General features: G+C 43.8%; 1 protein-coding gene and 1 long non-coding RNA gene across 3 annotated transcripts; one reads left to right on the forward strand and one right to left on the reverse strand.

Annotated features, from left to right (window-relative positions):
• The first annotated feature begins 568 nt into the window (after positions 1-568).
• Positions 569-28,735, forward strand: LOC110071093 (L-threonine 3-dehydrogenase, mitochondrial). 2 transcript variants are annotated; one of them, XM_020778820.3, is made up of 9 exons: positions 569-692; positions 12,963-13,160; positions 16,099-16,141; positions 16,412-16,482; positions 17,558-17,707; positions 17,815-17,987; positions 20,059-20,149; positions 20,953-21,222; positions 24,249-28,735. In XM_020778820.3, exons 2-9 carry the CDS (start codon positions 12,977-12,979, stop codon positions 24,395-24,397), a joined length of 1,131 nt encoding a protein of 376 aa, XP_020634479.3. In that variant the 5' UTR covers positions 569-692; positions 12,963-12,976; the 3' UTR covers positions 24,398-28,735. The 2 variants fall into 2 exon arrangements, with proteins under 2 accessions (XP_020634479.3, XP_020634481.3); XM_020778822.3 differs by lacking the exon at positions 569-692 and adding an exon at positions 11,136-11,196.
• An 8,300-nt stretch (positions 28,736-37,035) lies between these two features.
• LOC140703255 (uncharacterized) lies at positions 37,036-43,646 on the reverse strand. Its single transcript, XR_012082682.2, has 3 exons — positions 43,489-43,646; positions 40,284-40,410; positions 37,036-37,211 (listed from the first exon to the last, which is right to left on the reverse strand). It is a non-coding gene; the product is annotated as an uncharacterized LOC140703255 (long non-coding RNA).
• Between the last annotated feature and the right edge of the window lie 12,868 nt (positions 43,647-56,514).

Consider the following 56,514-nt stretch of genomic DNA (forward strand, 5'->3'; position numbering starts at 1 on the left):
AAACAATTTCCATTCTGATGAGATCCGGGCTGTGAAAGCCTTCGAGAATACATTGAACTTCCATCCTGTTTTTCCTCTTAAAAGGCGGGGGACTAACAGAACTGTGGATAGAAACTATAGAATAATATAAATTTTAAATGTGGATGTCATTTTTACCCACCCCCCTTCATTTCTCCTTTCCCTTTGAATAAATAAAAAAGCTCTAAAATAATAAATAAATAAGCTCCAAAAAGCCCTCCTTTCTTTTTTTAAAAGAAAGTATATAGATATATGACGTCAGAAAAATGAGGCGCTGACGTCACGCTCCCCCACCCCGCGCCTGGGGATGACGTCACTGCGCCAAAGCCCACGCTGCGTCGGCCTTTCTTTTATAGCAACAAAGCTCCGCCTTTCCCTCTCACTCCCCGCCCGAGCGGTTTCCATAGGAACCCCGTGAGAAGCCGCAGTCGGCAGGCCGGCCGCTCGAGGCTCTTGAGGGCCTGGACGCGTCCATTGCCTTCCCTCCCTTGGGGGGGCGCGGCGGGGGAGAGAGATGGTTGTGGCTCGCTCTTAGCCTATCAGGAGGCCGCGGCTGAGGCCCCCGGTGGGCGGGGCTGGCCGAGGGGAGCCGGCGCCGCGGTATAAAAGGAAGGGTGCGCGGCCGGAGCCGCCAGGCGGCGGGGACGGGCCGTGGCTGAAGAAAGAGGTGGAAGGTGAGCGAGCAAGGGAAAAACCCCTTTTTTAAAAAAATAACGATTTTTCTCTTTTCCTTCCCTTCCCCTTATGCCCCCCCTCATCGTGGCTCTTAAATTTCTTACTCCCCTCATGTTGAGGCTTTGTTTTAACCTTAGTTTCCTAATTCTAATGGTTTTCCCTCATGTTGAGGCTTTATTTTTAAAGTAATACAGGATATCTCTCTCTATATATATATATTCAGTGTTTCAACAACGAATTCAATCAATAAAAAAATTCAATAAATAATTCAATAAAAAAATAAAGGTATTATTTTTAATTTATTTGTTCCCTCCAATGCTTGTACAGACTCCCAAGGCTGGCTACTTCTTCTACAGCCTGCTTTTTTAAAGTTTTGGTTGATAGGAGAAAGGTTTTTGCAAAATTTCTCTTGGTCTGATAAAGTTATCCTACGTCTTCTTTTTTTAAAATCCTAAAATACAGGTTTTTGGGAGGGGTTGTTGTTGTTGTTTTTCCTGGCTAATAGTGCAATCTCTGTTCTTGGATAATTTTAATTTGATGCCATCATTTTCACCTCTTTGCACTTTGTAATTTTAATGTCATAGTTTTCACCTCTTTGCCCTTTGGAAGACAGAAGTGTTTTCAGAAGAGGGAACATACGCATATACTGTATAATGAAAATGGTAAACACAGAAATTAGGAATAAACAGCCGTTTGGTGGCTCTAGCGAAGGACCAAAAAACTCCCTTAAGTTTCAGCTCCTTTGAGGACTATTCACCTCTCATTTCTTTTACTACAACCTCACTCTCCCTGGTGAGTGACCCCTACCTTATCTCAAGTTTAAAAGAAGAAGAAAGTTCCGTTTTATTACATTTTATTTCCTCTTTCAAAACTTAACTGGTTTTAAGTGCTGCTGTGTTCATACAGACTGAATATATTGGAGATTTACTTCTTGAGTTATTTATTGAAATATGTACTTAGAAGTAAATAGATTTTATGTAGAGATATAATATAAGACATATATTTCTCTTATTTTTAGGATGCCTGTCTCATAATAAGGGCACTCAAGACAGTGTTAAGGTAGACTTTTAAACACAGTACATTACACGTTTAAAGCAATTAAGCTACAGTAGCAATTAAATTACTTTGAATGGTTAAAAACATTTTAAAATTTTAGAAATGCCAACTAAAACAGCATCCAGGGATTCAGTTAGGATTGTTTAAAGAAAACCCTGTCCATTTTGTTGTAAATCAGATCTATATTCTATTTATAAGATGTTCAGCCTGTATGATACAGCTTACAATGGAAAGACTTGTCTCGAGAGCCTCTTTTTCATTCAGTTGTACGAATATGTCCGATGTTGTATGTGTCTGATGATTTGTGCTTCACAAAGTAGCAAAGGATGTGGGGTCTCCACTCCAAAGTGTTTGCCATCTAAAATGTCACACAAGAAAAAAAGCTGCAGCGGAGCAGGAGGATGATGAATTAGGGTGATTGGGGGGGAGAGAGAAAAATAAAGAGAACTGGGCTTGTGGACATGCTTAGAGGTTTGGCATTCAGTTCCTCCTGGACGGGGGCCCGATTTGATGATCCATAGAGTCCCTTCCAGTTCTGCAGTTCGAAGATGATGGTGATGATACAGTAAATGGCTTGGCCTTCAGCAGTGGATCGGCAGTAAAGGTTTTAATAAGGCTTCTATTGCTATAAATATGGTTGCTTGCAAACTGAGACTGGGGTGGTTCTACTTGGGATGGCTGCAGCTTGACCACCTGGTTTATGGATTATTCCTGGTTTGATTCTGTCATGTGAGAGCCGGAAAGACAATCAGAGCCTGTGATCTATGGCAGGTCTGTGAATTAATGACTTCCAAAGGGTCCCGTTGTTAGTAGCTCCGCTTAACGCTTATAGACTTAAAAGGTATAGCTCTAAATCAGTGGCCCGACTCCCTTTGGTTACTTCTGCCAGCGTTGAGTTCAGTGATGCAAATTGTATTGTCAAATTTTCATTAGTTAGCAAGTCACTGCTTCTATCCTTCATCAGCAGTCAGTCGCGTGAGCTGGCACTTTTGTACTGTATAACGAACCAGTAGGATTCTGTCCATTACTTTAAAATCCCCTAACGTACTTGTGTGATTTGTTACCTGATGAGGAACCTATCGCTACATGTTTTTTTCCTGGTTCAGCAAATGCATTTTAGGGTGACAACCCTCAAAGGTGTTCCTATAATGTCTTGTCTTCCCTCCCCTACTCCCTCCTGTTGTGACACCAGGTAGAATTGTAATAAATTAATTTGTAATAAATTGTATTGGTGCCTAGAAAAAGAGCACTGATTCATCCCACCAGTGCATCTCTAAAGGGCTTCTTTTTGTCCTTGGCTCTGCTGCAGACCCTTGCACCCTTCAGTACCCCTCTCCAATCATCATCTTAGAACTGCAGGGCTTGAACTATAGATCAAGTCCAGCCCCTGTCAAGGAGGCACAGTGGGGAATTGAACTCCCAACCTCTGGTTTCCCAGACAGAGACCTAAACCCACTGAGCTGTCCAGTGATTCTATAGACCAGTGTTTGTCACCTGCAACTGTTTATGTCTCTTTGGCTGTTGCGTTGAAGTTCTGGTCAGCGTTTGAAAAACCTCCTGTACCTGCCGCAGCGTGCCATTCAGAAATGCCTTCAAAGCCACCTTTTTGTCTCATTCCTTAGAAGTACAGTATGTAGTACTCATTAGAGAGTACAGTACAGTATTCCTTTTTCAAAAGCTGGGTATCTTTCATCAGCGACAGCCACAGATTTTGCCACCTGGTGGACAATCTGACACATGCTTTATCCATTATAGAACTTGTTACGCCACTCTTCAAATAAATTTCCAGGAAAGTTCACCATACTAAATCAAAGGCCCAGTTAAAACACTATAATATTTTTAAAGATGTGCAGATAGTGCTGGACTTCACAGATATTGATTCACAAAAGCTCCCACTGAAACTGTTAAGTCTTTAAAGTACCACAACATTTTGTCCTTTGCTTTATTTTTTTGTCACCATCCTGAGACAGAGGAACATCACCACTTTTTTGGACTTTTCCAAACATGATTGGCTTTGCCAGAGAGTCTTACTTTCTCATGTATAATGATATCCCCAGCTTAGTCATTCTGCCTTCTAATGGGAATTTGGGCTTGATTTGATTTAGAACACAGTTAGAAAATGACTGATAACCAGAGCAATGCTTCCCGTGTGTTTCTGTTCATTGTGTTTCGTGTTTCCCTAATGGCGGTGAGACCCCCCGTTGGGTGCATAGCAGCTGCAACCCGACCAGCTGATTTCTTTCTCCAGAAATAGTTAAAGTGGCAGCTGGTTTGGCTGCCATTCATAAAGATATGATGAATATATCATCTGTATGTAGAATTCCTGTGGTTTTTAAAAGGGACCAGGCAAAAGAAGAGGAAACTTTATTCTATCTTCAGTTTCTTATCTCCTTGGAGTCATTTATAAGGATAGTCACTGTGGTTTATTTTGCTTGATCTGAAGTGCAAAATACATACAAGCAAAGGGCTGATTTGGAGAGGGAAGGAGTTCCAAGGCCAGTTAAGGTCTCCCTCGCAGTCCCATAGATTAAAAAGGGGATTTTGTTTCACCCCTAAAATGAAATTACACTGTGCAAAGTGGAGGGTGGGATTATCTTTAGAAACCTTTTCCTTCCCAGGGCTCTGGAATTGTTCTCAATGTGTGTGGTGCGGGTCTCAAGGCTATCAGGCAGGTTACTATGAATGTTGCTTACCAGCAGTTGCATGCACTTATTTATGCACTGAATAAATAGTGAATCCTTTATTCCATTTCATTTTGTTAAACTGAGTGTTATACTCTCACATACTGTTGAATAAAATTAAAGAACTGAATTAATATATCGAGGAAACAGTATGGGGAGAATAGGAATGGACCTGTTAAGTAAATATTTAGATGGCACGGGGGCTTTTTCCTCTTCTTGTCAAAGCACACAGCACCACAAGTGTTCCCTTCCCTGCTCAATGACTGATGTGTGTTCCTCTCCTCCTCTTTGGCTGTTCAGCCAGTCCCTGGCAGGAGGATGGGTTCATCTGTCTAGCTTCTTGTCTGAATGGGTGATCAGTCAAGGAGGTGGGGAAGCCCATGCTCCTGCCAGGGACTGTTGGAACAGCTGAAGAGCAGGAGGAGAGCCGCGCGTGCTGGCTGGTGAGTGGGGGATCCGGCCTAGCAGGTGGGAGGAGGCAACACATGGCGCCTGTGGTGCCGTGCATGTGAACCCGCATGAACCTCCGAACTGAGGTTCATACCCATCTCTACCATCAAATCTTCCATGGCACATGTTGAAAGACAGAGTAAGCTAACACAGGTGTGAAGTAGCTTGTTAAAGTATTCTTCATATTTAAAAAGGACTGCTAATGCAGAACACACACACACACACCCATTTTCTTCAGTTTTGCCAACTCTATAATCTATTAAGTGACTTCCACATTATACAGTTCTCTGTATGGCTGGGGGCTAGATTTCCTGAGCTCTCCCTGGGCAGTTCTTTCTTTCCACATTATAGTTCTGATACTCTCAGCTGTTCCTTCAAGTTTCATGGATGATCTGAAAAACCTTCCTTTGATTTTAATCTGGGAGGGGCAGGGTGGTAGCCAAAACATTGATGTTCGTTTGATGCTTTGAGCCTTTCCCCATTAGCTGCCACCTCTCTCCGTACGTCACTGGGTGCAGTGGCTGCTGAGTAATTTGTTTTATCAATGGGGTTTGGTGTCAGACCTCCAGTAACGATTCTTGAGCTTTCATCTACCTGTTTTACATGGGCTGAACTATACCACACCAGGCTGGTTGTTTTCACCTGCAAAGCAGGATAGAGCTAAGGTTGCAGCTCTTCATGTTGGTGTGCCCTAGGTGAAGAATGTTGTGCAAACTTTTTCCATTGTATTTTGGCAGTGTTTCTTTTTTTTTTTAATATTTTATTTTTAACAAAGGGTGACAAAAAGGAAAAGGGGATTGAGGTTAAGGGGGAAAAGGAGAAACAGTCGCATACTAACTTCCATTCTATACATATTGCCATGTCAAAATTCCAAATTGCTCTTTTTACTATTTTCTGCCTTCCAAGTTTAAGTTCTCATTTCAATGTACTGTATGCTCTTTATGCGATGTCTGTTGACTCAATCCATTTATAGAATAAGTCCCATCTTTCAGTTGCCTTTTGTAAAGGGCAGTCCTTCATCACTTCTGATAAAATGTTGATTTCAGCTGTTTCCCGTATCTTCTCTATAAGATCCTCTTGTTTTGGTACCATCGGACTTTTCCAATTTTTGGCATACAGAATTCTGGCTGCAGTGACTATGTGTATAACTATATACTCCTTTGTCTTACCTATGTTATCAAGTATATTTTGGCAGTGTTTCTTATAAGTTGGCGTATGATCCAAAGTAACACGTAGATATTTGGGGACAAGACCATGATTTTGTTGGCTCTGAAGATCGGATTGGGAGTGGGCAGGTGTTCAGGCACCGTTGGGCCACAATCCCCATCAGCTGACAACAGTGAGCCCTCCTGAGAGTCCAACAATCTCTTGGGGAAGGGAACCCTTTGTGGACTACTGCTATAACATCTCAAAAAATAGGCTCTCCTCCAAGGTGGTAACATCAGGAGCTGGGGCGATACATTAGCATGGACAGAAATGCAGATCAGATTTTGAGAAAATAAAAGGTGCTTGAGGTATAGAAAATCTCATTATGAAAGAGCAGTTGAGGTGGCCAAGGTAATAGCTGTGTTTGCTCATGAAACTTAATTATTTAGGATATAGGAACAAAAACTAATTGTCAGGAACGGTGAGAGAATTCGTCCAAACTGGGCATACAGTATAGCTATTAAAATGGCAGTGCTCAATGGAACTAGGGATAAAGTGATAGGCAGAGAAAAAAAGATCCCATTTCTGTCTATACACTGTAGGATCTGAACTGGTAGCAACTGACCAGGAAAGATTTGGGGTTTCTTGTGGACAGCCTGGTGAAAATGTGAACCAACTTAGTGTATGGCTGCTATTTAAATAAATAGGATATTTGGCAATTGGCCTAATTGAAAAATGAATACAAAAACAAGAGACTGCTGGAGACCTATGTTGTCATTATCATAGAATCACAGAGTTGGAAGCCTAGAGCAGGGGTGTCCAACCTTTCACCTTCCCTGGGCCACATTAGAAGATGAAAATTTGGTTTGAGCCGCACATACATTTGGTTTGGGCCACATGGGGGGGGGGCAGCCTTAGCCGTCCTCTGCAGCCCTGCTCCAAGTGCACTTACCAGCAGCTGCGATCTCAGACAGCAGAGGCTGCCAGCTTCGACGCCGGCAGCTTTATGGGGCCGGGAGGGGGTCCACCTATTGATGGGGATGGCGCAATGCAGTCACGCAGCCCCCCTGTCCCTTCCCCTCCCACTCCTTCCCTCTCTCCCCTTCTACTGTTGTGACATGCCCCGTCCGCAAGCGCCGGCAGTGTAACTTGAAACTTTGGAATTTCTTTAAAAATAAAAAGTTGCACTGGGCCGCATTACGAGCTGACCTGGGCCGCATGCGGCCCTTGGGCCGCAGGTTGGACAAGCCTGGCCTAGAGTAATCCCATAAAATTATTCCTGTGGACAGTTTTGCACTTTGAAAAAAAATGTTGTTTTTTTTATTACAAGAATGGGAAAAAAATTAGACGGAAGTGTCCCTCCTTTCCAGAGTCTACCTGAGATGGTCTTTTTGAAAAAGAAACTTCTTTTAAAAATGTGGAATTCCTATATTGGTCTTCCAGTTGCTTTTGAGTTTTGGAATTTCTGTCGTCGTAGCACTTCGCAGGCTGCTACGTGCCCTCTCTAGCATCCTCGGATTCCTGCAGCAGCTGAGAAGGCGGTGGGAGACGAATAAAATTGCCTGAATAGCTTGCCTCATAATTGCTGCATCAGCGGTATTGCTCACTGCGGTGTGTGCGAGCTAGAGGTTAACTTGGTGCTTATCTTTCATGAGTAAGAGTTGTAGGGCGTCATTTGAGAGCGTCTTGAAATTTAAAATGGAAGTTGCAGCATCAAAGCGAGTCTGGGAGAGGGATTTGCCACCGCAGATCCAAAGCCAAGAAACGTGAGCACCTGTATGAACCTGCTGTGCTGTTGCCAAAAGATTAATAATAAAATCCAGTGTACTAAATCCTATTGTTTGCAGTAGTGGATGTCTAGCTACTTATTTATATGTTGTTAAAAAAGACATCTGATGGGCTGTAATTTTTTTCTACCTCATCTCGGGCAAGACCTCTTGAACCGGATGACACTTACATTTGAAGATTGAGCAATCGTCATTTGTAGGCCGCCTCTCTCCTGGTGAGGGGATTCCAACAGTACAGTTCGAGACATGAATTACTGTGCCTAAAATTGTACTGTCAGAACAGCTTAGCCTAGGGGTTCATTCCCCTGAATTGTTTTGGACAGTTTGTTTTGAATTTGTTTTGGACTGGGGTCATGCACCAGTTTTCTACTGAGATTACACACACCCCCATGTCATTCGTTATCCCCCAAGCTGTTGATGATCTCCAACCTATTTTTCTTTCAACTCGAATGTGACACCTTTAAGAGGGTGTCCCCTTCGATTTGTGTCGAAAACGCATGTGGAGAAAATAAGTGTGGCTCTAAGCTTCCCTATATAAGGCTAGTTATGGGGAGCTATATAGTATTAACATCATTCCATACTAGTTTCTGATTTTTTTAAAATGTTCTCTTTTAACAAAGTGCCAGAATCTTGAAGAACTTGCTGTTCTACAATCCAAAGCCATAAAGTTCCTTATCACCTCAATTTTGTGCCATTGATGCAGAAGCCGGAGGGCTCTCCCTTTATATATACTTCTTAGAATTTTGTATACTTCGCAGGTGTGAAAGTCGCTCTGTCAGTTTGGTGGTCTCTCACGATACAGCCGGAGAGGATTCCTCATTTAGCTACCGGCCAGCCATGTCCCTTTAGATATATCTGTCTTTAATGGTTCTCCACGCCGCTGGTATTTCTTCCTCCTTAAAAGTGCAGCATTAATGAATAACACACAAAACCATATGGCCTTCCTTATTGCTGCTGCTGTTGGCCATTTGCCTTAAAGACACTGACAGCAGGTTTTATTTGTTTGTGGGCTGGGAAGGCTTGAAATTAAAGTAACACGAGATTGCATCAGTTTTCGTGTACTTAAGAGTATACGTTTTGCCTAAGGAGAAAAGTTGTGTTCCAAGATCCTCTGTGGTTGTAAATAGTAGTGTTAGATTTGGTGCTGCCTGGAAAAAAAAACTTCTATTTTTTTAGTTTTCCTGGTGCCCTGGATACAAGACTTAATCAGGACTGGTTTAGACATCTTTAACATAGAGAGAATCTCATAGGTGACGTTCGCCACTCACGACCCCTCAGTCCACTCGACCAACCTGTGTTTGTTGTGAAAGATAAACTAAGCAGTGACTGTTTTCTGTGCGACTGGAATAGTTGGAATAATTGGAAATATTTATTTTTCTAGTCCTATGTAGAGCAGTGTTTGTGAGGGCAATGAGATGCCACATTTCGCTTTGGCAGTAAAGTGGGACACTGTGTATGCTACAATAGTGGGGAATGCAACTGGATTTTAGAGCAGCACAGTCGCGTTCTCCGGACAGGCCTGGACTGCAGCCACATCTGCATAGAAATAAATGTGAAATATACCTAAGGATGTTTACAGTTGTGAGTGTTTACGTCCTGGTTGATCATCGCATTTGTCAGAAGGGAGAGCTTTTCTTTAGGCCAAGATGGTTTGGGGTCGGCTTTAAGTAATTCTTGTATTTCATGAATATGTTTTGCCTGCAAATTGGTGTGCCTTGTGTACCTGAGTTGTAACTGATTGTAGATTGATCTATTAATCGTGAATCATCTTTATTGTCTGTTTATTTGTGTTTAAGCCTGGCCAACATGGGAGTGAGAGGCCGGAGAGGACTTGATGGCCTTGTAGGCCCCTTCTAACTTAACTTATCTATGATTCTAAGTGTACAGTATTGAGATTACCAGCTGTGTGATTTGGCATATAGGAGCCCTGTCGTAGCACAGTGGTTAAATTGAAGTACTGCAGTGAAGAGACTGCTCACAAGCAGAGTTCAATCCAGGACTCAGGTAGCTGGCTTGAAGTTTACTCAGCCTTCTAGCCCTCCAAGGTCGGTAAATTTGGTAGTACCCTGGTGGTGGTGGTGGGCAACAATTATGTACCCTGCTGTTGGCCATTTGCCTTAAAGACACTGACACCAGGTTTTATTTGTTCACAGGCTGGCAAGGCTTGAAATTAAAGTAATGTTAAACTGCATAATTAAATTATAAACTGCCCAGAGAATGTCCTGAGCGCACTCCTGTCCTGCAGTGAGTCCTGGACCCTTTGTGCACGGCAGGAAAGGAAGCTGAACACCTTCCATATGCGTTGTCTCCGATGCATTTTTGGTATCACCTGGCAGGACAAAGTTCCAAATAGAGTAGCTCTTGAAAGAGCTGGAATTTTTAGCATGTATACATTACTGAAACAGCAATGTCTACATTGGCTTGGGCATGTCGTGAGAATGGCTGATGGTCGGATTCCAAAAGATCTCCCTGTATGGAGAATGAGTGCAGGGAAATCGCCCCAGAGAGGGAGACCACCGCTGCGATACAAGGATATCTGCAAGTGGGATCTGAAGCCTTAGGAATGGACCTCAACAGATGGGAAACCCTGACATCTGAGCGTTCAGCCTGGAGGCACGGCCGCTGCCAATTTGAAGAGACCCTTGTCCAGCAGGCCAAGGCCAAGAGGCCGTCCTGAATCCAGCCAAACCAGGGAGCCAGACGGGACAGATTGGGTTTTTCTTCAGTGTGGAAGGGATGATCACTCTCGAATTGGTCTTCTCAGCCACACTAGATGCTGTTCCAATTCCTCTATACAGAGCATATGACCATAGTCTCTTGAGACTGAAGGATGCCTAACTAACTATAATTAAATTGTAAACTGCCCAGAAAGTGTTCTAAGCATTTGGCGGTGGGGGGTTGTAATAAAAGCAGCACACTTTATATGTTGGGTTTCTCTCCGTCTTTTTAGAATCCACCCTGCAGTTCTTTGTTTTGCAACTCTTAAATGTACATATCAAACCACACTGCTTCTGAGATCTCTATTGGAAAGGGAGCCGAACGGTATGTGTTAGCTTAGCCTCCTGCTGTTGGAGGAGAGATACAATAAATTATAAGCCCAGTCATCCATGCAATTGTGCCCTGTACTGGAAAAACACCCTTTCAATTGTTGTCTTCAAAATTCTCTGCCTCTTCGTGGGTGAGACTGTTATATTTCCAGCTCTGCAGATTACTAAATCAAACAAACTGATGTGTCCATCTGCCATGAGCACACATGCACACCCTTTTCTGCGTAATGGGCAACACCCACTGCCTTTCGAATGCCAATTGGCTCAGCAAGGGAGGCTGTGCCCTATAAATGCCCCTCTTCCTTTTGCTTTTCAAAGCAACTGCCGGAAAGGAAGGTAAGCTGAGACCGAAAGTATGTTGTGTTACCTTGGCGTCTGGGGGAGGGAGGCAGGCCGAGACTTGCCTTCTAGAAAAAAAGAAGTATTTTTATGGTGGGAAAAATAAATAAAATTTCTCTAAATGGGGCAAGAGCAGAATTATAGGCGCAGGTTGCAGATACAGCTTGCTGATTACACAGACGCTGATCTTGGTGAAGGTTAGATTTAAATGGGTTATCTCTATGAAAATTCAACTTACTGGAAATCGCTTCTGTGGATATACTAATGCAAAATTATGATGGGCAGAGCTCTAGGTTGGAGTATCTGTGGAGAAATTATTGCCATATGGTAGCATAGGTAATTCTTATTTGTTCACTGCACACTTGTGAGAAAATAATCCTATAATTTTAGCAGTCATCTGAATCTTCAGTTGGATTCCTGAACACCTGCAGAAGATTGACAATGGGCAGGTTTAGCAAGAAGTGTGCTAATTTTGGCTGTTGTGTGCTTCAAAAGGCGCTTCCCCTAGAACTGCAGAAATGTATGATAGCCATGTTACTTAATCACATGGACACTGCAGTAATTGAATATTGTGCTATAAGTAAATAATTGTTGACACGGCGTCAGTCTTGTCCTGGACAAATAAATGTGCGGAGTTCTCCCTCGGTCGAGCTAAACTTAACTGCATTTACGTAGGGTGTGCAAAGCGTGACTGTAAGCTGAAAAGTGAAACGTAGATTTAATGTGACTCCTGCAAGGCGATGCTTCTCCATAGCACATACGCATTTCAGTAAGCATTGAAATCAGGGCATTTCTGGATTGAGTGGTGTTATAATGTCTGTATGTTTGGGTGTGCAGGGGGTCTCTTCCCCATAAATATCCCATATACCTGTTGTTACCTTTAGCTTGTTCTGTTCCTTCTTCCTGCACTTGCAGACATTGAGGGAACAAGCCAAGGAGTGCAGAATGGCTCGGGTCTGTGGGAAGGACATGTAGTATTTGCTCCCCCTGAATGGTGCACTTTAATACTAGTTCTGTATAACAGGCTATAACCCTGGAGCAAATGTAATTTACTGGGTTAGAAAATGTTGCTAGGAGCCTCCTGTGCTAGCTGTGTGATGATCCAGCCATCTCTCAACCAGGCAATGACAGGTTGAAAGTCTGAGCATGTAGAAAATAGCCAGTTGGTCAATCTGCCCTTGTATTGTCGGCATGGACTGGCAGCATCCTACTAGGGCAGGTGTTTTCTGCTTTGGGGTGTTTTTTTATAGCCCCCCCCCCAAATAAACACCTACACTGATGCCACCAGGAAGAATTCCGTGTTGTCCAAAACAAAGAAGATGACCGCGGGAGAAGATTCCCAAAGAATCCATTCTTTGGAGCTTTTCTTTGTGCAAATAAAAATAAAAATAAATTTAAATTTTTTAAAAAAACTGTCAAAGCATGCCCCACCCCCTTCTAAACTAGAGGTAAATGTCTGGTCACATCCAGATTTGGAGGGAGATCCTGCATGTACACACACATGCACGCAAACATATTCCTGCTTTATTGTCCACGATAGGTGGGCTTGCCAGTCATAGAACATGCTAATGTTTGGGAAGGACTCTGTGATCTTTCAAGTACAAAGGAGATGCCTTACTGCAAAGAACTCACACATTGTCTTTCTTGTGGTCAGCGAAGTCAGTGGGTGGTTTGCTGCCACTTTAGATGCCAGCTCTGCTTTAATATTCTTTCTGGGTGGAGCAACTTTAGTAACCTTTTCTCCTCTTATCTTTTTCTTTCAGCTCTCTTTAAAAAAATGCCAGCCATCAGGAACTTGAGCCGAGCTGTCAAGCAGGTGTTGCAGAAACCTGGCTGCGGCTGTCAGATTGCCATCCTGCCCGTCAGGTGTCTTGGTTTCTCTCCACGGCAGGTAACCTCAGACGCCAGCTTTCACTCCGTATCCTTCTCCGAAACTGATCATCCACGGGTGTTAATTACAGGTCAGTCATACCACTTTGTGTCTTACGGGAACCCTGAAAGTTAGATCAACGAATTCTACGTGAAAAATAACCTGAATTCTCCCTAGAAGCCGAAACAACTAAACTGAGGGTGTTGTATTTCAGACATAAGAGGGGAAAAGTCTCCCTGGAAAAGAAAGTACAGTGGTGCCTCGCACAACGATTGCTTCATACAACGATGAATTCACACAGCGATGGGTTTTTTTGAGGAATTTCCCCCATCGTTTAACGATGTTCTCTATGGGGGAATTTCACTTAACGATGTCCCTTTTTGCTCATTTAAAAGTGTCTTAAAATGTTTGAAGCCTGTTTTAAATGCTTGGATTCCATAGTGCACCTTGTGAAACATGTGCAAACTTAATTTGGTTTTGTTCTGAGTCTTCATTAATTTTTGGTGATTTTTTTATTTTCCCCATTTAAATCAATTGAATGGACAGTTCAATGCATTTAAATAGGGAAAACAAAAAATCACCAAAAATTAAGGACGACTCAGAACAACACCAAATTAAGTTTGCATAGGGTTCAGGAGGTGGGCTAACGATTGCAAGCATTTAAAATCTGTTCCAAACATTGTAAGGCACTTTTAAATGAGCAAAAACGGACTTTGCAAAGCCATTGAAATGTATTGAGTCGGCTTCAATACATTCCAATGGAGGAAACATTGTTTCACTCAACGATGTTTCCTATGGGTTTTTTCACTTAAAGACGGCAATCTGTTCCAATTGGAACGGATTAACCGGTTTTCAATGCATTCCTATGGGAAATGGTGTTTCACAGAACGATGTTTCACACAACGTTGATTTTTTTGGAACCAATTAACATCGTTGTGTGAGGCACCACTGTAATGATAGGAAAAGTGGGAGGTAGTACAAAAATGAGGAAGACACAGCATGAGAAGAATCGGCTCAGTAGAGGAATCAAAGCCTTGACGGGTGCCGTTAAATACAGGACTTTTGGGAGGCTAGTAATTAAGAGGGTTACTATAGTAACTCATGATGAGCACAGATCCTGAGACCAGCCTGCCAAAGTTAGGTGTCAAATAGTTGCTCAGTCTGGGCGTCATATTCTAAGAATTAAGAAACAGGATGTCCCTCTGAATAGACACGGTCAGCCAAGGAGCTGGTTTGAGAAGCATCAGAACCCATAGTCCCAAGTCCTTTCAACACAGGAAAAACTCCTCCTTGGTTTCCCCTGGGCATTCTTTTTTCCAAAAGCTACTGTAGTTGTAATGATTGAGAGCCAGAAGCTTCTGTTGCAGATCAAAGATTGATCAGTGAGAACCAAGCTGCCCCCTGCTCGTATCTGATCCTGATAACGGTGGGACCTCGTTAAACTTTCTGTTTCCTTCTCTTTTTGTACATGACGGATCATCTGCCACTGTTCCTTGAGGCAGTCCTAGAAGCAAGGATCCCCCCCCCCCGTCTAGTAATGACTCAACAGCAAGATAAGAAGGCTAGTACTCTGTTGACCAATTTATAGCCCCTCCCTGCTCAGGATCCAGCTGAATACCGGGGATTTCCATTTAAGGCAGAACCTCTCATTATATCCTCACTCACAACCTTTGCTTTTCCATTAACGCGTTGACTTTGTGCTGTGTTAGAGAAGATTTGCAAATCTTGCTAATGACAGGTGGGAAGGGCGAGCCCCCTTTGCAGTAAATCCCAGTGCTCCCAAAGCTATGCATTTGCTCTGAAGCAGATGAATTGCTGTTCTTGTTGTTTAGTCGTGTCCGACCCTTTGTGACCCCATGGACCGGAGCACACCAGGCCCTCCTGTCTTCCACTGCCTCCTGGAGTTGGATCAAATTCATGTTGGTCACTTCGATGACAAAAGAATTGTACTTGACCCCTTTTCATGAGTGTTTGACTGAAGCTTTCTAGTTGATGTTCGAGTTATCTTTTCTCGGTTGATTGGCCCTGATAGAAAACAGGCAGGGTGAGAGACAGATCTCAGATGAAAGAGGTCCCCCATCCATACTTGAGCATCTCACGGATGGCTTTCTTTCTGTGGCAACGGCCCCGGCTGGGAAGCCTCTGGAAAAACAGTCTGTTCAGCTCCACAGAGTGTGACATTGACAGACCCCGAAGGGTAATGCTGACTGTTCCCCAGAAGTATAAATGCTGCAGCAGAGAAACAACCAGCCTATATAGCGCCTTGATTAGAGGGGTGTATCGGCAGTCTCCGTGGGCTCGATCCACCAGTATCGGACTCCACAGAAGGACCTTTCAGAACAAGGCATGGGGGTTGAGGAAGTGATGGAAGGAGTATGGTTTAGATTCTAAAAGAAGAAGAGTGCAGAATCGTGTAAAGCTGCCTGTACAAAATATAGTTTCAGAGAAGTGAAATTCTAAAACCTGAAGCAGCGAGACCCGCCTTGTTTTAAACTTTAGAACAAGGCGGGTCTCGCTGCTTCAGGTTTTAGAATTTCACTTCTCTGAGACTATATTTTGTACAGGCAGCTTTACACGATTCTGCACTCTTCTTTTATGCCGTTGTTTAATTTATGATGCTGAGAATTCAGAGTTTCCACATGGGTTGCTGTAGTTACATCTATAATGCAAAAGAGCTGTACCACCTCAGCAGTCCTTCCATGTCTCAGTCTAATTAGTCTTTGGGTATGCCTCTTTAAGGTTTGACCCTAAAAACCCACCAATCAATGCGTTAATTTAAATAAAGAGCTTTAATTTATCCCTGTCCTAAGATTTTTACAGTATATCTGATTTTTCTTTGTAATATAGCCAGCCTTCTAAATCGGTGAAAGTCTTTAATAAAAGGCATTGCCCTCCCCAGCTACTAGGGTGGCGGCTTCTGAATGAATTGCGCATCTGGTTCTCCACTGCTATGTCTAGAACAGATGTTCAGGTTGTTCCTCTTCTATAGTATTTTTTTGGCGCTATTAGCATTTAATCCTCTTTTTCAGGAGGACTGGGCCAACTTGGAGTCGGGCTTGCTAAGCTCTTGAGGTAAGCTTATAAGCATTGTTAACTTCCCTCCAGGAATGACAACCTTGTTTAGTTTTGAAGAGTTTTGCATCCCGATCTTTTTCCCACGGTTTGCCATGTTCGTTTACAGCTACAAAGTAAAATGAGTCATGATTTTTCACTGGGGCTAAATTAAGCAATGTAGCATTTAAAGCAATAGTGACTCTTTTCAAGAAGTCCTGAACAAAACAGTTTCTAGCTGAAATAAAGGGGACAGAAATGGCCCAAGGCTAACCATCCTATTTCCTTTAGGAAACATTTTGGAAAGAACAATGTGATCCTCTCGGATATTAGAAAGCCCCCTGACAGTGTCTTCTACAGTGGTAAGTATATCACAGAGAGAGAGAGTCTACAGTCGTAACTCAAACTTCATTTTCTTCTCCTCTCGGCATTAGGGGTGGTGGTGAGCTCTGGACAACAAGATCTCTCTCTGTTTGGAGTATTTTAAACTGCTTCATTCACTTGCTTTTCTTTTCTGAGAGAAAAACCCAAAGGGAGAAGGGCATTATTTCTAAATCCAGTCCTGGGAGGGGGGGGGAATGTTCTTATATCTTCTTTTGATTCTTCTCATCTTAGATACTAGGAAATTAATTATGGGCTGGTACTATATCTTTGTATCTTTTTTTCTTTATCATTGCTGAGTTAAAAGTTTTTCTTTAACTTTGCTGAACTAAAAGTCCCCCCACCCCACCCCGCTGGGGCAGGGAAAATGATACAACGCAATTCCTTCAGAATATTCCTTCAATCAGCTCTGGCCCCTTTCAGAAGGGGTGTGAAGCCTTATATTTTCAAAGTGGCCTTTTATATTTTGGGGGTGTGTATTATAATTAATGATTTTTGGCTATGATCATTATTTTAATAGTCATGATTTTAGGGGTTTTATTTCTAAATTTTCAGACATGTTTAGTCGTGCATGTTAGCCACCTCCTTTTGCAATTCATAAAATAAACTTTTAAGGCCTGTATCTCACTTCATTGGATGTGTGTAATGAAATGAAATGGACTACACTACCTGATGCCATGTGAAGATAGTTAAGGTACCACAGGCTCTTCATTGTTTTTACTGCGAAATAGACTAATACAGCTACTCCCCCGGGGAAGGTGTAAAATAATATGATTGGAAAAGACCTTCACCTTTTTATTTTTTTATTTTTTTATTTTTGCAAAATTGAACATTTACTTTTTCCAAATAAAGAGCAAAACCCAAATGATCACACTGTAGTCAGCATGGATTTGTCTTGAGGCCAGTGCAGTGAACTGGCACATTATTTCTGCATCATCCTAAATGGGAAAGACTGCAGATAGTTGTTCCAAAGAAAGACGCCTCTCTCCCCATTGGTGCACTCCTGACTTGCCAAGCTTCATCATCCTAATCCTGATCGATGGAGTCTTTTCTCAGGTCCATTCATCTACTCGGACATCTTGGACTACAAGAACCTTCGTGAGATCGTGGTGAACAACCGGATTACGTGGCTGTTCCATTACAGCGCTTTGCTCAGCGCCGTCGGGGAAGCCAATGTCCCTTTGGCAAGATCTGTGAACATCACAGGTAAACTGTCAGCCTGCCTAACCCTTGTTTGATTAGCTGCCCCTTCTCGGCTGCGTGCGCTTGGTGTTTTGGTTGGCAGCCCTGATAACTCTGTTTGCTGTTCCCAGGATTGCACAACATTCTTGATATCGCTGCGGAGCACGGCTTGCGACTTTTTGTCCCCAGCACGATTGGGGCTTTTGGACCGACCTCCCCGAGGAACCCGACGCCTGACCTCTGCGTTCAGCGGCCAAGGACAATCTATGGGGTCTCTAAGGTTCACGCTGAACTCATGGGAGAAGTAAGAATCCCCTTTCATCACACCATTGCCTTACTTGGCCTCTTGGGTCCCGTCAGATTTTTTTGCTCAGTCTGTGCCAGACATAGGGGACCTCAGAGGCTGGAGCCTCTTGGTGTCCTAATCCAGCCTTCTGGGGTTTCACAGGTGACCTTCTTCGCTTTGCCATGGCACCACTAAAAATCTGGTTTTATATGGTCCCTCCCCCCATTCTGAAAGCCTACACTCCTTTCCAAAGGCTGGCAGGGAAACCTTTCAGCTGAAATCATCTTTCTGGTTCCACTCCTTTGCATTTGGTCCTTTCCATCTTTGGAATGTTTCTGGATCTGGCCCTGATGTTGAAATTCCCCATCTTTTGATTCCTGCCTATGTGGACAGATAACTCTAAAGTACGTTGTTGAATTTGTGTTTTTGAGGGACATTGATTGATTGATTGATTCATTCATTCATTCATTCATTCATTCATTCATTCATTCATTCAATTTATACCCCGCCTATCTGGTTATTGCGACCACTCTAGGTGGCATACAACATAAAATGTAAAACAAATATATAGAATTGCCTAAACAAACTTTAGATACAGTGGTGCCTCGCACAACGAAGTTAATTGGTTCCAAAAAAATCAACGTTGTGTGAAACATCGTTCTGTGAAACACCATTTCCCATAGGAATGCATTGAAAACCGGTTAATCCGTTCCAATTGGAACGGATTGCCGTCCTTGAGCGAAAATCCCCATAGGAAACATCGTTGAGTGAAACCCGGTTTCCCAATTGGAAATGCATTGAAGCTGACTCAATGCATTTCAGTGGCTTTGCGAAGTCCTTTTTTGCTCCTGTAAAAGTGTCTTACAATGTTTGGAACCTGTTTTAAATGCTTGCAATGGTTAGCCCACCTCCTGAACCCTATGCAAACTTATTTTGGTGTTGTTCTGACACTTCGTTAATTTGTGGTGATTTTTTGTTTGTCCCCTCATTGAAATGCATCACCACAAATTAACGAAGTGTCAGAACAACACCAAAATAAGTTTGCGTAGGGTTCAGGAGGTGGGCTAACCATTGCAAGCATTTAAAACAGGCTTCAAACAGTTTAAGGCACTTTTAAATGAGTGAAAAGAGACATCGGAAAGAGCTTTAAAAGGGAAACGGAGATCAAAGAGCTCTTTCCGATGCCCCTTTTCGCTCCTGTAAAAGTGTCTTAAACTGTTTGAAGCCTGTTTTAAACGCTTGCAATGGTTAGCCCACCTCCTGAAACCTATGCAATCTTATTTTGGTGTTGTTCTGACACTTCGTTAATTTGTGGTGATTTTTTGTTTTTCCCCTCATTGAACTCCATGCATTTCAATGAGGGGACAAACAAAAAATCACCACAAATTAACGAAGTGTCAGAACAACACCAAAATAAGTTTGCATAGGGTTCAGGAGGTGGGCTAACCATTGCAAGCTTTTAAAACAGGTTCCAAACATTGTAAGACACTTTTACAGGAGCGAAAAAGAGGCATCGTTGTGTGAAAATTCCCCATAGGAAGCATCGTTGTGTGAGGCGGCAAATTTTACAGAAAAAGGCATCGTTGTGTGAATTCATCGTTGTGTGAGGCACCCGTTGTGCGAGGCACCACTGTACTTTGTTTCTGAGTTTGCTGTTTGAATGGTGCTTAAGCCTTAAAAGAATAAATTTAATACTGCAACTCTGTGAGTGGTACTTGCAGATAACTTTTGATTCAAAGCAACAGTCCTACAGAGAAGTCTTGTGGTTCCTTAAAAGACTAGCAGGGTATAAGATTTCATCAGCCATTTGCAAAGAGCAGTCCCCCGTTTTTTCATTAGAGTTTGCAAACAGGCGGGACTAATAGTATCTGACAACCAGCCAGAGCATGTTAAAATTGCACAGTTGAATGCATTACTAGGAATACGACCGAGACATACCCCTGCAACTTTAATTAGCCACAATTAATTAGCCCTTCCCTTAGAGAAAGGTGGCATATAAATATTATTATTTAATATGTATTTAAGTATGTATTAAATAGAGTTATAACTATTATGCTATTAATGACTATGTTTTTTCTCCTGCTTTTAGTATTACCACTATAGGTACGGCCTAGATTTTCGGTGCCTGAGGTATCCTGGCATTATTTCAGCTGATACTCAACCTGGAGGAGGTACAACTGGTAAGGGAACAAATGCCACTGGCATTTTTTTACATTGTTCTTGACATGGGGCAGGGTTTTCACTAGAGATGGGCACGGACTGCTGGTTCAGTGGTTTGGGGCTGTTCATTTCTCAGCCAAACAGCTGATTCGTGGTTCGGGGCCCCACCTCCTCCAGCGGACGGCCACTCAGAGGCCGGCGCTGCCTCTTGAGTGGGCACCTGCTGGAGGGGGGGCGCTGAACTGTAGATCAGCTGTTCAGCTAGAAATGAACCGCCCCGAACTGGCAATTTGTGCGCCCATTTCTTGTTTCCACCTGACTACGGACTGTCAAATCGGCTGGAGGAAAGCTAGTGTCTTTAGCTCTTTATACCTTAATCCCTTTAGAATGTTGCTCCAGGTTTTGAGAATCATACCCAGTTGGAATACAACTAACCACATCTTTTAAAAATAGTATTTTAGAATCACTTCCTACAAGGTCCCCATGTCAATGTGTTTCATGCTTTCTCATGCCTTGAAGTCTTGATGCTTCCTTGGTTGGTAGAGGGACCTTTCAAAGTGGGTTTCTAATCTTCAGAGGCAACGTTTGAGGCTCTTTATCGCAAAATAAATAAAAATATATATTGTTCTGTCTCTGAAGTCTCCTTCCATCGGCCCTGAACCAAACCCAGATCCTTCTAGCCTCTCAGATAAACCTCTCGCCAGCTTTTTGAGGGCATCATGCCATCCCTTTCTGTGTCTTAGCGGCATTTTCAGCCAGTGCCCTAGAAAATGAGTCAAAGCCTATGATGGCGTTGATTACATGCAACTTCCTTTTCTGCTAGACTATGCTGTTCAAATCTTTCACGATGCTGTGAAGACGGGCAAGTTCCAGTGCAACCTGAAACCCGACACCCGTCTGCCCATGATGTACATCAACGACTGCCTGAGAGCGACCTTGGAGGTCATGGAGGCTCCCGCAGAGCTGCTGAGCATGAGGACATACAATATCAGTGCCATGAGTTTTACTCCAGAGCAGTTGGTGCAGGAGGTTCAGAAACATGTTCCAGAGCTTCAGGTGACGTACAACGTGGATGCCGTCAGGCAAGCGATTGGTGAGTACCTTTTTTTTTTTTTGCAGCTGTGTGTTAAAACAGACTGGGTGGCAGTAGAAGCAAGAGCAAAGTGTGCTGCTTTTGTCTTGCCCCGTAGCTCTTAAAGCACTCTCTGGGCGGTTTATAGTTTAATTTTGCAGGCTACACATTGCAACCCCCCTCCAACTTTGGAAAGATGAAGGCTGAGTCAACCTTGATCCAGCTACCCTGAGCCTGTCGGGATCAAACTCAGGTTGTGAGCAGCGTCCTGACTGCAGTACTGCAGTTGAACCGCTGTGCCGTGGCTGTCATGCCCCTCTGTGCTTCATGTTTGTGTTCCCATTGGCAGGGCTTTGTGAAAAGATGTGATGGGATAGGATCATTGCTTGGGTGTTGATAAACAGGGAGCAGGACATGGGGAACAAAGTTAGGCCCAGCAAATATTTTCCTAAGGTGCATTGCTGCTGGTGGGTGTAATTTGTAAAAAAAAAAAGGGGGTGGGTTGGGTGGGGAAGCTCTGAGGTGCATCAGGTCAGATTTTGCTTTCTTCAGTGGGTTTTTTTTAATCTGTGGAAAGCAATTGTGGGGAGAGGTTAGGGTTCTTTCAAAGAGGAAGACGTGATAAGGATTCCGAGGGCTGCCTTTGAAATCCATGGGGGCGTCAAAATGCAATTGTTGGACAACTGAGAATTGATGGGAGGGGCGTTGGAGGCTTCCTTATCCGGGATGAGGTACAAAGAGGTTTATGCTGAGTAAAGATGAATGCCTATACCAGTGATGATGAACCTATGGCACGCGTGCCACATCTGGCACATGAAGCCTTTTCTTCTGAGAGGCCCACTCAGCCACCCTTGTGGAAAGAAAGCTTTTGAAGTGGCTGCAGCTGGGATTCTCCCTTTCTCTTCCTGTTCTGGGTCCTTTAACTTCCTGTCCGTCCCCATGATTCCCTCTTTAACTTCCTGTCCGTCCCCATGATTCCCCCTGAAACTGCCACTTCCTGTTCTGTTTCTGGTCTTCCGGGTGGCACGGCAGCCACTGGTTTCTTCCCCACCCCCTCATTTTGGGCAGTCGAGCTGAAAAAGGTTGGCCTCCACTGGCCTATACAGTAGTGCCTCAACTTAACGAACGCCCCTACATATGAAAAATTCGACTTACGAACAGCTCTGTTCACAAAATTTTGCTTCAACTTACGAACAAAAAAAGCAGAAAAAGTGGGAAATGGACTTTGGACTTCCTGGTACTGCAATTTTAAAATGTAAAAATTGGTTTAAAAGGTGCTTGGTTTGGTTTAAAGGATGTTTTGTACAAAAGGTGTTTGTTCCCTCCCGCCCTCCTTTCCTGCCCTTTTTTTAACCTTAGGTCATCATAGGTTAAAAAAAAACACTCCCCCTAGTGGTAGAGGAGGGATTAACTGCTTCGACTTGGCGCCTCGACATGCAAACAAAAAACAGCCGGAACGGATTAATCGGTTTTCAGTGCATTCCTATGGGAAATGCTGATTCAACTTATGAACTTTTCAATTTAAGAACATCATTCCGGAACGGATTAAGTTCATAAGTCGAGGCACCACTGTATCATGAAAAAGAACTTAGAAAACTAATGTTTTCGTCCACATTTCCCATAATCCACAGCGTGCTGTGTCTACATTGGGATGCTTTCCACAGGTCGTATTGGGAAAGTCCAGAAAGAGTAATGTTCCTACGGACTACAACAAACCCTATGGGTGTATCTCGTATTTATTTATTTATTTAATTTATACCCTGCCTATCTGGTCGTGAGGACCACTCTAGGCGGGCTAACAACAGTAAAATAATTCAATAACAATATAAATAGACAGTTCTAATTAATAAAAACACTACAGTACATTACATGAAACACAAAACAAAAACAGTAAAGAGGAAAGAGGGAGGTCAAGAGGAATGTGATGGAAAGGCCTGCCCAAACATCCATGTCTTCAATTGCTTCTTAAAGATACCCAGCGAGGGAGCCCCGCGAATCTCAGGAGAGAGATTGTTCCAGAGGCGAGGAGCCACCGCCGAGAAGGCCCGATTTCTTGTCTTTTCCTTCCGGGCCTCCTTCGGCGTTAGGCTCCTCAGCCGCACCTCCTGGCTCGCACGAGTGACACGGGTAGATCTTGGTGGGAATAGGCGTTCCGCCAAGTATCGAGGCCCTAAACCGTTTAGGGCTTTGTACGTGAGCATCAACACTTTGAAGTCAATGCGGAATCGGATGGGCAGCCAATGCAATGCGGCCAGAGTGGGTGAGATATGTTGGTCTTTTTTCACTCCACTAAGTAGTCTGGCTGCCACATTCTGCACCACCTGTAGTTTCCGCAGCAGCCTCAAAGGTAGCCCCACGTACAGCGCATTACAGTGGTCTAATCTTGAGATTACGAGCACATGCACCAAGGTAGTGAGCGCCCCCACATCAAGGTAGGACCGTAATCTTAGCCAAGCAGCTTCTCTATGCAAAAGCCTCTTGAGGAGGTGGCTTTCAGATGAAGTGGCAGTGGCTAGGTTCTAACAACAAGCTTATCCTTACAAATGTGCCTGAAAATGCCTGAGGAAAACTCAGGCAGCCTCACCCGAGAGGAGGCCTCTCGTAAGGGGAAAATTGCTTTGTCATAGAAGAACAGAGTTGGAATGGGCCTCTAAGGCCATCAAGACCAACCCCCTGCTCAAGGCAAGACTCCAAATCAAAGCAGATCTGACAGGGTGTTCCAATTTCCTCTTGAACTAGACAACAAAATTCAGTACAGCCCGTCTGTGAAGCGATTCGCCTCCTGTTTCCTTGTTTGAGAAGTGCCCTCTTCTGAAGAACTCTAAAGCAGTGGTCCCCGACCTTGGGCCTCCAGATGTTCTTGGACTACAACTCCCAGAAGCCTTCACCACCACCTCTGCTGGCCAGGATTTCTGGGAGTTGAAGTCCAAGAGCATCTGGAGGCCCAATTTTGGGGACCACTGCTCTCAAGAGTTATAATATCTATGGCAGCAGATTTGCACGCAACAGGATCTAATTCTCTCTTTTCTCTTTTTCTGTTTGAATAGCTGACAGTTGGCCCATGATCTTTGATGACAGCAACGCTCGCCAAGACTGGGGATGGAAACACGAATACGATCTTCCAGAATTGGTGAACACCATGTTCAGTTTCCTCAGCTCGGTCAGCCCCATTTCCCGGATTGCCCGGATCAACTGACTGTTCTCCTCTGACGCAGCATCAAGGGGGAGGACTCAGGTGGACTTGGGCAGAAACCGTGAAAGTTCATGAACCGTTCCTGAGTTTTGCAGTAGTCCAGGATTGAGATGGTCTCCCCAGATCGTCTGGGAAAAGACTTCTTCCGCTGTCCATTCACCTCTCTTCTCGTCATCAGCTAGGCAAAATGTGATCACACAAACAAATACATACAGAATGACACTTCTCAAAGCTGTGTAGTTACTGGGTCTTACAAAAAACCGCCTACTTGTTTTCCCGAACTCTAGCTGCTCATCTGGCATTTAATGTCCAATTACTCCGGTGGGGGGGCTTCTGTGTCAAAAGGTTTTAGGTACTCATTGCTGCATAATCAGGGCGGAACTAGATCATACTATATGAACTCAGAATTTATTTGGCAAGCAAGATTCACTTAAAGAGTGAATCTGTAGAGGGAGAGAAGGGCTTCATGCATTTATCTTCTCCCTTTCAAACATTAAGCCTCTTGCATTGGCGTTTGAAGACAAACTTTGTCCGTTGTAACATGTTATTCCATCCATAATGATCAGTCCTTTGGGATCCCTCACTGTGGCTTTATAGCATGAAACCATGTATGGTTTATGCTTTTCTCTTTCCACTATTACTAATAGATTCACACAACAATCTCTCCCAGGAGATCTGGTTGTCATTTATGTATTCATCCAACTTTTTCCCCAGCCAGTCGGGTTGGGTTTGTTTGCCAGTATTGTTCAGCTCACGAAGGTGTGAATTGCCCACTGGCCCCAGTGTCTTTGACTTGTTCTTGCTTCAGTAAATGCACATTGCCAATCAGTTGAGGTTTCACTTAGGTCAATGTTGATGTTTATAGTTGGCACCTTGAGATCTTGAAAAATACTGGCTAAGACAGCTGGGAACCTTGTGTGCATTCTGGAATGATAGGTACAGACCATCTTGATCCCAGCAATGTGGTCCAAAGATTGAAATTCCCTCAAGACTTCTTGCCAGAGACAGACAAATTGGGCTTGTAATCTTTCATTGCTGTCAGTACGAATAATATTTGATTGCCCTGACCAGTTATCTGGATGAGAAGTTATTGTTAGAATGGAATATGGAGAAACAGAGTGGAATTCTACTGGCGAAGATGTCAGATGAGGGTGGATTTACCTTCTAATCTGTTCAGTTTATAATGCGGAACATATCATACAGAAAGTTGGCTTTTATTAAGAGGAAGGGGGAGCAAAAACTGGGGGGGGGGATGAAACATCTGAAGTTTGAAACATGGAACCTGATAGCATAATGCTGGCGGGAAGCAGCACAGACCTTCCAGAAGAATCTTGAAAGAAGTGCAAAGGCAGGCTTTGCCGTTGAACGTCAAGAAGAGCAAAAGTGTGACTACAGAACCATTAGGTAACTGAAACATTGGCAGTGAAGAAGGGGTGAAGAAACATTGGCAGTGAAGAAGCTGGAGGGGTTTTACAGCCTTGTTCAATTTTCAATCTAAATGGAGACTGCAGTCAAGTAATCCGATGCAGACTGGGGCTTGGAAGGATATCTGGGAAGAAATTTTGTCACCGGAGACACAGCCCAGATCATGTATATTGTGGCATTCTCAATTACAATGTGTGTGGAGGTGGAAGTTGGACAGTGAAGAAAGCGGACAGGAAAAAAAGGAATTCATTTAAAGTGTAGTGGTGGAGGAAATCTTTACAAATAGGATAGTTTTTCCCCACTGTTCAGAGACCCTTCTACTTTCTAAAAGTGTAATATTTGCAAAGCAAGTGAATCAGAAAGAAAAACAGTTTTGCGTGAACACAAACACAAAACGTTGCTTTGCCAAAGCATCTTGCCTTGCAAGGGAGGACAGGAGTGTGCGCACTCCACTACATCCCTCTCTCAAAATGCTTCTTTTTGTAAACAGTTTTCTCTTTCAGCAGAGTTCCTCTTTATTAATTTTAAAAAAATGACTTGAGGAGCTCTACCAGCCAGCAATATAAGAGGAGGAAATGAGAGATTGAGGAAACAAAGCCTTCTTAAGGGGGTTCCGGTGCAACTTCACCGTGAGCGCATGTGAGTTCATTTGCATTTCTCTTGCTGTGCTGTTGCACTCTGAGGCTGTCGTACTTTGGGTGCATCATGAGAAGACAGGAGTCCCTGGAAAAGGCAATAACGCTGGGAGAAGTCAAAATGAGCAGTACAAGAAGGTCAATCTGGAATACATTATGACCTTCAGTTTGCAAGACCTGAACAAGACTTGTTAATGACAGGAAAGCGATATATGGGGTGTCCAGAAAGGGAAGCACGTTGGTGGCACATGACGACAGATGTTACTTATGTAGCCATAAGATGAAAAGCCCTGGATTGCAGCAGAGTCCCACTGATGCTACTCAGCTATAGGCCAGGGAGTGGTTGTGGACAGCATGCTTCTCCCCCTTGTGTTTTCACCTTAAAGGTTTCCAGTTTTATCTTCGGAAAATTGAGCATTGTCTCCTCGTGCCATGTTCATTCATATGTGCCGACGTAGGGCCCGCGTGGCTGGAGACGTGGAGTCCAAACATGCATGGGAAAGGGAACAAGGGGAATGTACTTGCACCCAGTGGAAATGGCAGCCTTGCCTGCCCAGTGCGGGGGTGTGTGTGTGTCCTCAACAGCTATTCTGCTAGGGAAAACTGCTTCCTTGTTCGGACTTTCTTGGATCTTGATTTTGCGGCAGCCAACTGGAAAAATTCTCTCTCTCTCTTTTAGTGGATAACTCTTTATCTTGAGTTCTTATGGTTTGCTCCCAGTCTCTTCCTGTTTGTGACTTACGTAGCCATAGCAGATGAGGTCCTAGCAACAAAGGGGATTGCAGTGTGATGTCCCCAGGGCTTCATTTAGCCTGGTTTAGGCTGGTAGAAGGGACCTTTCTGTATTTTTTTTTCCTTTTACACCCTTTCTCCTGCTCTACCATAAGTGGAGAGGAGCTTGGGACCAGATTCTTTTCTTTTCTTCCTTTCTCTCTCTCTTCCTCCCTCCCTCTTTCTTTCTTTCTCTCTCTCTCTCTCCAGCCATCTTCAACATTCCCTGGCTCAACAGCTATCTTGCCATAAGTTTAAGGGCCAGCCTTGCACACTCTCGACAGCAGCTGCTGATTTTTAGCATAGCTGTGACGGGTAAGGCAATGTGCCCTTCACTCCTGCTGAGCAAAAGGTAGCAGTAAAAGCTACCCTTTTAAGTCTGCCCTCGATTCCTAAGGTTCCGGTACTGTATGAGGTCTTGCAGCCTCACAGAATATGTTGGGGGGAGAGGTGTAAAATTGTTCTCTTAAGAAGCATTTTACTTTATACCTATAGATCCTTTCCCTCCAAAATAAAGAATATAGAAAACAGAGTTTTAATTTCTGGGTGGCCCAGACCACCTGAATTCATGGCTGTGGAAAGTGATGGCCATCTTGGACTCGCCAGGTTCCGATGCTACCTTTTGCCTGCAGGAAAAGCTGGAGACGGTTCTTTTGGCACCAGTCCTTGTGGGCTGACATGGGTTTGATGTGGTTGGATTCCTGTGTCCAGAATCGGCATCTGAGAATTATCTACTGCTAAATGATCATCCTGGCAAATTCCTCCCTTCTAACCCTTCAAATGTTCAAGAGAGACAGAACATATGTCTTGTTTTTCAGGGTTACATGGTCAGGCATACCTCTAAGCACAAGTACAATCCGTATATGTGAGTTGACCTTATCTGAGTTGCGCACTGTTGTTACATTTCTAAGAGGTTTTTTGTTTACTGTTTTAGCCCCCAAACAGCCCAGAATACTGCAAAATTAATCTCTGATTTTGAGGATATCTTGAAGATCTCCAGTGACACCAACACTGGTTGCTTGTGGGCTGAAAACAGTAATGCAAAACATATTCATTCTTAGTCTTAATTATCTGTTGTAATAAGGAACTTCTTCCGTGCAATCTAAGGGAAGAATTCAGAAACAAAATACTTTCTGTTGCGAGGGGACAGAAGAGTATCATGGAATCAAATATAATTTGAAGAAGCAGAGTTGTGTGCATTTGTGTGTTCAATTGATTTTCCCCTCAGCACATATAATAGCCCCATCTTCACTGTTTGCTGACTTTAGAGCAAAGTTGTTGATCTGTAAGACCACTGCCGGCCTCCCTTACTGTGTACAAGCAAGTCCGGGCTTTTAAGTTAAATCTGCAATTATTTTTACATCAGAGAGAAATATTTCTGCTAGAACAGGAAGAAATAACTGTTCAGTGGCTGTTATTTCAACAAAGCTGAGGAGGTTTTATTTCTTCTGCACCCTGTGTCCAAATTACGGGTTGTCAATGGCTTTTCAGATAAAATCCATGATACAGATCTGTCCTTGAATTTTATTTGCCTGCCTTAATAACTGCTGTGAGTTTGATGCTTCGTTCTTCCGTCATAAAATCACCATTGCTCTCATTCATGGAAAATCCATATTCCACTGCTCGACCAGTGGAACCTTCTTATCCCTTCACCTATTCTTCTGAAACTTTTCCAGCTTTCTGGACTCCCCAATGTAGTGACTTCTGTTGGGGCTGAACTACAAGTTCCAGAGTCCCCTGGACTGCAAGGAGAACAAACCTATTCATTTTGAAGGAAATCAACCCTGAGAGCTCACTGGAAGAAAAGATCTTGAAGCTGAGGCTCCAGTACTTTGGCCATCTCATAAAAGATTCCCTGGAAAAAACCCTGATGTTGGGAAAGTGTGAAGGCAAGAGGAGAAGGGGACGACCAAGGACGAGATGGCTGGCCAGTGTCATTGAAGCGACCAACATGAATTTGGCCCAACTCCGGGAGGCAGTGGAAGACAAGAGGGCCTGGCGTGCTCTGGTCCATGGGGTCACAAAGAGTCGGACATGACTTAGCGACTAAACAACAACAAGGATTGCTCTGGTTTGGTCTGTTTCCAGCCCATGTGACAGCAGGGAGCAGACCAAAAGCAAGCCTTCCTTCAATTTGCCTATATTGTGAAGTGGTTTGAGAAAAGAGCCGCTTCATGATCCTGGCAAATCAATCACTTCCTCGGTTCCTTAGAGGGGCCAAGTGGCCACCCTTGTTTGGATCCCTTTTCACACATTGGTCCAAAAAAGCTGGTCCGCACCCCAAGTGGCAAGAGCTGCAACTCCCATGAGCATTTTGAATACTCCCAGCTTGGTTTTCCTCTTTGTCTGGATGGCTATATGACTAGTTTGGCCAGGTTTTACCCATTTCCACCCCCGGCTGTCCCAGAAAGACTTCTGCTCAATGTTCTGCCCCCCCTTTTTTTCCTGCTCCCCATGATCTGGCAAGGGGCTGTCTCCTTAACATGGCAGAGTTGCTCTTAGGCTTTAGGGCTGGAACTTCAGCAAACGGGATCCTGCAGTGCTCGTGGCACATGAGATCATGATCTCTGGTAGCCCCCAAACAGGTAGCCTTTTGTGACCCTAAGAATCCTGGGTCCAGTGAAATGCTACGGTGGAAGGAAAGTCAGTGGATACAACAAACAAGAAATATCCAGCATTAGAAAAGGGACGTGACCTTTGATAGGAAGTAACTGGGCTTCCCTTGGCTTTTTCAGAGTCACCAAGACCCTGAACCTAAGAAAGACGTTACTGGAGAGGCTGAGGCAAATTTTTATTTATTTATTTATTTATTTGATTTATATCCCGCCCATCTGGTCTGGTCGACAGTGGAGATTTCCAAGAGCAGTCGTTGGCACCTACCATGTTTTCCCAAAAATAAGACAGCGTCTTATATTAATTTTTGCTCCCCCCCCCCAAAAAAACAAAATGCATTAGGGCTTATTTTCAGGGGAAGTTTTTTTTTTCCATGTACAACCATCTACATTTATGTAAATAGAGTTGTGTCATCTTCTGGCTGCTGCAAAAGGGTGGAGGGCAGACTTTCACTTAACTAGGGCTTATTTTTAGGGTAAGTCTTATTTTCAAGGAAACGGGGTAAAAGTGACAAGATGTGACTTTCTGAAAGAGGAGGTTGTATGGTTCCTATGAGACCAAACAATGAAATAAGAAACAAGGAAAGGTAGTGGGTTCAATGAGACACTTGTTAAAGATCACAGTGGACTGCGACCAAAACATGCTTTGTTTTCATTTTGGCTGGGGTGTAATTTCTTTCTGACCCACTTGGCACAAAGCAGAGCTTTAAAGAGCACGAATCTGCCTGGAATGGGGAGGGGGACGTTTGGTGTATTTTTATGTTTTCAGCCTAAGAAGACGGAGACTGGGTGTCCCTTCGCAGCCCCACCAACGGAGCCAGGAGAAATCATTGGAGCCACAAACATCCTGCAAGAGTAAAGCCGGGTCCACACCTCACTGGTGACTCTCGAAGTTGGAAGCGGCCTAGAAATCCATTGGGTCCAATCCCCTGTCCAGTGCAGGAAAGCAAATCGAAGCAGATCCGACAGAAGGTTGTCCAATTTTCTCTTGAAGGCCTCCAGCGTTGGAGCCCTCACCACCTCCCGAGGTCACTGGTTCCACTGTTTTACTGCTCTAACAGGAAGGTTTTTTTTCAGATATTCAACCTAATTTCTGTAAGGGTAAAGGTAAAGGTTCCCCTTGACATTTAGTCCAGTCGTGTCTGACTCTAGGGTGCGGTGCTCTTCCCCGTTTCCAAGCCATAGAGCCAGCGTTTGTCCGAAGACAATCTTCCGTGGTCACATGGCCAGTGCGACTTAGACACGGAACGCTGTTACCTTCCCACTGAGGTGGTCCCTATTAATCTTCTCGCATTTGCATGCTTTCGAACCGCTAGGTTGGCGGGAGCTGGGACAAGCGACGGGCGCTCACTCCATCACGTGGATTCGATCTTATGACTGCTTGGTCTTCTGATCCTGCAGCACAGGCTTGTGCGGTTTAGCCCGCAGCGCCACCACGTCCCTAATTTCTGTAGCTTGAACATAATCATATGTGTCCAGCACTCTGGGATGACCAAAAACGTTTCCCGCCCCCTCCTCTGTACGACAACCTTTCATGTCTTTGAAAAGTACTCTCCTATCTCCCCTCAGTCTTTTTCCTCTCTCAAGGCTAAACATGCCCAGTTCTTTCCATATTTCCTCCCAGGGCTTGGTTTTCCGGCCCCCTGATCCTCCTGGTTGCCCTCCTCTGAACTTGGTTCCAATTTCTCAGCATCCTTCTTGAAGCGCCCTGTCCAGAACTGGATGCAAGACTCAAGATAAGGCCTCCCCAGTGCTGAATAGAAGGGAACACCTTGAAAACCCTGTTCAGAGGCGATTCAAAAGGAAACGCTCCACAGGAGAGAATTATTTTTAAACTCTATGACAGGAATAGATTCCTTTTAAGAAGTAACTGTCCCGGTAAAATTCCCATTTTGGAGTCCTGCCGAGAGTTCTCTCCTCTCCCTGTTCATCCCACGCTTCCCTCTTTCATTAACTTCTCTCTGCTTTGAGGTTTGCTTTCTGGGGAAAAGGAGCAGTCTCTGGACCTTTTACACAAATGACTGAGCAAGGACTGCTCACACCCCTCGGGGACTGGATTTCCTCACTGGGAGAGATTGCTGGGATTCAGATTACATCAATTCCAGGCAGAGAAGGGATGGGGCGGTAGACGAGCAAGTGAGCTGTCCAGAAGAACAGCTGTGAGGCAGGCCAAATGATTAAATAACCCTCCGGGGATTCAGTCTTTTGACCCCGGACAGGTCTGGCCGGTTGTCCTTGAGCCAGGAAATTGAGCCGGCCAAAAGATTGAACAGCTGCTCCTGTTTCCCCATCCGTCACTGTCTCGGTGTTACCAGATCTGACCGTTTGGAAGGCCCAGGGTGTCGTCACAAGGCCCCAAAGCAAAAGGGTTGGCCCAACCTAAAGAAACTGCCCTAGCAAGCTTGTTCCTGTGCACCATAGCTGTAGCTAGGGATCCCGGGGATCATCAAGTCCAGCCCCACAATCGGATACTGAACCCCCTGAGCTATTCAGAACTTTGCATGCTTTCCGAGAAAGAAGGGGGGAAAGGCAAGCACAGGAAGGATGATGATTAGAAGTGGGCATGAATTAAAAATTGAATCACCAAAATTCGGTCAAAAAATTGCTAATTTGTTGATTCGTATCTGTACGAATCAATCCCCCCCCGATGAATACAATCAATGAATTTTTCGTGACTTTTTATTCAGTTGGCTATAAAACAGCCCCCCAAGCACCTAGAGACACCAAAAGTGCAGGGAATCTTCCCCTGACTCTCCTCTACAATCCTCCTTCATTTGGTGAAGATTGGGTTTTGGATGTCCTAGTTATACAGCCACAAATAAAACAACAATTTACCTTTTTGCTAGAAGAAGATGATGGCCAGGGAAAGCTAGGATTTGCAAGAAGGTGGGTTGTAGCACTTCAGAGATTTTTCAAATGCTCTTCTCCACTTTAAAAGCCAACCAACAAGCCACCCTGCAAGCAGAAATCTAGCACTACAGGGTGAATGGCCCTTGTCTAGCTTTAACCCTGGGACACTATCTTTCCATGTGCAAGGTGTATGTGAGAAAGAAGATAGGATTTCAGGAGAAGTTCAGGCTAAACCTCTAGAACCCTCACCTTGTGGCGCTTGGTTTCTTTTGGCAGGGAGATGTGGATATATTTTTATGCCTCTAAAAGTGAATCCAGTGACAATGTTTAAGAGCAGTCAGGGCAAATCGGCATCAACGTGATGTTATGAGTATGAAAGAAGGTTCTCTTCTTCACTCGTCCTGCTCTGCCAGGAATCGTCCTGACCATTAACCAACGGTTAGCCCGAGGTGACCCGTCACAGAGTTTGATTTTCCTCCCTGGTGGGAAATTCCCTTCCCAAATTTCACAACGCTTTCTCTGAATAGTCCAGCGGCAGGCTTCCAAAACCAACAAACCCTGACGGTTGAGACCATACTGTCGCAATTCGACCATCAGGGCTTGTGATGTGGGCCGGCAGCTTCCTTTTTAAAGTGGTGACCGGCTCGGACGAAGGAAGGGTGTTCCGTTTTCTCCAAAGGAAAAATGATCTCTCGGAGCCTTTACGTTCTCAAGGGCGCCTGCGGTTTAAACTTAAGAGGCCTCCTCGCGAGTCACCTGATTTGCCAATGGATATTGGATGATTTGCCTTTCGTTTCCCCCGGCCTTGTGGTCATTTCTGGTGGGAATGATAGGACTTGTAGTCAAAGTAAGAAAGAAATCTGTAGGGTGCCCAATTGGGAGAGGCTGCTCTGGCATGCCCTTCAACTTGACGTCCCTCTGCCCCACAAAACTCAGAAAGCCTCTGACCTCCGACACCTGAGGAAGCCCAAAGAGTCAGCGTTGGGAGCTGGGCCTTCTTGGTCGTGGTGGCTCCTTTGGATCAAGCTTCCAGCCAAGCTTTGCCCGGGCGCCTTCCCTCTTCGTTTCTAAGAAAGCAGTGAAAACAGTCATAGGCATCCTTCAGTCTCGAGAGACTATGATAACATGCCCTGAATCGAGGAGTGTCCTCTCCAGAGCATGAAGCCCGGGTAAGGTAATATGGAGGATAGGTTGTTACCCAAGCAGCAATTCCCCCCTCTCCACGTCGCTGAAATGGTCCAACGGAAAGGCAAGAGCCAACACAACTGGTTCCAACAACTTATTTTAAAGACTTTGATTTCACTGTTTATAAGTGATTTTAATGCCTTGTGTACCGCCCGGAGAGTATGCGCACGCTGAAATAATAAATAAATTCTTCTCTTTTTTTCATTTTCTTCATGACCCGTGAACTAAATCAATTTGCTTGTGTTTTCCTCCCTTCTGCACAAGTCTCTGTAACAATTTTGTTTCTGTGACAGTATGTAACAGGTCTTTGTTTTTAAAAATGAAGGCAGGGTGACAGTGGTAATCTATTTTAATTTTTAAAATCCTGTTTCTAATAATTGCCAGTTTGATTGTCCTGCTTCCCCCCCTGTCCTTTCTTTTCCTTTTTTTTTTTTTTTTTTGCATTGGCTTGTTTTTTTCACTGAGCTAGCCATTGACTGAGATTCCCAGAGTGGGGTAGTGGGTAGAGTGACAGATTAGGACTCTGGAGAGCAGGGTTCGAATTCCCAGTCAGCCATGGAAACTCACTAGGGGAGAGAAACTGGTAAAACCACCCCTTAAATATCTCGCTTACCCTGTTAGGGTCGCTATAAATCCATTCTGACTTGACGGAACAAAATGCACACCAACAACCCCTACCTAAGACTCAGGAATTCTGGATTCGAATCCCACCTTGACCCACGGAAAATCACAGAGGGGGGGGTTGCACTCATTGAGCTCCTCCTGAAATGCCCCATGTACCTTGAAAACTCCGTTAGGATCCCTGTAAATCAGAGGAGAGTCGATGGCAGTTCTGTGAGGATGATTACAACAACACAACCAGTGCAATTCTAAAAAGTGATCTGTACATGCTCCGAGTCATTCTCATGTTGCATAGGCTAGGACTGTGAGGAATCTTGAAATTGTACAACGATATTACTCCTAACCACATTTTAATAATGAGTGATTTTACTGATAAGCTAATTGGCTTCCTGAAATTCAAAAATCAATTATGTCACCTCACCCATAAATTTTTAGGATTTGACCCGTAAAGTGTCGGCATTTATTCCTCAGTCCATGGCTATTCACCAGCAACACTAAGAAACAAGAATTATATTTGTTGTTATAATAATTGTACTAATAATCATGTGCCCATAATGTTGCTTTGAGGGTTGTTGGGGTTTTTTTTGGCACCGACAGAAATTCATTCACTTTTGTTTTACTAGTAAAATGCTGGTTTTCTCCTGAACAGGGAAAACAAATAAATAAATATATCTATATTATTCACACACAGGAAAACGCTGACTTTTCCCAGCTGATGCTGCTCTATATTATAGGACAATAAAACATGGATGCCACCTCCTGGAGGAACCCAGAATTGCAATTAATTTTATTAAAATTTAAATACTGTAGCTGGAGCCATTTCCAGCAGGAAACCCGAAAACGGTGAGTTTTTTTGCAGGCATTGTGGTTTTATGGACTGCAATCCGCTCCATCAGATGCATCCAAGTGAGCTCCTGACCACGTGATGCCAAAAAAAAATGTGTCAGCCTTTAAGGTACCACACGGTTCTTTGTCATTCAAGGATAGAAAACATTGTCATCTTTTCCACCACCATTTCTTCATCAACTACGTCCTGAGCCAGTGAACTTCCTTGCTTCTTTTTTTTTCAGCAACAGTGTCAGAGTTAGAAGAATGTGGGCTAATTTCTCCACATTCTTGTGTGGTTTGAACATAACCATTTTTCTTTTCTTTTGGGTGGGGGGGTGTCTTAGAAAGCCAAAGCATGCAAAATTGTTTGTTTTGCTGTTGATCTCTTCAGAACTGTTGGTAAATGGTTTTTTTTAATATTCCCTCTCCTACAAATAGAGTGAATTGCTGAGACCTTAAATGATGCCAGTTCATGAGAAAGGGGTGGACTCTGAAGAACTTAAAGCTATTCATCTCTGTGAATCTCTTTCCACCTCCTGCATAGCGTAATTGAAGGAGAAGTCAGGGGAAGATGGTCCTGGAGCTTCAATGACTTGAGGTCCTATGTAGGTGCCAGAAGACTGGGTTGGCTTCTGTTGGGGGAAAAAGGTTCTCTGAGCATGCACAGAAGCAACTCCCACTAAGCTATCTCTCTTTCTCTCTCTCCACAGTTCTTTTTCCTTTCTGAGAATTCCAAAAAAATTGCCTTTATAAGCTATAGTTCCAAAAACACCCAGAGAGCATGTTAAGTGGTTCCCTTTTCAGTTGGGTGTAAACATGTGCACACACCTGAATATGTTGGCCTTTTGCAACCTCGCATACTGCCTATAGTGTAGTTCGTTTGGCTGGGACGGGCATTTCTGGGCTTAGGCGACTGTCAATCTGTCTAGCTCTAACCAATCATTCCTCCCACCTCAGAATTCAAAGAGAATCCCGCCTCTTTGCTGAGAGTTCTTTTTCTTTCTCTTAACACTATTGAAGTCACTTGTGTGTTTGTTTTTGCCGTGGATCTGTTGAGAACTGTAAGTAATGAAATTTTTTTAAAAAATTCTTTCTGCTACAAATAGGTCAGTTATTGAACCCTTAAGCACCAGTTAATGAGAAAGGAGAAACTTGAAGTGACACTCCTCTTCCATGGCTGAGCGAGCATGCCCAGGGGGCCTCCAAACCTGGACTACAGCACCCATGTCCCATAGACAGGCAAGGCCAGTGGAGGATTTTGGGAGTTGTCAGAAGGCTGTTTCTCCCACTCTATCCTTTTGGGTATCCTCTCCCTGAAAGACCATTTTGGATTTCTGCAGACCTTTGTAACTTAGGATCATACAAAGAAGCTTTCTGATCCAGAATCAGAGGCCACGGCCCTCTTTGGCCCATGGTTCCCAACCTGGGGCTCTCCAGATGTTCTCGGACTCAAACTCTGCTGGCGGCTTCTGGGAGTTGGAGTCCAAGAACATCTGGGGACCCAAGGTTGGGAACCACTGCTCCAGCCCAATGTGGTCGGCTTTGAGCCTGTGGGGGTTTCCAGGCAGGGTAGGAAAGGTATTCCCCGGAGGTTCCCCCATCCTGACCTGACTCCGCTTAGTGCTTAAAATCCAGCAAGCTCTGTACAGTTCAGATGGTGCCATTTTGGCGACCTAAACAACAAACACTCCTCTCCGAACACAGAAAACAGCAGAAATTATGCATTTATTTTTTAAATGGCTTCAAGGGGAACAGCAAAAGCTTCGGTGAAGTTTTTTCTCCTCCTCTTCGGCATGCTGGGGAGATGGCCTTCAGGCGGAGCGAGGATGCAGGAACCAGCGGCAGGAGAAGCTGGCGATCATCAGACTTCCCCATTACACCTGTGAAAGACTGTGGAGGATGGCAACAAACCAGAACATTACAACAGTGCTCACATTTTTCCTTAACAAGGTATGATCTTCAAGCACCCCTTCTTATATAGGGAGCGTTGCTTGACACACAGCATGCTACGTAACACTCTTCAGCTTTTCCCCATCCTAACTGAGCCCATGACTGCCTTTTTAAAGTTAAGATAGTTTTCAATGCTTCCTTGCCTTTAATTATTCAATTATAGTTTAATTTGCATATAGTTTAATTGGTTTTTAATGTTTAACTTATTATGTTTTTAAGTCTATTCTTTTTAATATTGTGAGCTTCATTGGGTTCCCTTTATAGGGGAGCCTATAAATAAAACAAATCATCATCATCATCATCATCTAATCCTCCCTTTATTTCACCAAAGTTACAAATTAAAAGTAACTCATTCCCATTACTCATCGTAAAGTTCAACCTGCCAAGTTTTTCCCTCCCTCATTTTACATTTTAAAGTCCCCTGTTGCAATACTGATTGAGTTGGTCACAGAACTTGGAAGTAACTAGTTATAAATACCATAATTACCTGCAATGAGTTACTTTTGGGGGTAGACAAATAACATTACTTAGCAGTTACTATGTTAATTTAAAGATGTAATGACCAACACTTGTTGATTGCTTTGTGAAATATAGTTAATAGTGATTAACTATAATAAGGGGAAGAAAAAGAATGTATTATTATTATGTTAACCATGGGAAGATTGATATTTGCAAGGAATTGGAGGAATAATCATCGGGTTAATATGGAGGGAAGGATATAAAGAAATGTGGAATTTGGCTATTAATGATAAACTAACATGTGAAATAAAGATTAGAAAAATTTGATTGAATACAAAGAATTTTAAAGATACATGGAGCTAATTTTAAGTACATGATGCTTCAGAAAGCGAAAGGTCGGACAAGAATCATTATATTTCTAGAGAGAAACAGAGCTGGTATAAAATATAAAGTAAAAGAAATAAGTGAATTAGTCCCCAGGGTGGTGGGGAAAATGGGACAGGAAACATATGGTATATCTTGCATTTCTTTTTTTTTTTAAATTGATACGTTAGTTGAATTTTCTTGTTGATTTTTTATTGTGTATTATTAAAATAAATAAATAAGCTAGCTTATGTTGTGAGAATGGCTGATGGTCGGATTCCCAAAGACCTCCTTTATGGAGAATTAATGCAGGGAAATCGCCCCAGAGGGAGACCACAGCTGCGATACAAGGAGATCTGAAAGCGGGATCTGAAGGCCTTCGGAATGGACCTCAACAGATGGGAAGCCCTGACCTCTGAGCGTTCAGCCTGGAGGCAGGCAGTGCATCACGGCCTCTTCCAATCTGAAGAGACCCTTGCCCAGCAGGCCGAGGCCAAGAGGCAGTCCCGAAAGCAGCAAAATCAGGGAGCTGGATGGGACAGACTGTGTTTGTCTTCAATGTGGAAGAGATGGTCACTCCCGAATTGGCCTCCTGAGCCACACTGGATGCTGTTCCAAGACCTCCATTCAGAGCACGTTACCATAGCCTCTGGAGACTGAAGGATCCCTACAAAGCAATGTGGCATTTCACATCTCCTAGGGCCATGCAAAGCATTCTCTCTATACATGTTGAATCTGGTGCACCTTTCAACCACTTCTTCCCGAACTGAACGAAGGCCAACCAACTGAATGACGGCATTCACACACTCCTTGATAGTATTAAGGTCAAAACAGAGGTGAGAAACATAATTCAAATATGGAATCCATACCTCTTTGAAATCATTATATTTTCTCACTCCCCTTCTTATTTTTATTTCACATGTAATTAGTGCATGGAAATCGCCCCAGAGGGAGACTACAGCTGCGATACAAGGAGATCTGCAAGCGAGGTCTGACGGCCTTAGGAATGGACCTCAACCAATGGGAAACCTTGACCTCTGAGCGTTCAGCCTGGAGGCAGGCGTTGCATCACGGCCTCTCCCAATTTGAATAAGAGACCCTTGTCCAGACAAAACCAGCACTTTTAATTGTGCCCGCAAAAGGAGTGGCAATTATAGTGGTGCTGCTGTAATAAAAAAAATGCTAAACTGGAATTAGAAACGGCTCAATCAGAGATGCTGAACTGGACCCAGTGACCAAAAAAAACACACAAAAAAGTTCAGCACAATATTTTATGGTAGAGCGTGGAACAGAGCAATAACCATTAAGACTAAGAAGAATTAAAAAGCCACATAGGAAACTTCGTAGCAAGACTAAGGAGATGATGTCGATACTGAGGATGATTTAGGAGAGCACCCTCATATTTGTGGCGATTTTCGTACACGGAAGAGGACAAACCCCACCCGGACTGGGCATTAAAGCAACCACAAAATGGAAACAAAAATAGGGAGAGATGATGGAAGTTTTCGAGAAAGTAAAATGAGAGGTCTAAAAGAAAAGGCAAGAAAAATTTTTTAAGTCTGGAATCATCATCATCATCATCATCATCATCGTCATCGTCATCATCATCATCTCCCCAATCCTATTCTGCACTGGAACTAGATCTTAGGAGGACCGTCGATGTGCTATAAGGCTTGAGACCTGCCTGCCCTGTTTGCTCACTTGCTCCCAGAAGGAGCTCTCTCTGGGAGACCCTCTGAATGTCTGACGGGTAAAAAGACCTGGCCTGTAATGTCACCGTGTTCTTTGGATGTGATTCATGCAATGTTCGCTCCTGACAGCTTCGTTTTGCATTTTCTCAAAGGGAGTTCTGGCAGGTTGGCCTCGTGGCACAGTGGTTAAACTGCAGTACTGCACTCAAGAGTCTGCTCACGACCCAAGGTTCAATATCAGGCAGCCGGCTCGAGGTTCGCTCAGCCTTTCATCTTTCCACTGTCTACCCTTTGTCAGCTGCCCAGAGTGGTCGGAAGACCAGATGGGTGTGGTATAAATCAAATCAATCAATAAATAAATAACTTGTAAATTGCCCAGAGAGTGCTATCAGCACTATGGGGCAGTATATAAGCAGCACGCTTTGCTTCTGGCCAGTTGCCACACTGTAGGGGCGGATTCTGGGTACGGTACCTCAAAAAGCAACTTTCCAAAAATTACCTTACGCAGCACCTCTTGATGAAGCCACATCTTCCACGCTGAATATAGGGGAACTGACAGTGACGTATACGGCAGAAACCTTTATCCAAATAGCAGTCTCTTCTGCTCCTTGGTTTGGCGGCAAAACCTACACACAGACACACACGTGCGTGATCAACAAACTAATTAAGAGTACGAAAGGCAAGGGCACTTTTTGTGGAATTGTAGGCTGAAATTCTGTGGCATAATCAGGCCAGAGGAGGGATAACTCACAGTGGCAGATTGCCACTATTTACGGAGTCCCCACTTGGATTCATCATTGTGTTTCATTTGGCGGGCTCAGGGTGCAACTGGTAATCCAAGCGGGGACTCGTGAATTGGCAACAACTAATTGGCTTCACATTAGTATCATTTTCCTCCCAGTGGCATAAAATGTGCATTGTGATTTTGGCTGTAGAATCTGAAGCAGAATTTAAGGAAAACGGTTGATTTTCTAGATTTCTCCCAATTAGAGTAGACCCACTCAGGCCCTGGTCACACAAGGGAAATTTTCTCTAGTCCTATCCATGCTTCCCATGCCTCTGTTGTACAGATTCTCTGTTATGTGGTATATATAATGGGGTGAACATCCCACCAAATTTTAGAGGTTACAATTTATTTCCTCCTGTTTGAATCATTATGTCTGACTATCCAATGGTTCCGGTTTATTTTCTCTCTTGCTTCAAGGGGTAATTGAGACCCTTGATATTTATCCCTTGCTATTTAACAGGCAGCGAAAATGGCCGCGCTATGGAGGATCTTTGCTGAACGGTGAGTTTTAAGCCCATAGGAACACATTAATCAGGTTTTAATACGTTTCTATGGCCTTTTTTATTTCGCATTGCGACGTTTTCGTTCTGCAGCGATTTTTGTGGAATGATTTAACGTCGCAATGCGAGGCACATGTATCTATCTATCTATCTATCTATCTATCTATCTATCTATCTATCTATCTATCTATCTATCTATCTATCTATCTATCTATCTATCTATCTATCTATCTATCTATCTATCTATCTATCTATCTATCTATCTATCTATCTATCTATCTATCCACACACACACACACACACACACACACATTGTATATTGATCTATGTTGAAATGCTGGTGCTGCAGCGACGGCTCATATCTCTCTGTGACAGACTTTTACCCATGTATCGAGGTACCTGCCATGAAAAATTTAAAAAATTAATATGTCCATTGCAATAACGGTGGACAACTTCCTGGCTTCAACCCTGAAAAGAAGAAGGAAAGGCATGCAGATGGGCAACGATTTGGTACTTCTGCACTGATACGTGGTGGCGCTGCGGGTTAAACCACAGAAGCCTCTGTGCTGCAAGGTCAGAAGACCAGCCGTCGTAAGATCGAATCCACGTGATGGAGTGAGCTCCTGTTGCTTGTCCCAGCTCCCGCCAACCTAGCGGTTCGAAAGCATGCAAATGCGAGTAGATAAATAGGGACCACCTCGGTGGGAAGGTAAATGGCGTTCTGTGTCTAAGTCGCACTGGCCATGTGACCACGGAAGATTGTCTTCGGACAAAACGCTGGCTCTATGGCTTGGAAATGGGGATGAGCACCGCCCCCTAGAGTCGGACCCGACTGGACAAAAATTGTCAAGGGGAACCCACTGATACAACAGAAGTACAAAATAAAACAAGTCTTCCAGAGTGTAAAAACTCACAGCTGATCGGGAAAATGTTTCAATTTTGACTGTGGGTTGTGTGACCGGGGGGGGGGAAGTAATGATCAAACTGGGGGATAACTAGGGAACATTTCCCTCATGGGATCAAGGTCTGAGTTACTTTTTGGGGGATGTACACAAGGGTGGACACCTCCCAGCCCTCTCCATTTCTCAGTTTGCAGGGCAGGGAATACTCGCATATAACCTTTCTCTGTCTTTCAGCAGGAGGGTGAGAAACCATGTTCTAGTTCTTCTTTTTTCATGGGGGGCTTGGATCCATGCCTTAGTGTCGCACGGGGGGTAGGAAGACAGCTCAAGAGCACACCCAGGAAGGCAACCACAACTCCATTCCTGAGCAGCCCTTTGCCAAAAGGGGGCCCTCCAGACTACAAGACCCAACATCCCCCAAAGCTAAGACACCAGCAAGAGGAATGTTGATGGACTTCAAGAGGAGAGAAGGAACCTGTGGCCTCCGATGGTTTGTCAACTACAGTTTCCATTCTTCCTTTCTAGGAATATGTTGACTAGGAATGATGGGAACTGCAGCCTGAAAACACTGGAGCCATTTTATGCCCCCCCCCCCATAGATAGTGCTAGAATGATGCCATGGCTGTGCCACAAACTATTTTCCTTGCTCACTGGACAATGGTTGTCCAGTATATTCATTTTTCTCTGCTCTAGTCTAAGCCAAGCTCCAAAGCTAGTGGCGCACAGTTCCATAAGTTCCATACACATGGTGTGAAGAAGGACCCACTTTTCTCTTTCCTCAATCAGCTTGCAAAAACATTATTTATTTATTTAGTTATTTTATTTATATCCCGCCTATCTGGTCGGTTAAGACCACTCTAGGCGGCTGACAACATAAATCTTTTCCCTAGATGATCCTGACATACCAGTATAATCAGAGGTAGAGGTGATGAGTGATTAGAGTCAGGCGGTATGCACCACCCTGAAAATGTGGAGGAAGACAATAAGGCACACCCTCTGCTCAGACCGTAAGCTGTCCCCATAGAAGGGGATACTTCCAGCCCCCTTAAGAACCCAAGAACATCTCCACTGGACCAGTCAGGAAATCTACATCCATCACAATAACGCACCATTGGTAGCTGTTTCCCCCCCCCCCCCCGATATAATCTCCTTTGAATATCTGAACCCCAACTAAGAGGTGATTCAGGGCAAAAACAGACATTATAGCTAGTCTTTCATTAGAAAGAAGAATCCATCGGTGCTGATTGTGGGTGAGTGTCATAGCAAGAACTTCCCTCTCCCAGAGTTTGCAAATCAACTTGCTTCGGGTTGCCATTGGACTTCAGGATTCTAGCATGAAATCCCTTCAAAGTCTTTGCCCAAAAATAAATGGCATTTTCACCAACACTCTTGGGCTTTCAGCTTTAAGGACAGGTTATTCATAACATCTGTTTCTGCCCTGTCTTCCTCTGTAACTCCCACCCACCTACCCAGAAGGCAAACTATCCTATCCTTTCTTGATCTTCTTCTCCTTACCTGAAGAAGCCAAGAGCAGGCAAGACAGAACAGCCAAGAAAAGGTAAGCGACCTTCATGGTTTCACAAGGAGTCCAGCGTCACCACCTGTTGATGTTGGTCTCGAAAATGTTGGCAGGTGAGGGCTGGTTTCCTGTATTTATAGGTCTCCGCTTGGGAAGTTGTGACAGAAGGAGACCGTTGAAGAAAACTTTGTGGAGAGGAAGCCAAGATATTCGTTGGAGGCATCTTCGTGGTGTTTGTTGGTCAATCCAACGGTTTCCGTGCAAGCCGCACACCGAGTTATGGGGAAACATGTTAATTCTTCTGTTTAGGAATGTGGCTGTCTTGAAAATATATTGGGTTTTTTTTTTTTGGAAGCACATTTTTTAAAAACTGCTCTTCTAATGAGAACATGCATTAGATTGTGATTTTTTTATCAGTGAATTTGAAATAAAAACTCTTCTCTAATATGTATCTATAAAGAAACGTAGAATGTTAGAAGAGAGGCTTAGAGTACACAGCAGCCTGGAATTTTAAGTAGGGGAATCCTTGATTTGAAGGGTTGATCAAGCCAAGTTTGTTTTAAGTATCAAAAGCATGCAGAAGGATGATCAGGAGCTCTGAATGGCGCACGGATCACCCGGACAGGAACTACATGCTTCGGTTAAAGGTCCAGAGAGCCAGTTGTGGGAGGCGTCGTATTGCAGAGTTTTTAATGCCTCATAAAATTCCTTTGCTATACAGGAGAACTATAGAGATTCCTAGAGGAGAATAGTTTCAAGTTCCCCAGAGAGTTCACCCCTTTGTCATGAGCTGGGACCTAAGGGCCCAATAACCCACTCTGAGACATTACCCTGTTTCCACGAAAATAAGACCTTATCTGAAAATAAGCCCTAGTAGGATTTTTCAGGATTCTTGTCATATAAGCCCTACCCAAAAATAAGCCCCAGATAAGTGAAACCCCGTCCTCCACCCTTGTGCAGCAATCAGAATATGGCATGACTGTATTTGAATAAATGTATTTAGTTGTACATGAAAAAAATGAATAAAACATCCCCTGAAAATAAGCCCAAATGCATTTTTGGAGCAAAAATTAATATAAGACTCTGTTTTATTTTGGATGAAACACGGTAGTAGTAGAAAGAATTAAAACGTTTCATTACTTACAGTTGTGAACAGATCAACAGCAAACAAACTCTGCTTCCAACAAACAAAAGAGAGTGAAAGGAAAATATTCAGCAGAAAGGCCAGGCTCTGTTTGAATCCTGTTATAAATTACTTTATAGAACATTATTCAAATCGGAGTTTTCCTTTGTCTTCTTTTTTGGTGAGGTATAAGCGGTCAGCCTCAAGGAGAAGGCAGAATTTGCTCCCAGGGAGCCCGCTCCAACTGCAGCTGATAGCATGGTTACATGCAGAAAATAAACCCTGTATTTGAATTCGATTTAACCTGTTTAAGATCAATTTTTATAAAAGGTAACCATGCAACACACATGGAAGCACAGTTTTATGTCTTGCCCAGGAAGTATGTTTTTTGATTGGAAAACAAGGTATTCTACAGCAAGGGGATAATTTATTTCAGATCGCTTGTGAAATTTATTTTTCAATTGTTTTTGCATGTGTGAGTGCTTCTGTTGGTGTCCATTCTGTCTATGGGGTTTGTCAGTCACTGGTGTGCCTTTTGTGCTCCACCTTCTTCTCTGCCCCCTGTGAGGGTGTGTGTCTCCCTCCTTTGCAAATCTAGAGGCTCCCATCTATGCCTCTGGTCAGTTTTTGCCTCCCCTTGTGTGTGCATGCGCATGCGCACATGCACACCTGTCTGCCTGCATAGGTGTCAGGAAATAAAAGAAACCTCTGTTTTAATTTTTATTTCCCTATGTGCCTTTCTGTACAATTTTTATGTCTGAATGAAATATATATACTGTATAAATTAAAATAAAACCGAAGCAGCAATGTCGAGTAGCTGTGAGGGGCGGCCAGCAGGAGGTGGGAGAGATCAGGCTGAAGCCTGAGATAAAAGAATTTCAAAATCTCAGGTCGGTCCCCTCAACCAATATACAGCACAGTATGAAAATTGGGTTAAGAGTTTTCCCAAGGGGATATATATACACACACAAAACCACATATGATCATCACATGACTTTAAACCTAATTCAAGCACCCTGATCCATCACCTGGGTTATTTCAATAATGTACCCACTAAGCTAAAGGAAATCTCCACTCAAGTAGGCTCATTTGAATCAAAGGGACTTACGGAAGAGCTCAGTCACCAAATCTTAATTGATTCAATGGGCCTACTCTAGTTCCATTTAGGTAAAGGTTCCCCTTGACATTTAGTCCAGTCGTGTCCGACTCTAGCGCACAATGCTCATCCCCATTTCCAAGCCGTAGAGCCAGCGTTTGTCCGTAGACACTTTCCGTGGTCACGTGGCCAGCGCGACTAGACACAGAACGCCATGACCTTCCCACCGAGGTGGTACCTATTTATATACTCGATCTTTACATGCTTTCGAATGGCTCGACATTGCTGCTTCGGTTTTATTTTAATTTATACAGTATATATATTTCATTGGCAGGAGCTGGACAAGCGACGGGAGCTCCCTCCGTCGCGTGGATTCGATCTTACGACGGCTGGTCTTCTGATCTTGCAGTCCGGAGGCTTTTGCGGTTTAACCCGCAGCACCACTATATGGCTGAAAAGCAAGCAGCGCAGAGAGAGAGAGAGAGAGGTGTTATGGAGCGGGAAGGGCCTCCACGGTGCCTCTTCTTCAGTTGAAGAACTGGAACTGTTGATGCTTTCTGCTTCTGCTAAATCATTACCACCAATCTCCTCTTTCTGCTCTTGGCCAAGAAATAGCCCTCAGCCTGCGGGTGGTGGTGGTGGTGGTGTCAGGGGGGGGGCATCTCTGGCCATAGGCAATGGGAAGAATGGCCGGTGTCCCACTGCCACCCAGAGAACTCGGTTCCTTTCAGAGACTCCAGATTCCAGAGTTGGCGGTGCCCCTGGTCGCTGGGAGTCTCTCTCCCCCCTCTCTGCAGATGCTGTCATTGTGGGACTCCGCCGCTGGATGTCATCATCTCACTCAGGTTGCACACAAGCCCCTCCATTGCTTCGCTTGGCCGTTAATTGAGAAAACAGGAAAAAGCGAGCTAAAATTATCCCCCCACTTCCTCCTTCAGGCCAAGTGCAACTCTTGACCGGCTCTCGTCTTGAGCAGCATCGCAAGGGCCCTGACACAAAAGTAAACCAAGGAAGCCGGCCTTTGAAAGATTGCAATAATAATAATAATAATAATAATAATAATAATAATAATAATAATAATAATAATAATAATAATAATAATAATAATAATAATAATAATCACACTTTATGACCCTAATCTGATAGGGTCACTATAAATCCATTCTGACTTGATGGCACAAAATGCACACCAACAACCCCTAACGAAGACTCAGAAATTCTGGATTCGAATCCCACCTTGACCCGCGGAAAATCACAAGGGGGGAGGGGATTTGCACACATCGAGCTCCTCCTGAAATGCCCCATGTACCTTGAAAACTCTGTTGGGATTGCGGTTGAGGAGAGTAGATTTGATGGCAGTTCTGTGAGGATGATTACAACAACACAACCAGGGCAATTCTAAAAAGAGATCTGTACATGCTCCAAGTCATTCTCATGTTGCATAGGCTAGGACTGCGTGGAATCTTGAAATTGTACAACGATATTACTGCTAACCACGTTTTACTAATGAGTGATTTTACTGATAGGCTAATTGGCTTCCTGAAATTCAAAAATCAATGATGTCACCTCACCCATAGATTTTTAGGACGTGACACATAATGTGTTGGCCTTTATTCCTCAGTCCACGGCCATTCACCAGCAACGCTAAGAAAGAAGAATTTAGTAGGCATCCTTCAGTCTCAAGAGACTATGGTAATGTGCTCTGTATGGAGAACTTGGAACAGCGTCTAGTGTGGCTGAGAAGGCCAATTCGAGAGTGACAATCCCTTCCACACTGAAGACAAATCCAGTCTGTCCCCTGTCCCGCTCCCTGGTTTTGCTGCTTTCATTACTGCCTCTTTGCCTTTGCCTGCTGGACAAGGGTCTCTTCAAATTGGGAGAGGCCGTTATGCACCGCCTGCCTCCAGGCTGAACAATCAGATGTCAAGGTTTCCCATCTGTTGAGGTCCATTCCTAAGGCCTTCTGATCCTGCTTGCAGACGTCCTTGTATCGCAGCTGTGGTCTCCCTCTGGGGCAATTTCCCTGCACTCATTCTCCATACAGGAGATATTTTGGAATCCGACCATCAGACATTCTCATGACACACCCAAGCCAACGTAGATGTCACTGTTTCAGTAATGTATACAGTACATGCTAAAAATTCCAGCTCATTCTAGGATTACTCTATTTGGAACTTTGTCCTGCCAGGTGATACCAAAAATGCGTCGGAGACAACGCATATCGAACAAGTTCACCTTCCTCTCCTGCCGTGCACGATGGGTCCAGTACTCGCTGCAGTACAGAAGTGTGCTCAGGACACAGGCTCTATAGACCTGGACCTTGGTCTATGCCGTCAGCTTCTTACACTATTAAGCCATACACTCTTTGTGAGTCTAGAGAACATGGGAGATGCTTTGCCAATGTGTTTATCCAGCTCAAAACAAGAATTATATTTGTTATAATAATTGTACTAATTATAATCATATGCTCAGCATGACGCTTAGAGGGTTGTTGTTGTTTTTGGCACAGAAAGTAATTAATTCACTTTTGTTTTGCTAGTAAAATGCTGGATTTCTGCTGAACAGGGAAAAGAAATCATTAAATAAATAAATAAATATTGTTCGCACACAGGAAACCGCTGGCTTTTTCCAGCTTACGCTGCTCTGTTTTATAGGATAGCAAAACATGGATGCCACTTCCTGGAGGGACCCAAAATTGCAAAACCCTTTCTATTAAACTTTAAATAGCTGGAGCCATGTCAATACAGCAGCAAACCCGAAAACGGTGAGCTTTTTATGGCCATTGTTTTTTATGGACTGCAGTCCGCTCCATCAGATGCATCCAGGTGAGCTCCTGACCACGTGATGCTGAATAAAATGTGTCAGCCTTAAAGGTACCACATGGTTCTTTGTCATTTGAGGATAAAACGTTGTCGTCCTTTCCACCACCATTTCTTCACCGACTTCCTGAGCCAGTGAATTTCCTTGCTTTTTTTTTTTTTTTTGCAGTGACAGTTTCAGAGTTGGGAGAATGTGGGATAATTTTCTCTACATTCTTGTGTGGTTTGAAAATAACCACTTTTCTTTTCTTTTGGGGGGGGTGTCTTAGAAAGCCAAAGGCATGCAAAATTGTTTGTTTTGCTGTTGATCTCTTCAGAACTGTAGGTACGTAAATGGTTTTTTATATTCCCTATCCTACAAATAGAGGGAATCGCTAAAACATTAAATGCCAGTTCACAAGAAAGGGGTGGACTCTGAGGAACTTAAAGCTATTCCACTCTGTGAATCTCTTTCCTCCTTTTGCATAGTGTAACTGAAGGGAAAGACGATCCTGGAGCTTCAATGACTTGAGGTCCTGTGTAGGTGCCAGAAGACTGGGTTGGCTTCTGTTGGGGGAAAAAGGTTCTCTGAGCATGCACAGAAGCAACTCCCACCGAGCTATTCATCTCTCTTTCTCTCTCCACAGTTCCATTTTCCCCCTGAGAATTCAGGAAAAATTACCTTTTTAAGCCACAGTTCTAAAAACACCCAGAGAGCATGCTAAGTCGTTCCCTTTTCAGTTGGGTTTTTACTCTGTGAATATGTGCACACACTGGAATATGTTGGCCTTTTGCAACCTCGCATTCCGCCTATAGTGTAGTTTGTTTGGCTGGGACGGGCATTTCTGGGCTTAGGCGACTGTCAATCTACCTAGCTCTAACCAATCACTCCTCCCACCTCAGAATTCAAAGAGAATCCCGCCTCTATGCTGAGACTTCCTTTTCTTTCCCTTTACTCTGTTGAAGTCAGTTGTGTGTTTGTTTTTGCTGTTGATCTGTTAACAACTGTAAGTAATGGAATGTTTTTTTTAATTCTTTCTGCTACAAATAGGTCAGTTATTGAACCCTTAAGCGCCAGTGAATGAGAAAGAGGTGGACTCGGGGGAGAACTTGAAACTACTCTTCCATGGCTGAGTGAGCATGCCCAAGGGGCCTCCAAACCTGGACTACAGCACCCATGTCCCATAGACAGGCAAGGCCAGTGGAGGATTTTGGAGTTGTCACGAGGCTGTTTCTCCCACCCTATCCTTTCGGGTCTCCCCAAAAGTTCATTTTGGATTTCTGCAGACCTTTGTAACTTAGGATCATACAAAGAAGCTTTCTGATCCAGAATCAGAGGCCACGGCCCTCTTTGGACCATGGTTCCCAACCTGGGAGTCCCCAGATGTTCTCGGACTCAAACTCTGCTGGCGGCTTCTGGGAGTTGGAGTCCAAGAACATCTGGGGACCCGAGGTTGGGAACCACTGCTCCAGCCCAATGTGGTCGGCTTTGAGCCTGTGGGGGTTTCCAGGCAGGGTAGGAAAATTATTCCCCGCAGGTTCCCCCATCCCGACCTGACCCCGCTTAGCGCATAAAATCCAGCAAGCTCTGTACAGTTCGGATGGTGCCGTTTTGGCGACCTAAACAACACTCCTCCCCGAACACAGAAAACAGCAGAAATTATGCATTTATTTTTAAAATGGCTTCAAGGGGAACAGCAAACGTTTAGGCAAAAGATCACAAAGGCAGCGAGAGTTTTTTCTCCTCCTTGGCATGCTCAGGAGATGGCCTTCAGGCAGAGCAAGGATGCAGGAATCAGCGGCAGTCAACGCCAGGGAATGCCTCGCTCCTTTCAAAGTGTAAAGGACAAGCTGGCGATCATCAGACTTCCCCATTACACCTGTGAAGTCCTGTGGAGGATGCCAAAAAAACAGAACATTACAACAGTGCTCACATTTTTCCATAACAAGGTATGATCTTCAGGCACCCCTTCTTATATGAAGAGCGTTGCTTGACACACAGCATGCTACGTAACACTCTTCGGCTTTTCACCATCCTAACTGAGCCCCTGAATGCCTTTCTAAAGTTAAGATACAGTGATGCCTCGTTTAACGATTACCTCGTTAAACGACAAAACTGCTTGACGATGAAGTTTTTGCAATGGCTTTTGCGATTGCAAAACGATGTTTAGATGGGGAAATTTCACTTAACGATGATTGGTTCTCTGCTTCGAGAACTGATTTTTCACTAAACGACTATTTAGAAACAGCTGATCGGCAGCTCTAAAATGGCTGCCCACTGTGCAAAATGGCTCCCTGTTGTGTTTTCAGGACGTATTCTTCGCTTTACTGGCTCCGAAAATGGCCGTCTCCATGGAGGATCTTCGCTGGACGCTGATATATTTAGCCCATTGGGACGCATTGAACCGGTTTCAATGCATTTCAATGGGCTTTTTCATTTTGCTTGACGAGGATTTCACTGTACAGCGATTTCAATGGAACGAATTATCCTCATCAAGCGAGGCACTACTGTAGTTTTCAATGCTTCCTTGCCTTTAATTATTCAATTATATTTTAATTTGAATATAGGCTAATTTGTTTTTAATGTTTAACTTATGATGTATTTAATTTTATTCTTTTTAATATTGTGAGTGTCCTAAAGGCAGCCTATAAATAAAGTGAGAAAGAAGGATTGAAAATAGTGTGGGAGCAAGACATTGGAAAAAGAATAAATGAAGAAGAATGAAGATATCAAAAATGAGAATTTTAATATTTATGTCAGCGAGAATAAGGGAAAAATTTTTTAAACTCAGTCTACGATAGTATTTAACACTGTTAAAATTAAATAAGATTAATGCCAATCATCCGATTGTCTGTTGGAAATGTGAAAAAGAAATTGGTACGTACTTTTGTATGTGGTGGGAATGTGAAAAAGTGCAAAGATTTTGGAAACAAATTTTTAAAGAATTAAGCTACAGTATATACTGTATGTATATACAGTATATACTGTACAGTATATACTGTATTTATCTTCCTGGGCTCCATGATCACTGCAGATGGAGACAGCAGCCCTGAAATTAAAAGGCGCCTTCTTCTTGGGAGGAAAGCGATGACAAATCTTGACAGCATCTTGAAAAGCAGAGACATCACATTGCCAACAAAAGTCCGAATAGTCAAAGCTATGGTTTTTCCTGTCATGATGTATGGAAGTGAGAGCTGGACCATAAAGAAAGCAGACCGCCGAAGAATTGATGCCTTTGAATTGTGGTGGTGGAGGAGGCTCTTGAGAGTCCCCTGGACTGCAAGGAGAACAAACCTATCAGTTCTAAAGGAAATCAACCCTGAATGCTCACTTGAAGGACAGATCCTGAAGCTGAGGCTCCAGTATTTTGGCCATCTCATGAGAAGAAAAGAGTCCTTGGAAAAAACCTTGATGTTAGGAAGGTGTGATGGCAAGAGGAGAAGGGGACGACCGAGGATGAGATGGCTGGACAGTGTCTGCGAAGCAACCAACATGAACCTGACACAACTCCGGGAGGCAGTAGAAGACAGGAGGGCCTGGCGTGCTCTGGTCCATGGGGTCACGAAGAGTCGGACACGACTAAACGACTAAACACACACACACATATACTGTATGTGGAAAAGATATAGAATTTAATGCCGAGATTGCTTTGTTATCAATATATGAGAATGTGGAATATGACAAAATGACTAAAGAATTGATAACCAATTTATTAACAGCAGCTAGACTGATTATTGCTAGGCAATGGAAATTAAAAGTTGAATTGCAAATTGAAGAATGGTACAAAGAAATATGGAATATAGCAATAAATGATAAATTAACTTGTAATTTAAAGATTAAGAATGGAGTGTTCAAAAAGAATAATCACAAAGGCAGCAAGAGTTTTTTCTCCTTCTCCTCAGCATGCTCAGGATATGGCCTTCAGACGGAGCAAGGATGCAGGAACCAGCGGCAGGACAAGCTGGCGATCATCAGACTTCCCCATTACACCTGTGAAAGCCTGTGGAGGATGGCAACAAACCAGAACATTACAACAGTGCTCACATTTTTCCATAACGAGGTATGATGTTCAGGCACCCCTTCTTACATGAAGAGCGTTGTTTGACACACAGCATGCTAACACTCTTTGGCTTTTCACCATCCTAACTGAGCCCCTGAATGCCTTTTTAAAGTTCAAATAGTTTTCAATGCTTCCTTGCTTTTAATTATTCAATTATAGTTTAATTTGATTATAGTTTAATTGGTTTTTAATTTTTAACTTATTATGTTTTTAATTCTATTCTTTTTAATATTGTGAGCTTCATTGGGTTCCCTTATCGGGAGAAGGGGAGCCTATAAATAAAACAAATCATCATCATCATCATCATCATCTAATCCTCCCTTTATTTCACCAATGTTAGAAATTAAAAGTAACTCATTTCCATTACTCATTGTAAAGTTCAATCTGCCAAGTGTTTCCCTCCCTGATTTTACATTTTAAAGACCCCTGTTGCAATACTGATTGAGTTGGTCACAGAACTTGGAAGTAACTAGTTATAAATGTCATAGTTACATGTAATGAGTTCCTTTTTGGGGTAAACAAATACCATTACATGGCAGTTATTATGTTAATTTAAAGATGTAATGACCAACACTTGTTGATTGCTTTGTGCAATATAGTTAATAGTAATTAACTATAATAAGGGGAAGGAAAATCATGTATTATTATTATGATAACAATGGCAAGATTGATATTTGCAAGGAATTGGAGGAATAATCATCAGGTTAATATGGAGGAAGGGTATGAAGAAATGTGGAATTTGGCTATTAATGATAAACCAACATGTGCAATAAAGATGAGAAAAAGTTGATTGAATACAAAGAATTTTAAGGATACATGGAGCTAATTTTAAGTACTTGGTGCTTCAGAAAGGGAAAGGTTATTCCCCCTGGGGCAAGAATCATTATATTTTTTAGAGGGAAACAGAGCTGGTATAAAATATAAAGTAAGAGTAATAAATAGTTTAGTCCCCAGGGTGGTGGGGAGCATGGGACGGGAAACGTATGGTATATCTTGCATTTCTTTTTTTTAAAAAAATTGATACATTAGTTGAATTTTCTTGTTGATTTTTTATTGTGTATTATTAAAATAAATAAATAAGCTAGCTTATGTTGTGAGAATGGCTGATGGTCGGATTCCCAAAGACCTCCTTTACGGAGAATTAATGCAGGGAAATCGCCTCAGAGGGGGAGCACAGCTGCGATACAAGGACATCTGCAAGCGGGATCTGAAGGCCTTAGGAATGGACCTCAACAGATGGGAAACCCTGACATCTGAGCGTTCAGCCTGGAGGCAGGCAGTGCATCATAGCCGCTCCCATTTGAAGAGACCCTTGTCCAGCAGGCCGAGGCCAAGAGGCCGTCCCAAAAGCAGCAAAACCAGGGAGCTGGACAGGGGACAGATTGTATTTGTCTTCAATGTGGAAGGGATGGTCACTCTCGAATTGGCCTCCTCAGCCACACTGGATGCTGTTCCAAGACCTCCATTCAGAGCACGTTACCATAGCCTCTGGAGACCGAAGGATCCCTTCAAAGCAATGTGGCATTTCACATCTCCTAAGGCCATGCAAAGCATTCTCTCTATACATGTTGAATCTGGTACACCTTTCAATCACTTCTTCCCGAACTGAACGAAGGCCAACCAACTGAATGACGGCATTCACACACTCCTTGATAGTATTAAGGTCAAAACAGAGGTGAGAAACATACAGTAATTCAAATATGGAATCCATACCTCTTTGAAATCATTATATTTTCTCACTCCCCTTCTTATTTTTATTTCACATGTAATTAGTGCATGGAAATCGCCCCAGAGGGAGACTACAGCTACGATACAAGGAGATCTGCAAGCAGGATCTGGAGGCCTTAGGAATGGGCCTCAACAGATGGGAAACCTTGACTTCTGAGTGTTCAGCCTGGAGGCAGGCGGTGCATCACAGCCTCTCCCAATTTGAATAAGAGACCCTTGTCCAGACAAAACCAGCACTTTTAATTGTGCCCGCAAATGGAGTGGCAATTATAGTGGTGCTGCTGTAATAAAAAAATGCTAAACTGGAATTAGAAACGGCTCAATCAGAGATGCTGAACTGGACCCAGTGACCAAAAAACACACACAAAAAAGTTCAGCACAATATTTTATGGTAGAGCGTGGAACAGAGCTAGAACCATTAAGACTAAGAAGCATTAAAAGACCACATAGGAAACCTCGTAGCAAGACTAAGGAGATGATGTCGATACTGAGGATGATCTAGAACAGCACCCTCATATTTGGGGCGATTTTCGTACACGGAAGAGGACAAACCCCACCCGGACTGGGCATTAAAGCAGCCACAAAATGGAAACAAATGGGGAGAGACGATGGAAGTTTTGGAGAAAGTTAAATAAGGAAGTAAAATAAGAATAAGAGGACTAAAATAAAAGGCAAGATTTTTTTTTAAAGTCTGGAATCATCATCATCATCATCTCCCCAATCGTGTTCTGCACTAGAACCAGGTCTTAGGAAGATCATCTTGTGTCAGTATGTGAAGAATTGCACCAACTGATCTTTCCTATTGTGATGATGATGATGATTCCGAAAGCTGGCACTTCATATCAATATGCTATAAGCCATGAGACCTGCCTGCCTGCTCACTCGCCTGCTCCCAGAACGAGCTCTCTTTGGGAGACCCTCTGAATGGTAAAAAGACCTGGCCTGTAATGTCACCATGTTCTTTGGATGTGATTCGTGCAATGTTCTCTCCTGATAGCTTCGTTTTGTGTTTTCCCGAAGGGAGTTCTTGCAGGTTGGCCTCGTGGCGCAGTGGTTAAACTGCAGTACTGCAGTCAAGACTCTGCTTATAACCCCGGGTTCAATCTCAGGCAGCCGGCTCGAGGTTCGCTCAGCCTTTCATCCTTCCAAGGTTGGCAAAATGAGTACACAGCTTGCTGGGGGGGGGGGTTTAATGTGTACCCTTTGTCATTAACTTGTAAACCACCCAGGGAGAGCTATCAGCCCTCCCCATGGAGTCTCAACTGTGGGGTCCCGCAGGGGTCGATCATCTCCCCAATGCTGTTTAATATTTATATGAGGCCACTGGGTGGGGTCCTCAGGGGGTGTGGGGCATCGTGCCATCAGTATACTGATGACACACAGCTTTACATCTCCTTTTCACCTACTTCAGTGGATGCCGTCCTGTCCCTTCAGCGCTGCCTGGGGGCTGTACTGCAATGGATGCAGTTGAATGGGTTGAGGCTGAACCCGGACAAGACGGAGGTGCTGAGGGTGGGTGGTTCCTCCATTAGCGGTTTGGGTGACTCCATTTCTTTTGGGGGGACGACTCTTACCGCAAAGAGCGAGGTTCGCAGCTTGGGGATACATCTGGACCCCGCGCTTACCATGGAAACCCAGGTGGCGTCCGTGGTCCGTTCCGCCTATTTTCATCTATGGCAGATTGCCCAACTGTGATCATATCTTGATTGTGGGGGCCCTCTCACCACTCTTGTCCATGCGCTCATAATCTCTAGATTAGACCATTGTAACACATTCTATGTGGGGCTGCCTTTGAGGTTGATGCGGAAACTTCAAATTGTGGCTTCTTAGTGGGGTGAGGAAATATCAGCATATCTCCCCCACTCTGGCTGCTTTGCACTGGTTGCCCATCTGTTTCCGCATTGACTTCAAAGTGTTAATAATTACATATAAAGCCCTAAACGGTTTGGGACCTCGATACTTGGCAGAGCGTCTTCTCCCACCTAGATCTACCCAAATTGCCCGACATAGCCAGCAGGGACGGCTGAGGGGCCTAACGATGAGAGAGGCCCGGAAAGAAAGAACAAGAAACCGGGCCTTCTCGGCGGTGGCCCCTCGGCTAAGGAACACCCTCTCAACTGAAATCCGTCTGGCACCGTCGCTAGTGTTTCTAAAAGCCATTTAAAAACTTGGCACTTTAGGCAGGCCTTCCCTCCAGTCAATTAGCTGATCTCTAT

Source organism: Pogona vitticeps, chromosome 1 (assembly GCF_051106095.1).
Source record: "Pogona vitticeps strain Pit_001003342236 chromosome 1, PviZW2.1, whole genome shotgun sequence".
NCBI lineage: Eukaryota > Metazoa > Chordata > Lepidosauria > Squamata > Agamidae > Pogona > Pogona vitticeps.

Coding starts and splice junctions, on each gene's coding strand:
- LOC110071093 (XM_020778822.3), top strand. CDS start 11,151: ATGCCCCTCTTCCTTTTGCTTTTCAAAGCAACTGCCGGAAAGGAAG. Junction 16,142..16,411: donor GGGCTTGCTAAGCTCTTGAG/GTAAGCTTATAA, acceptor TATTTCCTTTAG/GAAACATTTTGGAAAGAACA. Junction 17,708..17,814: donor AAGATCTGTGAACATCACAG/GTAAACTGTCAG, acceptor TGCTGTTCCCAG/GATTGCACAACATTCTTGAT.